Source organism: Ixodes scapularis, unplaced genomic scaffold (assembly GCF_016920785.2).
Source record: "Ixodes scapularis isolate PalLabHiFi unplaced genomic scaffold, ASM1692078v2 PGA_scaffold2__306_contigs__length_199485367, whole genome shotgun sequence".
Taxonomy (NCBI): domain Eukaryota; kingdom Metazoa; phylum Arthropoda; class Arachnida; order Ixodida; family Ixodidae; genus Ixodes; species Ixodes scapularis.
Genome location: NW_024609857.1, coordinates 46,119,724 through 46,191,812, shown reverse-complemented (window position 1 = coordinate 46,191,812; position 72,089 = coordinate 46,119,724). Strand labels below are relative to the sequence as shown.

The 72,089-nt window shown below is 44.0% G+C and overlaps 1 protein-coding gene across 1 annotated transcript; it reads right to left on the bottom strand.

Annotated features, from left to right (window-relative positions):
- Positions 1–52,236: 52,236 nt before the first annotated feature.
- LOC121836361 lies at positions 52,237–69,288 on the bottom strand. The gene is made up of 5 exons (XM_042291255.1): positions 69,175–69,288; positions 60,791–60,945; positions 57,756–57,829; positions 55,047–55,124; positions 52,237–52,367 (listed from the first exon to the last, which is right to left on the bottom strand). The coding sequence occupies exons 1-5, from the start codon at positions 69,286–69,288 to the stop codon at positions 52,237–52,239; spliced, it is 552 nt and encodes a 183-aa protein (XP_042147189.1).
- Positions 69,289–72,089: the final 2,801 nt, after the last annotated feature.

Here is a 72,089-nt window from a genome sequence, read left to right as displayed (position 1 = left end):
TGTGGCGCGCACCGAGGAGTTGGTCAGTGCTGTGAATAACGCACACTCGAATTGTCGTCCCCTGTCAGTCGTGATGGTGGAGGGGTACCGGTAACGAGAAATCCAGTTCATTACAAAGGCATCGGCAACAGTTTTGGCCGTAATGTCTCGGAGTGGTATCGCCTCCGGCCATCTGGTGTGCCTATCTACGCAGGTGAGCAGGTATCTGAAACCTTGACATGGAGGCAAATGTCCAACCAGGTCAAGATGTATGTGGTCAAACCTTGTTTTAGGGAGCCGAAAATGGACTGGGGGGTGTTACTGTATGTCTGGTGATCTTGACCCGCTGACACTGCAGACAATTCTTGGTCCACCAACGTACGTCAGCATTTATGCTGGGCCATACGTAGCGGGCAATGACAAGCCGCTGTGTGGAGCGAATTCCCGGATGGCTAGCATTGTGCAGGGCCTCAAATACTGTTCTCCGGAATGGCAGAGGTACGTAAGGGCGTGGTGTGTTGGTTGATAGATCGCAAGTGATAGTTGATGAGGCAAGTGGTAATGGAATATCTCTAAGTTGCAGAGAGGATTCTTTTTGTCGCTCTGCAACCAGATCAGGATCGCTGTGTTGTGCTTGGGCCATCGCTTGAAAATCCACTGTGACAGGTTGGATGGAGGGGGTCTCCACTCTCGAAAGAGCGCCGATACGGCGTTTTCTGATCCTTGCACGTGTCGGATGTCAACGGTGAGTTCGGAGATAAATCCTAGCGGTCTTATCTCACGAGCGGAGTAGTTTGTGTGATTTCCTCTGAATGCGAAGGTGAGAGGCTTATGGTCTGTTAGTATGTAAAACGTAGTGCCTTCCAGGTTGTGACGGAAATGTTTTACACTCAGGAAGATGGCCAGCAATTCGCGTCCAAAGGTGCTATACCTTGACTCAGCTGGTTTTAACTTCTGGGAGAAAAATCCGAGCGGGTGCCATTCTCCCTCAGTGTATTGTTGTAGGACAGCACCACCTGCCATATTTGAGGCATCTGTGATTAGTCGTATGGGAGCGTCAGTTTCCGGGTGGACGAGGAGAGTAGCGTCAACCAGGGCTTTCCTCGCGCTCGAGAAAGCAGACGCTGCTTCGGCTAACCACTCCACGGTTGTATTGGGACCTTTTCTTGTTCTGAGGAGGTCAGTAAGGGGTCTGAGAATACGAGCGCAGTGAGGAATGAAGCGTCGGTGAAAATTGAGAAAGCCAAGGAACTCGCGTAGCTTGCGCAGTGATGTAGGTTGCGGGAAATTACGCACCGCGTGAACCTTGTCCTCCAAGGCTGTGACACCGGCGGCGGTTACATGATGGCCAAGAAAGTCGACTGCGGAGGCTCCGAATACGCACTTGACTGGATTGATGATTAAGCCGAAGGACTGAAGGCGGTCGAAAAGGAGTTTGACATGTTGTTCGTGTTCGTCCATGGAAGTGCTCGCGACGAGGAGATCGTCAAGGTAGGCGAAAACGAAGTCGAGGCCTCTTGTCACTTCATTGATAAAGCGTTGAAATGTTTGCGCTGCATTGCGCAACCTAAATGGCATCCGTACATATTCGTAAAGCCCAAAAGGAGTGGTGATGGCCGTCTTCGGAATGTCAGAGGATTCAACGGGTATCTGATGATTAGCCTTGACCAAATCTATCTTGTTGTAAATACTCTTACCAGCAAGATTTGCTGTAAAATCTTGTATATGTGGAAGAGGCTACCGGTCGGGCACGGTGTGGGGATTAAGTGCGCGATAGTCCCCACAGGGACGACAATCGCCAGCGGTTGCTTTTGGAACGAGATGGAGGGGGGACGACTAATTGCTTGCGGACGGGCGAATTATGCCAATCTGCAACATATGATCGAACTCCCGTCGGGCCACGGTCAGGCGTCCTCTCGTGAGACGACGTGGTCTTGCAAATACTGGAGGTCATTTGGTCACAATATGGTGTGTGACAGCGTGCTTGACCGGTTGGTTTAAGTTTGTAGGCTTTGTTATGTCCGGATATTTAGTCAGGAGCTCCTCAAACTTGGATGTGGGGGGCGCTGGGCGGACTTCGGACACAACGTAGCGGGAGGTGATGCCATGAATGGACAACCGGGTCGTCGTATCAACAAGGCGGCGAGAATGCATGTCAACACTTAGGTTGAAATGACTCAGGGAGTCCGCCCCCAGAATCGCAATGCTGATATCCGCAACAATAAAAATCAATCAGAACGTGCGGCGTAGGCCCAAGTCGATGGTCAGCAAGCGTTGGCCATACGTAGCGATGGATGAACAGTTTACGGCTCGAAGAGGCGAAGTCTGGGACAACCGGCGTTTTTCGGAAGGTGATACTGGCAGAACGCTGACTTCTGCGCCGGTGTCAACAAGAAAGCGTTGTCGCGTGCATAGGTCGGCATTTTAAGCTGTCCTCACTCAAACTCACGATCACTATTTTTTCCTCAATCAGAACTCACGCCCACTCACGATCACGATTTATTCAAAATAGGATCATCACCCGGACTCACCCTCACGGCTCAACGCAAAACCAAAACTCACTCGCCGTCATCATCACGGTCGTCATGCTCACAGATCATCACGGTCATCACGCTCACAGGTCACCACGAATCATCAGACTCACAGGTCATCACACTCACAGTTCCTCACGGTCCTCACACTCACAGGTCATCACACTCACATATCCTCACGGTCCTCATACTCACAGGTCATCACGGTCCTCACGGCACTCACACTCTCAGCTCCTCACGGTCCTCACTGTTACAGGTCATCATGCTCATCACACTCACAGGTCCTCACACTCACAGCTCCTCACGGTCCTCACACTCGCAGGTCCTTGCGGTCCTCACACTCACACAGGTCCTCACGGTCCTCACACAGGTCCTCACGCTCATCACACTCACAGGTCCTCACACTCACAGGTCATCACGCTTGCCGGTTGCTTTCTTTGTGCTTTTCTTTTGTTTCTCTCAAGCCTTTGGTTTGTCTTCGCGTGAGTCGTGCGGCGGGGAACCTTCTGAGCCACTAGTCCAATTTGAAAGAAATGTACTATGTTAATGTTTATGCTCCGCACATTTCTACCAAATTTCGTAAACCTGGATGAATTACGAAAGAAACTGAATGCAAACTGACTAAAGTGGGTGCGTTTAACTTTCGCCTGCTGACAAGGGCGGCGGGGAAACAGAAACGCGCCTTCCGACAGGTTACACAGACATTGTCGCAGTGATTAGAACATCGCCTCGCTGTGCGTACCTCGCTCATTTGTACACAGATAAACAATTACTACATATATCACCTCTGTTTCTTTTTTTGTGCCACCCACAGGTACTTCTACGGAAGTTTATGCAGAATGTATATATAGTAAACATATGGGCATCGACCCATATTTTTTTTTGTGTGTGTGTGTGGGGGGGGGGGGGGAAGGGGAGAACGGTTATATTACGTAGGGTGGTTGCACGTGACGACGGTTTAAAATCTCACCATAATCCCTGTTGACAGTGGTGTATGTCAGTCGTATGCTATTCTATGAACAGAGGCCGCGGTGGCCAAGTTTTCTTCTCACTTGAGTTGCTTCTGATTTTGTTGATCGACCGTGCTTGACGGAGTAGGCTGCGATTTAAGGAGAATCATCGGCTGGCATTGTTTTTCAGTCATCTCGGCCTTTATAAAATACTGTCAGCATTCATTATCTTGATACATGCAGCCGTCCTTGAATTGATTTCGTTTGGATTGGTTTGACTTTGGCATGACTTTGCTTGGTTTGGTTTGGAGTGGTTTGGGGGTTGGCGGCCGTCCCCATGTGGTTCTTTGTCGCGCTCTCGATCATGTAGGGCGCGCCACTTTTCATGTGGCAAGCCGCGTCATTCTTGAGACGCAGTTTTATAATGGGAAATTAGTTCGTCGAACAAGGTTTCATAGACAGATTGTTTCATCGACACTGCGATGTTTCATCGGCAGATCGTTGGGTGATTTCAGATAAGATCGACCAAAGGGTGATTGGTCGACATTTTTAAATCAACTGATGTTTTTATATGACATTGTCTAGTGTCTGTTATAAACAAATCCACACTTAGTTTTGACCAGAAAAAAAATTTGGAGACAAGAAAAATCGTAAGGCAGGGAGAGGTGGACAGTTGCAATAACGCGCACTGATGGAGGGGGCAAGTTTGAAAGTGAATAATTAAAACAATAAAATTAGGAGAATTTTAAAACTTTTTACAAACAAACTATGGGTACAACTTGCTTGTAAGATAAAGTAAGAATATTTATTAAAAATTTATTTAGTTTTCTAAAAATTGCCAAACATGCCTGCTCGAACGACAAATGGCAAACTTTGGAAATCTGTATCTCATGAAATAATTTAATCATTATTACATAACTTGCAGACATTATTTTACTAATATATGGCTATTATTTAAAAAATAAATAAGGTATCTGAGTGACACAATAGTTACAATATATTTAGGCAAACATGGGAAAAAAATCTAAGAAAGAAAAATTCCAATGCGAATAAAAAAAAAACACCACTCTCGCTTTTTTTTTTAAATTTGGGTACCCTGTTATACTCTATTTCGGCATTCATTTTTATTAAAAACATGTTGCATCATTGCACTGTGAAAGAAGAAACAACTCCCCAAAGTAGGGTCCTTTTTCAAAGCCTACACTTAGCAGTGTCCTATACAAGAAGTGACTCTGAGTTCCAGTTTCATGAAACTTGCACAAATCTTTTATATACATTTATTCAGATGAGGTCATTGATAAAAAGAGCGATCGGTCACACAGTAAAAGGGAGGAGAAACCATATACAGCATTTTACATAAGCGTACAAAGTGGTATCATATTAGAGATTAATGATTTGAGAAAAGATGATGCAGTGTGAAGTTGTACCTTCCGGTATATTTTACATCTAGAGTAAAATAAATAACTTTACTTCCACACACAAAAACAAAGATATAATAGTAAGATATTTAGGTTGGCTGTGTATTTACGATTACAAACAATTTCAGGTGACGGATGCCATAGTGCCTATCTGGAGCAGCTTCGATGCTCCGGTGTATGAATGAATCGTGGCAAGCCGATATATTTTATCCTGCTCGAGGATAACATTTTGGGATTTTTTTAATAGTGATCAGATAAAAATTATTAGTAACCACCAACAAAAACAGTAGGTTACATACCCCGTGAAAAAAAAATATGATAAATAAGATGTCCCTGCATTCAAAATGAGCAGTCCTTGGGAAATCAAATTCGGCACTTTACGCTAAGGTTTTCCTCGCTGTACCCATTTAATAAAGTTGCTTCCAAGCAGATCCGACTGTCCGTGCTACATATACATCACAGGTCCCTTCTGTTGATGACTTGCTGAGCCGCCACGCGTGCCAAGACTGAATGCCAGGGAAGGCGCGAACCGTCAGCCACTCTTCTTTTTTTTTTTTGTTCACGATACCGAACAACCTCATTTTCGTCCAGATATACAAGATGCACGCCTTTCAGTTTCTTTGATAGAACGCTCACCATTGTCCTGGCCGTCTGAATTGCGCTTACTGAACGTTCTCTCAGGTTGTTCAGCGTGGCCTGGTGCTTCACGAGTCCGCCAACTCCGTCACATGCATTTTTCCCATGTCCAGATGCAGAAAATAACCACTGGGCTTGTGGGCAATCGTCCTTTGCAAATTGGTGAAGCTGGTAGCGATTCTTGAAATGACTGGCGGCGCCGTCACTTACGTACGTCACGTACGAGTATACCGCAACGTTGTCTTCAACCCACTCCTTCACTTTTTCTAGAGCCAAGCAAGCGTGAGCGGCGTCGTGACACAGGTCCTCACTGATGATGGCAAAGCTGTTTGTAGATTTTCTTGTCGTCACTACACATGTAAATATCGAAACTTGTTTTTTTTTTCCAGTGATATGCTTGCACTTCGTCAGGAAGCACGATGGTCCAGTTTTCAGCAAAGTCAAAATGAAAGACAATGCTCCCGCGTTGCATGCAGTGTTTTTCATCGTAGATCGCTTTACCGTGCGTTTGCCGGATATGGTTGTGAAGTACCCAACTTCCAACCGTCACTTGGATGACTTTTAGGAAAGTCTCAGGTTCCAAAGTTTTTTTCACAAGGTCGCCGGACTCCCATGTTGCAAGCACAATCTCTTCATCCTCCGGGATATCAAGTTCCTGGAGTGTAAGAAACTGGCCTTTTGGGCAGTGATCACAGTCTCCTTGAAGGCACAGTTCTGTTGCTGGGTCGCACAGAAATGCCGAGTTCATTTCACCAGTGTTGAATGTTGAGCCTGTAACGTTCTCTAGAGCGGCAATACAAAGATAATAATTGGCGCAGCGCACACAAACGCACACTTCCTGGTGTGGAATACATTGGACCCATCTAGGGCGCAACGAATAAAATTTCGTTAGCCCAACGCCGGAATCGCGATGCTTGTCTTTGTATATACGGAAGGCCTCTCGTATTGAGCGTGTCATGAAGCGCTTTGGCACGAACGTTTTCTCTCCGTTGAGCATGACAGAGATGACGTCCTTCTTGTTGGGACTTTGGCGCGAACATTGTAGCTCGTCTTTCGTGAAGTACTCTAGGGCAGCAGACAGGTTCTCAGGGCTCACCTTGCACCTCGTGTAAGGATCCGGCTCATACCACACGCCATGCTTTTCCTTGAGGTTTCGGGATTTACTGATGAGGTACATTGAGGCTTGTGGAATTATCCTTTGAACCTCATTCTTCGTCAGTGTTGACGGCAGGAGTGTAAGCAGTTGACAACGTTCCCGGAGAGAGGTGGCGGTTTCAAAGGCCTGCCGAAAGTTGTCCACCCACTCAGTGCATGTGGAGCATGTTGGTTCGGACGACCCCGATGGTGCGTCCCTGTCGTACGCAATACGTAGCCTTGAGCGTATATTCTTGACAGCAACCTGCTCCAGTTCTGTCTGCTTTCTCTTGACATAGGCAGGCCTGTCCCGACTTTTTACGACGCTTGGTTGTCTCAGCGGCGACACATCTGTAGGTAGTATGCTGCGATTTAGATCTTCAATTGCTTCTTCAGCTGGCAGAAATATGTCAGGGCACTGCTCTGAGCTTCGCATCGAGATCTCATTAGTGATGTGCATGAAGCAATGGTAGCACAGGTAGTCCGTCGCACTCACTTTGGTGGAACAGTCAGGCGGAAGAATTTGCTTCAACGAGTTTAGGTCCAACTCGCCAACACTTCGAAAATTCCGCTGCTTTGGTATAGTCTTTTTGTGTTTGCAAAAGTAATCTGCACAAAACACTCGTTCGGAGCTCCAGGACGTCTTCATAATGTATACATAAATAATAGAAATTAAACCCCAACTGATGGCATATAATTGCCAAGTGAAAGAACTACTGGGTGCACAAGTGACAAGTCCGAGGCTGAGGAGCTCACTCACTGCAAACGTACATTTGAAAAGAGAGGTCACAACTGAGGCTGCCGGCAAAGCTTGATCCACGTCAAAGGAAGAAAGAGGGAAAGTCTCCAGACAAAAAATTGTGGTCAGCGGCCTTCGAAAAAGACTTTCCGGAATCGCACTGTCCTCCCTCCACGCGCTGATATGAAAGCACCCGAGCTTCTACCACGTGGTTCATGACACAGCCTGAGCCATGTCGGCGACCGGTTCGCGAGGGGTTGGCGGTGGGGTTACGTTGATGGTCACTCGGATTAGCCCTTGCTGTACTGAGCTACCGCCTGCAGTGCCTCATCGCCGGCTGGTGTCAACAACGAGAACACACACACCCTGTCTACACCAAAACTACAAGCGTTCACCGCACACGCGTCGCCGCCGCTTTTAAGCTTTTGTGAAATTGCTTTCTTTTGCCGCGGAGAACCGCCTCATCTTAACTACGCGCCTGAAATCCTTCCAGGCGGGCGTACACAGTATCAAGCGTTTCGAGAAATGCCCGTGGAGTAGAACTATGGGAAAATTCGGAGCCCGCGATGTCGATATCGTCGCCGTTGTGTTAGTACGCCGTCGCGTACTGCAGTCCCCCGTTGGGGGAGGGGGAGGGGGCGGTCTTACTACGATAACATGGCGACAGCGTTTACACTCTATGTATTTACGCGAGGCTCGAGTATTTGGGGATAATGCTGCCGGTTGGTGTGCCCCTTTGTGCCTGATATTATCGCCCGTGACGCCAGCGAGTGAGATGGCGACAGGCATGACTGCTCAGTAAACAGACGTCGGCGACCATGTTTTGCTGGTTGAAGCGAACCCCCTTGTCCTTGACAGCGAGCGGGGAAATGCGAAAAAAAAGATTGTATCGGCCGTTTTGCCAGAACTAGCGACGAGTGTCGTCTGCGGTTTCCGGCAACTATTTTGCCATAATCGTGAGCTTAGCGAGGAAATGATTTTTGCTAACCACAGAACACTACCACGCAGAAAGGGAATGCTTGAACATGTTTTTGTTCTGGATATATATCAGGGATATATATGAGAGAGAGAGAGAGAGAGAGAGATGAAGGTAGAGCGGAAGAGGGAATAGCATATAGTGTCGCAGGAGAATAAAGTAAACAAAGTTCCTAGTGGCCGATGGCTGCATGATCTCTTCTCGGATCACTAGTCCGTAATATGATACCTCTTTGTACACAGTAGTTTCTCCTTAATTTAAGTGTGTGAACGATTTCTTTAGTTATCATTGGCCTCATCTGAATAAAAATATATAAAAGATGTGTGTTGGTTTCATGAAACTGAAACTCAGAGTCAGTTCTTGTATAAAACACTGCTAAGTGTAGGCTTTGAAAAAGGACACTACTTTGGGGAGTTGTATCTTCTTTCTCAATAAAATGATGCAACATGTTTTTAATGGAAATGAATGCCGAAATAGAGTATAACAGGTTACCTACATTTGAAAAAAATCGAGGGTGGTGTTTTTTTTTTTATTCGCATCGGAATTTTTCTTTGTTTGATTTTTTTTTCATGTTTGACTAAATATATCCTAACTATTGTATCACACAGATACCTTAGTTATTTTTTAAATATTAGCTATATATTAGTAGAATAATATCTGCAAATTATTTCATAATGATTAAATTATTTCATGAGATACAGATCTCCAAAGTTTGCCATTTGTCGTTCGAGCAGGCATGTTTGTCAATTTTTAGAAAAATAAATAAATTTTAAATAAATATGATTACTTTATATTACAAGCAAGCTATACCCATAGTTTGCGCCTAAAACGTATTAGAGTTCTCCTAATGTTATCGCTTTAGTTATTCATTCTCAAACGGGCCCCCTCCATCAGTGCGCGTTAATGCAACTGTCCACCACCTCATGCCTTACGATTTTTCCTGTCCCCAAGTATTTTTTCTAGTCAAAACTAAGTTTGGATTCGTTCATACCAGACACTAGACAATAACATATAAAAACATCAGTTGATTTGAAAATGTCGACTAGCCATCCTTTGGTCGATCTTATCTGAAATCACCCTGTTTCTTCAACATTTGTTTCATCGATGTGTCATCCGAAGATCGTTTCTTCGACATTCGATGCTCGACAGAGCTTATTACTCAGCCACCATATTACTACATTTCGTCGACACTTTTTTTGTTCGTTTTGTTTTACTCGTACGTCTAACGACATTTCTCTTTCTCTCTATTTCATCGACGCGGCGTTGGCTCCTTGACGTCATGCGTTCTTCGCGTGTTCGCAGCGCACTACGGTGTCCGCTTCGGACAGGGCGCAGGTGGCGCAAGCGCGAATGCTCCTCACTCTTCGTACGCATGCAGTGCAGTGTGCTGTGCGTGGTGTTGGCTGTGCGCTTACGTCGCTTACGTTGCTGGAGTGGTGCGTGCGGCGCGGCGGCCTTTTACACACGTATGACCGTTTGGCCACGTGCTCAGCCTGTCTAGCGGGTATCGGTTTACGAAAGGAGCGTGCCCTATAGGGAGGGGGGGGGGGGAAACTGAGGCTCGGAGCTCGGCAGCCAGACGGTCGGACGTAATTGTTGCTTTCTGTCGTGCTTTTGGCCGCGTGCACACTTGACGCTCGCGAGATGCTGAATCATTCCAAACTTTTTCTAAAAGGAGTTTTTCTCGACGCAGTGGTGGCTTAGTATACCGCTCATTTTTTGTAGCGTCATGTGAGGCTTATTTTGTGCCCAGTAATGCACGCGAAATTAGAAAAGCTGACGTTTTGCAAGTTTTCCGAAATAGGTAGTGACGTAGAGGTTAATCTGTCGGTTTCGGTAGTCTTTAAATGTCCAATGAACGAGGTATTTGCATTGTTATAGAGTCGGAGCATAAGGAGTTTGAGCGAATATAGGGGGCACTCCGATCGATCCAACATGGCGGAAAAGAGGGGGATAGATTTGCGGCGCCCGTATGTCGGTGGCGTATAAATTAAACAGAGCGATCTGTTCTGTTTGTTTACGTGTGCGAGACGATCATCGCTTCAACCAAGACCTACCGTGATGCTACAAATGAAGTGTTCAAGCCAGTCGAAGGCAAGCAATCTTGCCATAGTCAAGATATGTGTGCAAGTGTTCGTCGTGAGCTCTCACGCTGGTGCAGCTGTCGTCAAATTGAACCAAATGTACTTGGGTCCAAAGAAAGGTGCACATCAACAATGTTGGCACGTTGAAACTATGACGCGTACTTTATCTAAAACTAAACTTATCGGTCTGCGGCTGCAAACATTTTCGTTGACGTTGCTTAGATGAAGTAACCATTCAGGCCTCGCATTAAACGGTGTTGCGAACTCTTCGGTTGTTCTAGTTAATAGTGCTAAAAAGCGGTTGGATGGAAATTATGACAGCTACAGCATACAAGGGACGACTGAGGTCCTTATCCTGCGTTCTATGTATGGAAACATCGGTATCCTTGGTGTTATATTGCGATCAGCTGGTCGCCGATCGTCCTGTTTTTATGCATAATGTAAACAAGCCCCGGAAGCGCCAATCTCATTTCGATGTGCTTGTGCACCCCTACAAGCCTCCTTTTGGCTCTTGTGGAAAGCTTTATTGTAATAGCAATAGTCTCATCGGCCGTTCGAGTTGTATGTACCACGGTGATATCTGCTGTGTGCGATCTGCAAAATAAACAAGTCTGTATTAAATGCCAGAAAGAGAACAAAGGTAAAGCTTTTTTAACTTTTTTTTTCTTTTTAGAAAAGAGGGCAAAGCTTCTGAAACAAGAGCAACCTAAGCTGATATTTGCGTGTTCTCAAGAATGAATGGCAAAAGGTGCTTATGCTAAGTGGTAGATGTACACAGTTAATTTTCTTTTGCCTCTGCATTGTAAATTGAAAGATATGTATCAGCAGAAGGCACGTGTCCTTTTGAAAATGTATTTTATTAGGGCAAAAATAGGTTTTCATACACAACCGAGGAGTTCGCAACACCATTTAATGCGAGGCCTGAATGGTCACATCATCTAAGCAACGTCAACGAAAATGCTTGTAGCCGCAGACCGATAAATTTAGGTTTAGATAAAGTATGCGTCATAGTTTCAGCCTCAAACGCCAAACATTGTTGATATGTACCTTTCTTGATGACAACTGCACCAACGTGAGAGAGCCCACGTCGTCGAACACTTGCACCCATATCATGACTAGGGTAGGGCAAGATTTCTTGCTTGAAGTGAAGATCATCTCGCTACGACTAGCTACGACCACACACCGCAGCGATGCAGGCGTCGAAGGGGTGCATCGCTGTCAGTCGCCGTCACCCGACGCTGCTCGTTTGACATTCACGGCTTTCCGCCCAGGTGCTTCGTTTGTATTTGGAACCAAGTGTTATTTTCTGTGCTTGTGTCTGTGCTTAGTGGCTGGATATGGGCCTCGAGAGCAGTTCTTCAGGCTCAATAGCATTCGCCGAAGAACTTGCGAAGAAAATGCCACCCAGGAAAAAAACCACGAAGACACAACGCACCAGCTTGGTGGACTATGCACTGGTCGCGGAAAACAGGCCCTGCGGAGTATACACCAAATGCAAACTATCTAAAAAAAATCATTTTTAGGTTCAAAATGGCTTCTGCGGACTAAACGCCTCGACACTGCCTGTTATTATGCATTGTATATTCACCACTGTTTGTTGCGGCTTGAGACTGCCTTCCTGTAATGATGCAGAGGGGTCAACTGAACCTTGAAATAAACATATTTAAGCACATCTAGACACGATGTTCCTTAAAGCCAGATGGTCAGGGAAAAGGTGTGTCATTACCTAATTTGCCAACAGCACACCAATGGTCACAATTAAAACTCACCGAGTCAATGGGCAGTTTTCCACCGCCTTATCGCCGTGTAATCACCCATTTGGTCCATTAAAAACCTTGAGGCTGTAGCATAGCACACCCATTCTAGATCTGGAAAGCTCGAAATTCCCATATCATCACATTTTTAGCAAACTGAATGGTCCCACCTGTTACACTTTTAGCTTTGGAAGTAAACCAGTTCACAATACCACCAGTGGCATACATCGTGCCAAGCATTAGTGCCGCGTGTGGCAGCAAAATGTCCTAACTAGGGAAGCAAACTTAATCGATTGTGTTGATTAAGGCACCTAGATACGGGAGAAATTATCAATCAATCAAAGAAGGACCCTCGAAAGGGAAGTTTTCTCGCCGAACAAACATTACTTTTTATTGGGCGTTCCGCAATGTAAGGCCGAAGACATTCACTCCGTGATCGGTACAGAAGCATTTGCTCAGTAGTCGGTCGTGCGTGATAAAAACAACAACAAAAACAAAGGTGGATTAGAAACGCGATAGATTCGCCTTTGCACGGAGTACTTAAACTTAAAATCGTGTCAACATAAAGCGACTATGGCCCGCCATGCTAGCAGCTATCTTAAATTTCACCCGTGTAGTCGTCACACCCGTGCACCAAACGAAAGCGTTGCTGCAAGCACCTCCGCCGTCAACGTTGAGTCGCTGTTGAGTCTGAAGAACTGCTCTATGAGGTCCATATCCAACCACTGAGCACATACACAAGCACAGGAAATAAAACTCGGTTCCAAGTACAAGCGAAGAATCCTGGGCGGAAAGCCCTGAATGCCAAACGATCTGCGTCGGGCGACGGCGACTGACTGCGGTTGCGCTCCTTCGACGTCTGCATCGCTGCGGCGGGTGGTCGTAGCTAGTCGTAACAGATCGTGTCAGCTCTGTTGCTCGTACCGGAACACTAGAGCCGCGTAATATTCTTGCTGCTAAAGTTTATAAGCCTACGTTCGTGGCCAACGCATTTACACAAAGCCAACGCCCAGCTTACCTATCCCCCTCTTTCTTTTTCGGCGACCGGCCGCCAGGGCGGTGACATCGTCGCTGAAACTCCTCAATCGCCTACGTCGTCTTCTTTGCCATAGGGCAGCTGACCGCTTCTACGTGCGCGAGCTCTCGCTGGAAGCGTAATCCTATTTATATAGTGCTCATCCGTGTGTACTGTAGCGAACATTTCAGGCCCAACATATCAATAGTTTATTGTTATCAACCAGGAAAACGCAATATCTGTAAACACCCTCCGACAAAGAAAGCAAACGAGAGCTCGCCGTTCGCTTTGACCAACGTTGGCTTTGACCAATAGACCGATCTCACCAACCGTCAAGAGCGTGCGTGACGCAGCCATAGTTGTACTTTACAGGAGGCAGCGGTAGTGCACGAGACGGCTCCTCTCGTGCACTGCCGTGGCGTTTACCCTCGTGCGGAAAGATCACAGTTCCCGCAATTCATTGCGACAGAGGAGGCATTGCGAAACTGGCGATGAGGTCGGTCTATTATCCCAAGCCCGGTTCACAAATCTGCGTTTCGAGCGACAGAAACGACAAAAACAACACGAACGACATGACAAAAGGGACGATTATGTTCGTATTACAGAGCGTGGCAGATAATGCAATGAGCAGCTTTGTCAAGCAATCATGTGTCACGGTTGTCCCGGTGTCATGTCGTTCGTGTCGTTTCTGTCTTTCCTGTAGCTCGGAAGGCAGATGTGTGAACCGGCCTTTACGAGCCTACTCTGATGGTACGCTTGAACGTCACGGAAAATCGGTCTCCTCGCCTTTTCGAGGTGTCGCCACGGGTACGAATACTGGCGGGGTATTAAGTGATGTGTTCGGCACACAAGCGTCACTACAGGTTATGACTCTGTCAACATTGCCTGAATCCTATTCTAATTGTAAAATAAAATATCGAAGGCGTCTTCCCGGGCACAATGTCCGCCCATTTCAAAATCGAACTTGGCGGTTTTTTTAAATGCAATATTTAGCATTATTTCGCGCATTAAGTTCCCGGAAATTAGCAGCACATTCGGGAAATTGAAGTTGAGTGTTTTTTTTTCATAACTCGCGGAAATGATGACAAACGGTTTCTCCTGACATTTAGTTGCAAATTCACAAGATATATTATAATTTATGTTGCATAATTATCAAATTCGCGGCCTTTCTGTAACCATCGGTTCGAGACAGATTCTCTGTCGCTCGGTTAACAAGTGTTCATTCAACGCAGTAGCGCACTTCAACGAACCGCTGATCAATCTTGCCGTCCGCTACACCGTTGTAAAAATTCATTACGGGCTTGAATCATCGCGATGTGTGTCATATGCCTTCCAACGATAAGAAGTGTTTCAGAATTGAATTGTAAAAAGTTGGTTATCAGATATATTATTTTTGTTTTACAAGAAATTCTTGCCTCACTCTGAGCACCTATGCATTAGACCATAACAACGTAAAAAAGAAACATGAATAAACAACGGCCAAGGGGAGCACAGCGTCACGCAAGAAAAGCCCGAGAAGCCCGGGGAATTGGCGCCTCGGAGTCGCGTCCAGCCGGCGCGCCGGCAACCCGGCCAGCCGGCGCGCCGGCAACCCGGCCGTGGCCGTGGGGCAGGCGCCGCGACGTTGCGGCCACTGCGCGCCTCCGTCAGCGAAGGCACACGGTACACGGCGAATTCTGCGAATCCCGATGAGCCAGTAGATTTATTGGAGTAAGACACGTCTCACAGGCGTCCATTCTAGATGCCACCAGTCGTAGCTTCCACAGTTTGCTAAGTGTGCCCATAGGCAACCAGCAATGCAGCTTGGAAGTTGGCACGACACGTTGCGCCATCTAGCGACTGAAATATAAAACAACTTGGATAGTCCAGGACGGCCTGGGTCGCGAGGACTGTGGGCGGGCGCATTTAGAAACCACGTGTGAACGTGGCATTTTGGATCGGCGTGAGCCTTTTTGGAACTGTTTTTTCATAAAATTAAGTCTCAACTTCACGTCTTTATGACCTTTCCGGGTTCCTGTGACATCTCCCCTAAGCCTAGAGTTTTCCCCAAAAATAAACGCCGCTACTGCTGCGTGAAAGACTGCCACGGTCGTGGAGGTGACCCAAGCGTCAGACTTTACCGCTTCCCTTTAAGACCTTGGGAAGCGACACTGCGACAAAGTGGACTACTGGAGTGCGATGCATCAAGTAAGTGAATTTTACATTAATTGTTGAAGTGAACGAAAATAGATGTGCAGGCTTGGAAAGTGGTCTGACAGACTCCTTTTGCAAAATAACGTATTTATACTAGTTTTTTTACCAGTCTCTGAGACAACCATTTAGAGAAATACAGTAGGAAAAATTGGGCCGATTGTTGCTTCGCTTTGACGTCGAGAATCAGGCGATCAGGTCTTCAAGCGAGATGCCCTTCGACCTGTTCCCGGCACTCGTAGTTGAAAACAGGATGCTCACTTTTTTTCTGGGAAAAGCTCATGCGAAGCGGAAATATCCTTCTCATATCCTGTCACCAGACTTGTGCACTGTTCTCTAGCACGGAGAGTTTGGTTCTAATTACCCACATTTTATTCTAGTGTCGTGGGGGCGCCGGGAGAAGAAGAGGACGGTCGAGCGAGGCGCGAGCGGGGGCCAGCCGGCGAGGAAAGAGGAAGAGCGTGCTGCACGAGGCTGGGGCCGGGCAGGAACGATAGAGCCGTTCTGGCTGGTCCGGCCCATGTCGGTCCCAGGAGCGTTCCACCAGCGAGCTTCGGATCAGGACCGGCGGAAACGGCGAGCCTCGCCTTGTCGGCCTAGTCCATGACGGTCCAGGAGTGGTTCTGCAGCGAAACTCTAGCTGTGATAGCCCGGAACAGCTAGCGTACGCAGTGCGTGGGAAGGACGATCCGCAGGCGTGGACACGGATTCCGACTGCCAGCTATGAACGACGGGCGACAACTAGGGTCGGCGGGTCCGGACTGCCGGCTCTCGAAGAAGGGCAACCGGGAAGTACAGTAAACCTATTCGCTGCCTTCTCGTTGCGTTGTGTCACTTCCTGGGAGACGAGCGAATCACAGACCGATCGGGCGGCGATTATTATAGAGCGACGTCGCAAGCGCACGAAGACAGTTCAAACAGGTGTCCAAATGACAGCTTCAGATTATGCTCTCAACACTTGGACCTATCAAGGCTCCCGATGGTCTTAAAAAACCGCATAAAATAGAAAGGGGCATGGCGCGCACGTGCACACGGGGACTGCTGAAATCGGGTTCGCCGCTGCTCGCCACGGCCCGACGGGCAGACTAGCCACTGGCCGACCCATTAAGAGAGACCCCTCCGCTTGTGGCGCCGAATGCAGCACTCTCGTGGCGCCGCCTGGCCATTGCCGGCTGGCTGTCCTGCACTTGCGCCATCTTGCTTCAAACAACACTTAAAATCATGATATCGCACAATGTGAAAGACCTCACTCGAAGCTTCGATCGATCATGACACCGCCTTTGTCGCACTTCCTGAGTGATGACTCATTGCGAAAGGTACGTTGAGGTGCGCGGAGAAATAAAATTCCGGGTGCTGATGAGGATCATGCGAGTCATTTAATTTTATTGCAGCCGTGCGAACGTTATACTTGACGCAATCATAAAATTCTGTGCCCACTGACACCAACTTGACAACAGGAACCGAAATACACACGAACCTTTCTATGCCACAGAGAGAGGAGCGCTAGCCGTTTGGAGCGCTTCCCCAACTCCGACGTTACCGCGCCGCCTCGAGGCGCCGTCAGTCCCTTGGCGTCTCGCAGTCTGCCGTGACGCGAAGAGCGAACGCCGAGGAGAGCCGAAAGCGCCCCCCCCCCCCCTTCCTCATACCCCCTCTGCCCTCTACAGCTGGTTGAGACATTGCGGAGGGCGCTGGCAAGGAGGAGCCTGCAAGAACAAGCACCCCCCCCCCCCTCCTCCGCCCTCCACAGGAACCGGCGCGTTCACATGGCGAAGGAGCAGGCGAGCGACACCCAAATCAACTCTGAAGGCCCGAACCCCACGCAGTACTTGCGAAGCGAGAGTCTCCTCGCCCACTAAGACGGCCCGGGAGCTCACGTGACCAACCCAGCTAAGAATATACCAGCGCTCACCGCGGCTCATCCTGGCCATGGTCCTCAGGCTCACGCCATCACGCAGACTAATGCGATCACCGGACTCATATCCACCCAAAGACTCACGTCTTGATTCAGGCTCATGCTCATGAGCCTCGAAACTCACAATCACACTCAAGAGACCTCAAAACTCACACTCATGAGTACTTCACTTAGCGCTCAAGCTCACACTCACACTCAAGAGTTTTAAGAACTAACAATCACGCTCACGGTCAAACTTACGTTCATGAGTTCGCAGGGCTCACACTCGCACTCACACTCATTAGTTCTCAGAACTCGCGATCACACTCGCGATCAGACTCACGCTCATCAGTTCTCAGGACTCACGCTCACACTCACACTCATAAGTTCACGTACCTCACGATCACACTCACACTCACAATTTTTCGAGACTCGCGGCCTCACTCACGATCACCTCAAATCTGATGGTGAGCGTGAGTGATCGTGAGTGATCGCACTCATGAGTGAGAATGCCGAGGTATGGTCGCGTGACGCGATCTAATACATAAAAAGGCGGCTTTCGTGTAACCCGGAGTCATCTGCCGCTGCCAGTGCCCGCTTTTCTAGTTTCCCTGCCACGTGCAGGGCTGAGAACACTTGAGCGCTTCTTGTCCGAACGTCTGATGATACCAGCAGAAACTGGCGTTCGGGGAAGCAGGGTCTGAAGAAGGGCGGCAGGATCTTGCCCGGGGACGGGAAATGCGCCTTGGTCGGCGAGACAGTTGTAGATCTTGAATGGCTTGTTCCAAACGGCTGAGTCTCGTCTCCAGATTGTTTTCTGTAGATCGAGATGGAGGGCTTGCCACTCGGTGTGAGGGTCTGGACGTGGCGGAAATTGTGGGAGCGGAGCACTCTCTCACCCGATCTGCTAAGTTCGCCAATTGATCCAGGGGCATGTCCTCGGCCGCTGCCAGAATAGGTACCATGCTGTTTGGCAAGCGCTGCAAAAATAACTCACGGAGGAGCGATGTATCGGCATCGGCAGTGACGTCATTCATAAGTTGCCGCATCCGGCGCAGTAGCTGAGAGGGACGTTGATCGCCGAGCTCCTCCATGTTGAGCAGGTGTTGAAGTCGGCTCCGCTCTGACGGAGTCTTCCGGGATAGAATGGCTGCCTTAAGATGGTCGTACTGGTTCGATGTGGCCGGAGCTGCGAGGATGTCTGCTAGCTCGTCGGCAAGTTCAGCTGGCAGTGACGAGACTACGTGGAGGCACTTCGTTGATTGTGAGGTGATGTGATGGAGCTGGAATTGTGCCTCCACCTGCGCGAACCAAACCGTAGCGTTCTTTGCCCAAAATGCCGGCAGCTTGATTTGGAATGCCACCAAAGATCCGGATGGAATTGCTTCTGCCGCAGGCGATTCACCGTCAGCCAAATCCATCTCTGAAGAGGGTGAAGAATCGTAAAGGTGTCGTTCGTCCGGGTCACCAATTTGTCGGAGTTGAAATGTTCAACGGGACGAATTCAAAAGACGACTGTCTTCGAAGCACCTCCTCGGTCTAGTTGTTTATTTCCTCTTTTCCTGTCGTCCTTTTGGGCTGGCGCGTGGCCTCCTGTGCAGGCCTGGCTTGCTGTTGGGCTCGCCTCAGCCTATGTCGCCACACGCTCAATTCAAGTTTATGTATAATACTCCATAAATATGTGCTGGTCGAATTCGCTTTATCGGAAAAAGAATTTAAACTTGTAGAAATGCAGTTGCGGCTTGAAATTTCATAACTTAATTATGAATAAGTCTACAGGTTTCGAGTCGATTCGCATGGCGATTCCTATGAAATGTGAAGAAAACGCGCTAGAACATTTCTTTCTATGAAATGTATTAGTCATGCACCAACCCGACTATCTAATTTGTGCATAAATATCTTGCTAAATAGTTCCTTTGACTAGTGCAAACAAACCGCACGCCCTATTTGATCCGCCTTGGATAGATGCACATTATTTGTATATTGAAGCCCCCAAGCTACACTCAAATCATTTATGATTTTTCAAAGACGAGTCGCCAAACAATTTTGCGCACCTTGCGTACGCTACCGATTTTGCGTACGCTACCAAACTATTAGAATACTTTCTTCAATAATACGCATGTTATAAATAGCCGACGCATATTATTGTGGGATAATGCAAGAATATCTAACTACCGAACAAACCTTACAGCAACCTAACATTGAATTGACTTCTCTCTAAATCTCGACCTTTTTCTCTACCTTATTGTATAGGGTTAAACTTTTAGTGACTGCGTAAATGGCAAGAAGATAAAAAAATCACTAGATTTACATAAATTCGTATACAATGGGATGCTTGTGCTTGTTCGTTCTTGTAAACCTCCATCTAGGGTTCTAGAATCTCTTATAATAGCCAGCTCGCCTTCTTAGTTACGTTGACTTGATTGACGCTGTAAATGAAGAACGGTCTTATGTATCCATCCTCTTACGAAGAACTTGTTGACTTTATCGCAATCCGAGAGGCACCCGAACGCTACCAGGAGTGTCACAGACGAATGCAGCTCTCGAATTGGACACGAGCGCGCGTCAGCTATACAGACCAGTGTATGCTCTGTTGCATGGGCGCCGCCATATTTCTTTATAATGACGCCATGACACAGAAGGCCTGCTGCCCTTTTTGCAAGAATCCGTGTTTTTTTGTTTTACAAACCTTCGCACCTATCGTAGTTTCAGAACGTCAGAAATGCATATTCACACAGCTCCGAAAACAACACCGATGTTAAGAGTGCTGTAAAAAGCAAAACTCTCGTTTTATGCGCAGCCCCTCTCTTCACAAGAGCCTGCGTTTGAGATTATTATTTCCCATTTTTGATGCTGGGGGCTAGGCCTCCGGACACTGGTCAATACTCTGTTCACCCCTAAGTTGAGATTGCAGTCGAGCCTATATCGAGCTTGAAGAAGTTGTCTTTCAGGTGAAACAAATATTTTATTTTTTGTAATCTCCCAATAAGTCATGTGTGCGTGTCCATTCGGAAGCTAAATTTTGACCTTGCCAATTGCTTTTAGACATTAATATTCAAAATTAAGGATTAAGCTATCGAAGATCCGAGCACTCAAAACACGAACAATTGGGAGTCTTTTTTTTATCGGTTCAACCAATTAGAAACGCGGTCATTATTGTGCTGCAATAAAAATGCAATGGACATGCGAACGGTAATAAATTAAACAGTATCAAAAGAATCGCGAGAGTTAAACTAGAATATTAAAAAGCAAACAAAAGCACACACAAAAAAAAAACACTGCTGGTCCTGAATACAATGCGGGTTTTCAGACAGCTGTAGTCAAACAATGTCAAGCTTCAGAAGAGTACAGCCATGAAAACAATGGGATCTTTGATTATGGCGAAGTAGCAGCTGTATCCTGCAAAATTTCAACCGGATGGACGTGGGTTGACGTTTTGAAAACAGGATATTACTGCGCTGAGCTCGTTAAATTCTGTATTCATTAAATTTTTTACCCCCTTCCCCCCAAACACACACAAAAAAAGTGAAACGCAGCAAAGATACAAAATGACCGGACATTAACAAGACCAAAAACGTAATAGATTCCCAACTCTCGAAACTTTTGCTCAACCTGTGATGAATCGTGGCTCATGGGCGGAAATTAGAGGTGACAAAATGGAAATAAACGTTTAGCTATAAAAGTAAGGTGCTAACTCGACTGCGGCCCTCCTAGGACAAGAAGCGAAGACTGCCGGCCCCTGCGAAGTGATACAACCATGGCAAGAATGGGCTTCTTCGGTCTCATGGCTGCCATCGTTCTGCTGAGTCCGCTGTGCAATGGCTCTGGACCGCCCTACCCAGAGCTGAATCCAGCGCTTGGAAAGTACCAGAACGCCCTTATGGTATGCATGGTCCGAAGCCACGCCTCAATATCGTCCTTGACAGCTTAAGAAACTATCATTATCGCGCTTATTATTAACTTCTGTCGCAATTTGATTGACGGGTAATTACATGTTCACAGCAGGCCCGGCGTTTCTTAAGCGGTCAGTGAACTATATTATCTGTTTTCTCAGAATCTCCTGTATGCGAACTACGCCAAAACGCAAAGAGGACGCAAATAATCAGACTTGCTTTGACTCGTTCGGTCAATCGGGAAAGCGACAGGTGTCAAGTTCCTGCATTAGTGCAGACTTAGTTGCACACTAGGCTCGTTCGATTTATTTGCACCCCCTGCACCGTTGCAGAGAAGTAAAGGTCGGTGCACTTCCGGTAGTATTCCAATACACATACCGGAAGTACACAGCCACACATTTCTCAGCAACGGTACAGGTGAATCGAACGAGCCTACTGTTTAACCACTTTTTGACACTGAGAATTAACGACCACTGGAGCGCCTTGACGATGGGCCATATCTCCTTGGCTGAGTTAATTGATGGAAGGGGGGGGGGGGCAAATGTGGTTGTCTTTATAACGTCTCTGTGTGGCGTACACTGAGGTATTCTGAAGGGTTACGTTTGAGATACCTGGGATGACACGAGGATTGATTGAAATACATGGTTACTAGGATGGTGGCGCTGTTAATAAAATCTTCCACAGAAGAGTTTCAGAAGAAGATAACCACCACTCTGAGCAATTTCATCTTTAAATTGTCTCGAACTCGGGTACAAATTTTGACATATTTAGCTTCAGCCGGGAAATCCCGCATTCTGTAATTTTCGCACATCATAAGGAATATTCTAAAACAATGCTAGTGTAATGTTTACCCATCGGGAAATATCCTATGGAGTAAATCTGGCATTGAACGATTGATTGCTTGTGTGAACCGCGCTGTAAAGTGCACGTTACAGTAGGGAAGACCAAGTAATTGAGGAAAAAGGTGTCGCGTATTATTTGGTGTTATTTGTGTAGGAAGGATTACGGTAGAAAAAAATAAGCCCGAATTGCTGGGCCGTTGCATACATGAAAGGCTCTAGCACCCCGTGACATCACATCACGTTACGTCAATTTCCCCACCAAATTTAGCGGGGAAACTGAATGTGTGTACGTCACGTGACGTTAATTTTTCCGCAAATATAGAAGACAAACTAAACTGCCGTATATGTCATGAGACATCAGGTCGCGTGACCTGGAGTTCTCCGCTAAATTTTGCGTGAAAATTAACTTCCCGTGATCCACCACACCAATTCAACTTCCTCGCTAAATTTAGCGGAGAAACAGAATTGCTGTGTAGGTCTGTAGTGTCCCATAATGCAACACTGCGCGCGTTGGATTATAAGACGTGACAGACCTACACACAACTTCTTCCCCGCGCAGCGCCAACGCACTGACTGAACAAGAGTTATTTCCAAACCGCGCTCGAAAGTTCGCGCTATACACGTTTGCAAGAAAGGCTCCTGTGCGCTGCCATTTTGGGCGATGCTGGCGCCGCGTAAAATTTCCGCCATGTTGGGATGCTCTAGGGGAACATCATTGCGGTGCGCGAAGACAACATGGCACCGTCTGCTACATCGCCGACGGCCAGCGTTAGCGACGCACTACCTGTTTCGGAACGCAGGAGGAGATATCCACGCGGAATCGTAGTTTCAAATATTGTAGCAGGCGACATGTTTAAGGGTTGGAGCTGCCTTTATGACGATCGAAGCCTCTGTTCTAGCACCTTGAGGAAGCTTGAGCTGCAGCGAGCGCAGCCTTCGTCGATGCAATAGGCGTGCGAATTCTTGCGCATTCTGATAAGCACTTTGAGCCTGAGGATGTTTTAGAGCGCAGCTCTTAGGCGCCCGTTTCCGGCTTCAGCGGCGTCGCCGTCGCCGTCGGCGTAACCGCGTGTTGAATTATGGGATGTTTACCATAATGACGTCACACGTAACATTACGTGTGACGTCATGAAGGTCACGAAGGTCACTAGGGTGACAGGTGACATCACGAGGGAGGAGGGAGGAAGGGAGGGGGAGGGGGAGTGGAGGAGGGGGAAAGGGAGGAGGAAGGGAAGAGGAAGAGAGGAGGAAAGGAGTAGGAGGGGAGGAGAGGGAAGGACAGGAGGAGGAGAGGAGGATGGAGGAGGGGAAGGAGGAAGAGCGGAGGACGAGGAGCGGAGAGGAAGAGGAGGATCAAGGATGATGGAGAAGGGGAGGAGAATGAGGTGAAGCAGAAGAGGAGAAGGAGAGGGGGAGAGGGTACGAAGGAGGAAGAGAGAATACCCTCCCCTCCTCCTCCTCAAGAGCTGCGCTCTCATTCGGCATTACGGGGAATTGTAAACGTCTCATTTTGTGTTAAAAAATGTCGATATATTACTGGTTTAGGAATGTTATTTAATCGATTTTGGTCTTTCGCGGTCGAAAATACTTGCATGTTTTCGAAATATTTCTTCAGTCTCTTTCTGTGTTCAAGAGCGTGTGCTTCAGCAAGAGACGCTTGGGTACATCGTATGACAACAAGCGAACGTCCTGGCTGGAGAGTAGGCCCGCCTCAAATCGGCGCGCGGTTCGAGGTTAGGCCGTGATCCCACTTGCAATGGTGTATAGGTTACAGTGGGATTGCGTTCTGTAATATTCGGGTGCTATTGCTATTAGTCCCTGACAGTAAAAGAAAGAATGCAGGGTGCGGCCTCAGAACCATATGTTCATTGCTTCGCTGTTCGGTTTATGGCGTTCTTGTCGTCTAATTCTCTTCTCGAATTACCTGGAGAGGATTAACGGAATGCTGGGGAGAAAACATGACCAGCGCCTTGTTTGTTGTTTTGTAGCTTACCTGACATAAAGGACCCAGTGAAGCTGTCAGTGTGGGCCTTCCTAGAGTGTCAAGTGCCCAATCACGTTTGACAGTGATTGCATTCTTTCTGACAACGTTAGAAGTAACCATTTCTTTCAGATAGTACACCGACATGTGATCTCGCCAATACCACAAATCCTTCAAACTAGTAATGCGAAAATAGTAATTGTTTTACGGCTACCTGATATATATGGTATCCATGTGCCAGTATTTTTTCACATCTTAAATAGTCACAAACCAGCACTGGAAACTCGATGAGACTCAAGCGCAAACATGTGCTTGAGCCTTTACCTAAGATTCAGCACCTTGCTAGTACCGAATCGGTAGGATTATTGACCTTAGAGGAAAGTGGTTTGAAAGTTAGTTTCACTAGTTCTTCACCTAAAAGTTTCACTGCGTCTCTTTTCGGTTCAGGTCAGACTTGAACGACAGTATTGAAAACCAAACAGGCGGTCGTTATGATCGAATTGAATCTTGCAAAATAAGAAAGAGTAACTTGCTTGCGTCGTGGCGAAAATATTTTGATCGAAAACAATTTAATTTTTGTCGTCACACAGAGCAGTTGTAATTGAATATAAAGAACATAAAATCCGCAGATGATTACGTTAAAAAGTAGGCAACTGTGTCTCATTTTCAAGCTCTTTGTCTGTAATTTGCAATAACTGTCGCATAGAATAAGCCTGTATAAGCTTGCATGTAAATTAGAGTTAAATTGGCACTCTTAGCTTTCATTAGTTTTCTCTCCTATAGTCAACGTCTAGCCTCCGTAGAAAGCGGATAACACTCGTACACTGATTTTTGAACAAAAACTTAGCGCCAAAAAACATCTGCCCATTTTGATTGTTAAAGGGATGCTGAACCGAATTTTTGGGTGGAAATTCTTGGTCGCAATGGCATACATAGCATGTCCTTTACTTCTAAATGACGTTGTTTTGAGCGAGAAGGCGTATAAAATTGAAGAAACACGAAAAATACAATTTTACGCGACCCCTGGTGAGCGTCGTGGAAAGCTCGCTTCGTGACGTGCGCATTCTCATTCACCTCAAAAGACAGACGGAGCCAAGCCAAGCCAGGCGCTAAGCCGGGTGGCGTTTGCTATTGTTAGTACCCCTCGCGGGCCAGCCGCTTTGAGAACAGCCGCCGAGCGAAGAATCAAGGCGAGCACCAACGAACGAGGAGAATGCGCGGAGGCAACAGGGGCGCTGGGGGCGCCGAGAATGCGCACGTCAGTTCCGCTACGCCTGCTCTCAGAAGGACTCGCTCGCGCCGGCGGCTTCCGGCCAAGGACTCGCTCTTAATTCAAAGAAATAAAATAATTCGGGCCCCATCCGTCTCATTGAATATCGTTTTTAGGTACAGTACCATCCCGTGAAGTCCGCTCGGGCAATAATTATGAGATTTCAAATATCAGTTCAGCATCCCCTTAACAAACACCGGAAAATCTACGGCCTAATTATCAATGTTGTTCGCTTTGCAGCGAGGTTTTTTTGGTGATACTACCTGACGTGTGCTTGTTATAAAGAATGGTTAATAATTAAAATTGAAGAATGATGTATGCTTCAGCATTATGTTTTTCTTGATTTCATTCTTTCAGTGCTTACCAATCGATGAGTTATGGCACTCAGTGTACAGGAACTACGAGTACGACCCAATATTCGGAGGAACGGCTTTGTGTGGCACATATTCTAGCCTGGGTTCCGAGGAAAAAGGAAGCTTTCCAATGAAAATCCAGTTCCGACATTGGTCAGTGTAAGTAAAACTAGGAACCCTGAACTTTTAACTTCCGTGCACGTAGATTAGGATCAGTATTGTCTAGCAATAAATCAATTCATCACATGGTAAGAAACTTTTTTTTTCAGTTTGTACAAGTTGAATATTTTATTTATAAACAACCACGCGATAAAAAAACAACAAACACAAGAAACATGAGTACAAACAGAGGGCATGTGTGTTTGTCTTCCACTTTATTTCATTTTTCCTTCGGCGTAATTTTATACGAATCCTGAAATCGCTAATGCCTTAATATATTTAATGCATGTAAATCTAGATGAACCGCTCTCTATGCTGAATAGCTAATATCAACAGTTTCGCCGTAGGTATTAATAGTATTGTGGCATTAATAAGGTCGCGCTCGCAATATTGACGTCTTAACATTGTATTTCCTTTCTTATCTTGCCACCTGTCACGTTCTATAACTATGTGTATAGAAACTCTAAAGATACAAAATTTCAAGTGCCAGTTGATGGCTGACAAACAATTCACTATCTCTCGTTCTTCCTTTTTAAAACCAAATATTTCTGTGCAAATTGGTCAGTTGAAACCCATACAATGCTTAAGCGTAATTTTGTGTCTTTATTCATACACTCCTTGGCAATGAATGTTCAATATTGCTGTCAATATATTGTATTAAAAATACTTTATGGGTTTATTAGTTAAAACTCTGAACCTAAAATTACTTTAAATATAGGGGTAAAGAAAACTCTTGGATATTATTTTTTTGTTTAATCCCTAACCGAATTCAAGTCTCCATCGCAAGAAATGCCTTCGAGCACTAGAGGAAATGGCAGAGAGAAGAATAAACAATACAATTAGTGCATTTATCCAACATACGCAAGTCCTTCGTTATCCACAAAAAACTGGACGTTTTTATCTCTAATGCCACATTCGCCCGGCATGTGGCACACCACAACGCGGCAGGAGGTTACGTTAATTAAGGACGTTGCGCACGAATACCTTAGATATCATGGCACCTTTCTTGTGATTACCATCGAATTGATCCATATGAAACGTTTGTTGCACGTCTAGCTTATTCACTACGTGACGCGAGCCTCCGCCGGACAAACAGCCTACGAGTACACTCCGTTTCTCGTTAAGATGGACCGCACCGGAAGCTACGAGCCATCCCAGCCAATCCAGCGCTGTAAACCTATGGCGTGACTACATGCCCCGCGTATTGCTGCGCCGCTCCCGAAAGTCACGTGACACCCACAGTGCATGGGATTGGCTACGATGGCACGCGTCGTCCGTTGTGCTCCATCGTGAAGTGCAACAACGCATACCACTTTGTTCTAGGCATCGCTCGGTGGCTGTGTTGTTCTTGAAGTCCCCTTTTTAGCGCTTCGCGCACGGTTCAATGCTTTGCCTTCGTTGGTTGTGCGTTGTTTGCCAGACCGAAACGGCCTTGGGGGCAGCACTGAATCGCTGCCAAGTGCGCCCCAACCGAATATGGCATAATATAGCACGGAACAAGTTCGTCTGGACACGGCTCCTATCAGCAGCTGCCTGATTCTCACGCACTCATAGCATCTGCCGGTATCCTTTCTCATAGTATACGCACGAAACACCACCTATTGGTTCAAATTATTTCACTTGAAGAAATGACAAGAGTGTGTGGAATATTGTGTTTCAACTGACCCTTGGGCCGGGCGGCCATTAGATAACAATGCTAATTGAAACCCTTATATGTTTTGAGCTAATTAAAAGAGCAGTGGCTCTACGTTATGGATGGCCAGGGATGATCCTGACCATCCCCACTAATTTCATGATTTATCGAAGTAAAGTGTATGGTCCGGAATTGTCTGTTGCTACGTGTTCGGTACACAGAATGACACAAACATACGTAAAAAGTAAAATACAAAAAAAAAAAGAACTTCTTAGCTATAGTTTAAGAAGTTTCTGCTATGAATTTTCTCAAACTATTTGAGCTATGTAAGGTTTATTAGATACCCTCGCGAGTCAGTCAATAGACACAAAAAAACGTATTTGCAGCTTCAAGTCTGTAGTATGGTTGCACTAAGAAATTTTCAAAAGCCAGGCGCTTGCACTAAGGAGGCCTAAAGGCATTAAATTTAATTTATTTTACAATATACTTTCGTTTTATTTATTTTACCTCAAAGGGATCTTGCGATGCATTACGTGAGGGCGAAAGCAACCGAGAGATGTCATGGTATACATATGCGCATACTTGAAAACAGTAACTATAACTACTGATAGTTGTTGTGCTGTATATACACATACATACATGCAATAACGATAAAACTATCAATGCTAGTATGTGATTCAATATTTCTACTATAGTCAGCTTTCTTTATTAAAGCGGTCGCAAGCACAGCCATATATCTCCTTGTTCTCGCTCTTGCTCTGGAATTGTAACCGTCATCAACTTAGGCTCATCCAAATCGTGGTTGCCTTGCCTTTGTGCATGTGAAACATTGCGACATAGCGCGCAACACTTCGGTCTAGTAAGAAAAAACAGATTGAGGGTCACAGGTTACGATATCTCCTATTCAATATATTTGCTAATTTCATAATTAAATCGATCATGTTTATCCATCTTTCGAAAGGCAAGTACAATGTATTTGTAAAGTAGCATTCCTTAAAGTGGCGCTGAAACCCCAAAGACTGTATTTTTTTATTCTCTAAAACAATGCAAGTTGTAGTCATAGACACGCAAAAAATACCGCATCGCGAAAAAAAACCTTCCCACGCGCGCACGCGAAATTTTATTATTGGTGTTTTTCTCTCCCGCTCCTAACCTTCTCACTACTTTTGATTTGTGACGTCAAATATCATAAACTTTAGAAGCTTTGTAGGCGACATTTTTATAACATTTAATAACAGCAATTGTAAAACATGTTTTCTTTAACGCTATTGCCAACGCACTACGGCCCTTCTTTTTGAAATACCAAAAATGGAAGTCCGATGTTACGTCGCCTCCTGGATTTTTATCCTCTCGAAAAACATGGCCGCTCTCGACGCATGTAGCAGAGGGTGATCGGTGAGTCGGGGAATGGGACGATGTGGTCTTTTTTAGGTGCCCGACGACCTCTCAGACTTTAAAAAGAAAATTGTCAGACGGTTCAAACAACTGGGTTTAGTGTCTGTGTATTGTAGTTTCGGTTCTCACTCCGCCGGGGCAGCGCCGTCTGCTCGCAGCGATAGGCAGCTCGGCACGCAGGCAGGAAACCGGTTTTTCCCGGTACGCCGACGACCTTCTCTCCCGCTCCTCGCCTCCTCGCTTCGGGTCGCTGTGGCAACGAGGTTTCGGAGCGGAGAGAGGCGAAATCGCGCGGGAAGTTCGAATTCGGCATTTGGAAATTGTTTTTTTTATATCACAAATACTGAATTCCCAAGTTTCGAATTGTGACGGTAATGTCCAGAAATCGTTTTCAATCGTTTCGGATAATAAAAAAAAATGGCTTTGGCGTGTCAGTGCCCCTTTAATGCTCAATGCGAACCCCACTCCTCAGGAAGGAAGCAAAGCCCAGCCTGGCGACTGTTGAAATCTCAGGTGTGTTTTAGAACACACATTGAACTACAGCGCAAAGAGAAGGGATCGATGGCTGTTTGAAGGGACCGCGCCGCATGAATCGGTTTGTGAACATATTGAGCTAAGATTTTGTACTGTTGTGGCTGAAGAACGCTTATCAAATGTATAGACACTTTTCTTAAGACACTTACCCGAGAAAAAAAGTTAGAAATCAAGAGCTTGAAATCCCTACCACGGCGCTTATCTGCTAGTGAAAGGAGTCTGATTGGCGAAACAGCCGGCAGATGTCAGTACGTGAGATCACAGGAATTCCGCGACGGCAGCTCTTCTGTGAAAATTGTCAGTACATGATTATCTAATTCTTGCAGTAATGCATAAGAAAATCAAAGTAAAACTAAAACAGCAAGAAAAATGCGTTGTGTCATTTTTTTTTTCGACAATTATTCCTGGCCACATGTCATCGTCAACTTTGACATGTCTGGTTGTTACCGCGTTTATTTTCTTGTCTGCAGTTTTCATACATTTTGATTTGGGATTGATGTCCTCCTCATGGTGCGCTTAGCTGCCAACGAGCGAGTGAAGGTTGCTCTCTGGTATATGGAGTGCCAGAGGACGAAAGAGGTCCGCTGACGCTTTCAAGCGGAGTTTCGGCGGCGCCCTACGGGCTCCCCTATAATTCTACGCTGGGTGAGGCGCCTCAACGAAGAGGGAAACCTTCAAAACCAGCCACCGCCAACAGTGGTGTCTTCACTAAAGCTGACGCTGGAAAATACCGTACTCGGTGCCTTCACCGCCGACCCACACCTGTCGACGCCTGGAGCACTCCTGACACCTGTGGGCTGTTACTCCAATCAGGCGACTTTTATTATAACACAGCCGCCGCAGATAGGTATTTTCGTTTTTTTTTTTATTTATATTTTTTTCACTAAGGTAAGTGCGTTCACTGAAAAATGTATATCCTACTTTCTTAAGCCACCCGTGTGCAAAATCTTAGCTTGATACGACCAGAATCTGATTTATACCGCCTCTTCATACAGCCATCGATTACTTAGAATCAAACTGTATATTTAGTTAGTTTCTAAACGATATTTATAGGTTGTTCAGGAAGGTTTACGGATTTAGTACTGCATCCAAAAAGCACCGTTTTATCAAACGTTTTCTCTACAGAAACGTGACGTTAACACCAGTGGCGTCTCAAGGTTACGATGTGGATAATCTGCAGTACTTTCAAAAACAGGGCGGTAAGTATATCATCGTACAATAGTTTCTAGTGGACTGTGCAATAAAGTCAGGATGTCTAATTGGTCAAATATCACGTGGCGCGTGAACGCTATCTAACATTCGCCATTGCAGCCCCTATTGTTTAACACTGCCTAACCCAAAAACAATATTGGTTGGTGATCAATACTTCACCCAAGTTAGACGCCATTTGAACAAGTTTTTCGAATACCAAAGATTGTGAGATTCTACGACGCATGCTGTGTGTGGACGCAGAGATCAATGTTCTTCCCGTTTTCAGAGAATGTTTCCCACTTGGTGTACATTGGTTACGTGGAGTGCGACAAGTGCGTACTGTTCAGAAACAGCTACGTTAGCGGTAAGTATATCCTCTATACTCCGTGTCATTTGGTGCGTGCAGTACAGGCGAAGGCAACGCCGGGCCAGGGGAGAAAGGGCAAGCACTAGCAATGCAGGAGAGGAGAGAAGCCTCCTCGTCTCTTTAACGATCCAAGTGCTCTCCTTTTCTCCCCTCGCCCTCCATTGCGTTCTTCACCGGTCCCGGCTTCATAGTGCTCGCAATTTCTTTCCTTGCCTGGCGTTGCCTTTGCCTGCACTGCACAAAACTCTCTCTCTCTCTCTCTCTCTATATATATATATATATATAATATATATATATATATATATATATATATATATATATATATATATATATATATATATATGGGTGGTTTCATCTCAAATCGTGCAGTCAAAAAGGGTCGAATTTTTAATTTCGATGAAAAAAATATATGTTATGGCGCCGTTTCTAAAACCGCAGTCGACACAAACCACAAGTTCGTCGGATTTTTTGTTCTCGACTTATGAATTTTAAAGAGGCCGCGGCGAAAAGCAGTGTTTTTCACACCCATCGTGGGTCGGATGTTTCGCTTGATCTCCCGCCATGGGTTTTCAGTCCACATTATATTATCGTTTTTGAAGCACTCTGTGGACACATTTAAAAAGCTCCAATACCATGAAATAATTTTAGGCCTTTTGGAAAAAGACAAGCGCCGAAAGACCAGGACAAGGTAAGAAGACGACAACACAAGGCGCACTCGCAACTGAAGATTTATTTATGGAAAAACATAGTATTATATACACTTTTAAAAAACACCCACGTCACTTTCCACGTGCCCACTCTTTATCCAAGAATAGACACTCTTTTTCTGACAGAGTCACTGAAGGCTCGCTTATGCACTTATCTGCACCCTTCCTTATTGCATACGCCTCATGAATTTCCCTTGTAATCCTTTTGCTGTATCGCCCCAGGATTGCCACGTCATTGAAAACTGGTGTGCACTCACATCGGTTGCAATGCACAGCCAGGTGCCCCGAAGGTGACTGTTTTAAGGAAGCAGCATGCTCTCTTGCGCGATCATTCACACAACGCCCAGTTTGGCCTACGTAAGACCTACCGCAAGAAAGCGGAATGTCATACACAACACCAGTGTGACATTCTACAAACTTATTCTGGTGCTTTTTCTTACACTCGTCACTCTTCCCTTCGGGATCATTGATTTTCCTGCATAACGCAGAAAGCTTTTTAGGGGCTGAAAAAACGACAGGAACGTCGTAACGTTCCGCCACCTTTTTTTTTTTAATCTATTTAGGCCTTTTGCTTTTTTTCTGTAAAAATGTCAAAAACGCCTCCTCGGTCAATTGTTGACGAACTTTGACAATTAATTACTGGCGATCTACTTGGGTTACACCGATATTTTTTATGTCCATGGAGAGCCCAAAACACGCTCTTTATATTTATTATAAAATGCCTTGGCTGTATAAAATGTCCTTTGCGGTACGTTTACGTTAATATTATGCAAAAACCAAAAAGTACCATTTTTGAAATTGATTTTCTCAAAAAACCCATTTTTTATTTTTTTATTTTTTGTTCAAATGTAGATATGACAGTTTTCTACACGAAAATCAAGCCTAGAAAGTGTATATTTTGTTTGTATGTGCTACATTTAAGCATCAATATCGTACAAAAACGTGTTTTTACAGCTCGAAATGGACTTGCGAATAGCGCGTCTTCACAAGCTTGGAAATAGCTTTTTTCTTTTTTTCAACGCTCCCACATAAAAATGAAATACAGTATTTCCACCCTGTTATATTTATTGATTATTTAAATTTTATTATAGGCGGCAAGCTACATCGGAGGAGTTCCAAAAAGAGAAAGCAACACTTCTTAACAGACCAGCAGGTGTCGTAAATTTTTAACGTGTAGGAGTCGGCAGACGTCTTATTGATTTGGGGCCCTCATTGGCCTGCATGAACGTCCCGCCCTTTTGGAGCCAGCAGATGACCACGACCTTTCACGCTCGTTGTGTTAGATGGGACGGCCCGTGACAGTAAAGCGAGCAGCGCACCCTGTGTCACGAGGAGTGAAATGGTACGATTGTGTCGTTGACGCGGCGAACAGTGACAACCACCCAGGAGGAGTCTGTCAGAGTATTGCCCAAGGGAAAGCAAAGGAATCGTTGCCTGAAAGGATGAGGACACCACGGCCTTACAATGTCGACGGTCAACAACTGTTCTGCCAGCCAAAACAACGCCGCGTGCGCGCTAAAACCGGCGGCGCGGGACAGAAATCCCGCAGACGCACACACGAAGATGGGCCGGTTTCGTTAGGGATGTGGGGAAATTTGAAACCAGCCATCCGTGCATGCGTGAAACGATACCGCCTGTTTGCCCTAGCTTCGAGCGCCCTATCCTTACCTTGAAACGGCCGTGCTCTCTCTCTCTCTCCGGGGAGATCCGATAGCACCGAAGGGTTATCTATTAAACTTGAGGAAGAAAACGAGAAGGAAGTGTTTAAGTTTAATTATCCCCACCAACCCACTCGTTCTGTCCTTATAAAGGGTTATCTCTTTTGGAAACAGCAAAGCCCGGAGACTGACATTAAAACGAGCGTGTTGGTAAATATACTTGTGTTTGTATTCTGCCCGGAGACTAGTTGGGTCGAAGTCAGCCTCCTTGTCAACTATAGCCGTTTGTGAAGAGTGGGCTTCTCCCGAGATGAAACGTTAGCGCCGGCTGACGTGTTCTTTTGAAAACCGGAAGGAGAAAGAGAATGTTTGAGTAACTGCAGAAACTACCTCGAAAGCTCCTCTCCCGATATGAAGCTTGAAGCATAGTCTCGGTTACCTTCTCGCGCATCGCCTGCTCGAATCTATTCTTCACTTTCTTTCGTACAGCCACTGTTCCGCACAGCCGTCGTGGATGTGCGTAATAGAGGGAGGAACAGATTCGAGCATCATCTGGACGCCGTCATCCTGCCAGACTTCAATGTCGTGGGACCGACTCGTGTGTGTTTCTTCGCCCCGCTGAACTTTGTTTCTCGGGTGCGGTTTTTTCTGAACGTTTTTTTTTTTCAATGTTTTCTTATTAACTGTTTGTTAGCACTGTTCAGTTGTTGTGTTTATTTCGTCATGGCGTAGCGGCCTGGCGGTGATGTAAAGAGCGTGTTCGCACGCATTTGGTTGCGTCCCGTTTAGGGAATGCCCGGGGGAGTTGGTTTTTGTTCTTGTCATGTGCGGCTGAGTTTTCCCGTCTTTATTAAATTATTGATTTTTTGTTTTGTTTTGTTTTACCTTTACGTGCCGCCGACTTCTTTGTCTGGCTTTCCACCAGGCGTGGACCTATCGCCTTGCCACCGCTCGTACCTAAATACTTTTTTTTTTAACGCAATTTTTGTTAAGATCGGAGTTGGGCAAATTAATTCCTATTTATTTATTTTTATTTCCTACCCCTCTCCATGACACACTCTCTGTGTGTTTCGGAATGTTTCTGTGTCACCACTTTTGTGTATTACGGAAGTGAAAGGACATTCCCTGGTGACCTGTGCGATGTGCGGTGAACAAGCCCCAGTGTTTGGTTTCGTAAAGAATTGTATATAATATATTGACGATGTGGTGACTTTCTTTGTCTTAGTAATATGACAGCTAATAGCTAGTCGTGCTAGTTTATTTTGAAAGGTTTATAAATCGAAACAATACAACGTCTCTGCCTTTTGGTTATTGAAAGTCTACTAGGCCTGCTGATTTGGTTAGATACGTATCATGGTTCCCGCTCTTATCAAAACATATATAAATATTCAATACCACAAAATCCGTATATAATTGATTACAAAATGCAGAAGAAAATTCAAGAAAACTTTTTCACAATTCATAGAGACGCATGGGTCGCTATGTCTGACTTAGGTCTTGCAAACCAAAGACGTCTTTTTCCGATATTGAGGCCTAAATATAAAACATGCAAACAAAATATACACTTTCTAGGCTTGATTTTCGTGTAGACAACTATCATATCTACATTTGAATAAAAAATAAAAAAAAATAAAAAATTGGTTTTTTGAGAAAATCAATTTCAAAAATGGTACTTTTTGTTTTTTGCATAATATTAACGTAAACGTACCGCAAAGGATAATTTATACAGCCAAGGCATTTTATAATAAATATAAAGAGCGTGTTTTGGGCTCTCCATGGACATAAAACATATCGGTGTAACCCAAGTAGATCACCAGTAATTAATTGTCAAAGTTCGTCAACAATTGACCGAGGAGGCGTTTTTGACATTTTCACAGAAAAAAAGCAAAAGGCCTAAAATTATTTCATGGTATTGGAGATTTTTAAATGTGTCCACAGAGTGCTTCAAAAAAGATAATATAATGTGGACTGAAAATTCATGGCGGGAGATCAAGCGAAACATCCGACCCACGACGGGTGTGAAAAACACTGCTTTTCGCCGCGGCCTCTTTAAAAATTCATAAGTCGAGAACAAAAAATCCGACCAACTTGCGGTTTGTGTCGACTGCGGTTTTAGAACCGGCGCCATAACATATATTTTTTTTCATCGAAATTAAAAATTCGACCCTTTTTGCCTGCACGATTTGAAATGAAACCACCCATATATATATATATATATATATATATATATTTTTTTTTAATTTGCGTTTTCTGCAACAATAAAACAAATACAGCATTTCGTCGTTTAACCTGAGACTGTTTTTTTTTGAAGAGCAGAAGTAACAGAAAAAACAGACAGGTCTCAATTTCTGTTACTTTTCTGTTACTTCTGCTCTTCAAAAATTTCTGTTACTTCTGTTAATTTCTGTTACTTCTGCTCTTCGAAAAAAAACAGTCTCAGGGTAAACGACGAAATGGTTGACTTCCACCAGCTAGCCTGTACTTTGACTCTTTTCTCATTAATGCAGCATATAGTTAAACACTATAACTCGAATGGCTATAACTCCGTAGCACTTTATAGATTTTTCAGGCCTTACACTAGCCTCAATGACTTTCAGAAACATAGCCGGGTGCTGTCCAGTCGCATTAAGCCTTGGAATCGTTTTATAGCGATAAATACGAGGGGTGACCAAACGTTTTGCTTCCTAAGCTGTATTTTGTTTTCTTTTTATTAAGTGATGGAATTGAAATATGCAACATTCAAATGAGTGTTCGGAATCTCCTCTTTCCCAGGAGGAGCCAACTTTTCAATATAATTACCACGGCGTTAATGCACCGCCGATACCGGTGCACTCTCCTCATGCTGACCTAGATGATTGAGGGTGGCTGTTGATGAGACCAACGCTGCGCTAGAGGAGCTGCCGTTCCAAGATGTTTTGCCACATTCACCCTGCAGCACCGACCTCGCGTTATCAGGCTTTTGGTTATTTCCCAAAGTAAAGGAACATCCGATGGGTGCATGGTTAGCGTCCGACAACGAGCTTACTGAAGCTGTGCGCCGTTGGTGTCGTCAAGAGCAACCTTAAATTGTTGACGACTGCACGCCGAGACTTGTTCACGGATAGGGAAAGTGCATCGCCGCAGGTAGAGACTATATTGAAACGTTATGTGCTCATGGCAACGAATGGATTTTATACTTTCATTCAAATGCAACATCTTCCATTTCCATCACAAAATACAAAAGCTTCAGCCTAGGAGGCAACATTACTGATCGCCCCTCGCATAAATCGCGATTTTGGCGTTCAATATGGAAATTGGAGAATCGTCAAAACTTTAGTGATGCAAAACCTAGCTTACGGATTCTGCATGTCATATACGTAAACTATACTTCTCAAAATAAACCTGGCAGACATCGTCAATAGTTACGACGAACCAACGACTGGACAGAACGGCCATATTCGCATTTATTGGGATAAAAAAAAAGTCTGTGCTCGGACTTTTTTCTTTCTTTTTTTTTTTCAGAATATGATCTCGTGAATCTCCGTGGCATAAAGTATACATAAAAATACTTTAAAAAAGTTATTCCTGAAATGACAGTTGAAAATTCAGAGGTTATTTAGGTGATTTTTCATTGCGCTTCTGGACTAAATGATGATGACATACAAATAAAGCCCGTCAAATTTGTGATTGATATAATTGCCCCAATGTTAGTATATATATCTAACTTGGCCTTGTCAACTGGCAAGTTCCCAGATAACATGAAACTCGCGAAAGTTTCCGTTTTACATAAGGGAGGCGATAAAAATGTAATTACAAATTATAGGCCAATATCTGTTTTACCCATATTTTCCAAAGGGCTAGAAAAAATTATTTTGCGTCGTTTAGATACCTTTTTTGATAAACATTCAGTGCTGACTGACTTCCAGTTTGGCTTCTGTAAGGGAAAGTCTACGGAATGCGCCTTGTTACCGCAGAAAGAACTAATATTAAAAAATATAGAGCAACGACAGATGACACTGGGACTTTTTATTGACTTTAGCAAAGCTTTCGACTCTCTTAACCATGCAACGCTTCTTGATAAACTTTCCTGTTATGGTGTACGGGGCACGTCTTTGGCACTCATTCAGTCATATCTACAACATCGCAAACAGTGTGTCTCAATAAATCGTTATACCTCATCTTTGCAACTATTGAAGTCTGGTGTTCCGCAGGGCAGCATACTTGGCCCACTTCTGTTCAATGTGTACATAAATGACATCGTCAACATTTGTCAACACTAACGTTTTATAATGTATGCAGATGATTCTAGTATTTTTATTTCTGCGACGAATATCGATGAACTGATTATTAAAGGTAATGTTATCTTAGAAAAGTTTCTCTTATGGTCAGAAAAAAATGGCCTCGAAATAAATACTACCAAAACAAAAGCGATTGTTTTTAGACCTGTAAATAAACATATTGATGCTAGTTATGCTCTTAAGATTGGAAACAAGGAAATTGAAATAGTAAGTCATCATAAAACGCTAGGCATAATTTGTTCAGAGTTTATGCAATGGGATCATCATATAGAATTTCTAACTCACAAACTGGCAAAGGTAGCTGGCATCATCGGTCACTGTCGCTCTCTTTTGCCTACAAAAGTTAAGATTCAAATTTATCATGCTCTGTTCGGCTCACAAATCAACTACTGCCATTTAGTTTGGGGCACAACGACCAAAAGTAACGTCAACAAACTAATAACTCCTCAGAAAAAAATTATTCGTTTCATTGCTAATGTTCCGTACGACACACATGCTGAACCATTATATTTGAGCTACAATATCATGAAAGTTTCTTGTATTTATGACTATCGTTTGCTATTTTCTTACGCCTTTTCAACTTTGGAGTTTATTGCTTTTTTGTCACAGCTAGCAAACCTGACTCAGCGTGAATCAGTCTTCGATGTTCGTCGTAGAGAATTCTGGAAGGTTCCCCATTTCCGTACAAATTATGCACTGCAGTCTCTTGCTCATAATCTACCTACATTGCTTAACAACATTGTAATGAACCGCATCGATATTCATTGTATAACTAAGAAAACATTGCGTACTTTTTTGTGTTGTTAAATTAAGAAAAAAAATGTTCTCTAATGTCGGTGATTTTAAAATTTTTATTGGAACATTTTAAATTGTTTGATTTGAATATTGTAAGAAATATTTAGGATTGTTTAAGTATGATTGTGTTCCCTGTACATGCAAGGGCACCGGACCCAGTCAAGCTAGCTTCTGTTAGCTTTTTGTCCGGTGTCCTCGGCATAATGTTGCTGAAAAATAAAGTTCAAAGTTCAAAGTTCAAAGTTAAAATGCTAACTTGCAAAACAGAACAAAACAAAAAAATTCAAGAAAGACTACAGATGAAATGAAAAACACTAAATGTGAATGCGAGGTGGTGTATATTAAGCAAGATGGTAAACAACTCAACTGGAATGGAAAACAGTAAAAAATATGCAAGAGAGAACTTTAAAAATAGGGAACTTTGCTCCTCTTTTTCTCCCGTTCTTCCTGTTTTTACTCTTCACACCAGTCTCAGGGTTTACCACCATCTCCACAAATTAGTCTGAGGTGTATAGTTTAGCCACAGGGAATATGCTTTTACGAAGATTGATGTTTTCATGTTTTGCCTCGTAAATATATTGATAAGATTAATCATCTTCACCACGTTATCCTTTTGCAGGCAGTGAACGTGCTCCCAAGAATAGATTCAATTAAGTTATTTTTTTTGTGCGTTCTGTGGTCTCTTTCTGAGGCCTTTAAATGTTGATTTCTGCAATACACTGCGCGACATTTTTATCGCGAGCAAGCAATCACCAGAGTGTTGCTGCTTTTCTTTTTTAGAACGGAAAGTCTACAACAAAACTACTACCTTGGAGGAAAATGCTCATTGGGGGCTGTAACATAAGCGGTAAAATTTGGTGCCCGCAAATTGCACCTCGCACTAAAATTCGACGAAGCACTGATATAATGGACACGCAAACGCTCTCGCGTACTGTACAATCACTTTGAAAATTCTATATGACATTACACGTCGGTGATTTCCTATCTACGTAAAACGAAGGAAATCGGACAGCACACAGAACAAGAAAAACAGTCAGTAAAACTCCTTCTTGAAAATTAGTTTGGATTGGCAAAACGCTTCTTATATATATTTCTTAAACAATGAAGCGCACCCAGGGAATGACGATGTTAAGAAGTCTGTTATATCCCGCAAGCACAATGTGTGCAGACATTCAGAATGATGTTTTAGTTCTCCCTGGCAGATAATGTTATCCTCTCTGTCATTTTCGACTTGGTTATTCGCTGGACGTTTTTCGCTTATCACAGCGGTGAACACATCGCCTGCATGTGAGGAAAATAAGACTATTTTGTAAAATTTTACTCAATGCAAATGTAAAGACATTCCTAGCCCCTCCAATACATACTTTTCTTCAGAATTGAGATCCTACTCATATTTATTATGGTATTGAAGGTAAGAAATAGGTGACACCAATCACCTTTCTTCCAACTGTGCAGAAAAGGCCTGCACACTCCTGGTTCGAGAGAACGCCCGGGAAAACGTCCCCGTGTGCTGCCAGTTCGTCTTCGACCTTCTTTGCGGGACTGGGCGGAAGTATTACACCTACACCAAACAACTCTGTTCAAAATGACGGATCAGACGGAGGCCAGTGTGGCTTAGAAAACATTCACCATGGTTTATTTGCTACTCTTCAACGAATCGCGCGTTTTAGTGTGACTCGTTGAAGCTGTACGAATACAAAACCAGCTTGATAAAACACCCTGGGTATTAAATATACTTTTTTCATCATCTAACTGTTTTACCTTTGTCAGCGTTCCTCAGCAACTGCTCCCTTTCTCCGGAGGTTCGAAATCTACATGTTTTTTATTTCGCGTCTGCGTAAATTATTTCTTTGCCTGACTCTTGTAATAGTAGCATATGCCCTAACAATTAAACAGCGTCGTCAAGTTAAGTGGGAAGCGCGCGAAAGTGAGTATTTGAAATTTAAGTAAGGACGACAGTGAATTATGAAACATAGGTAATATTTGAAGTTAAAAGAGTGAAAAGGTTGTTTGCGCTGACACTAGCACGACGTTCCCGCGCACAAAATTGAAGATAGAGTCAGTGAGCCGCACTTCATGTATACCTTATTATTTCTCATTTTTGCGGGCATCAACTTCGCGCCATTTATCGACAGATGCTGGTACCTTACAAAACATTACACTAAAAAAAAATATGCATTTTAGGTAAAATGAAATTTCGTTCTCTGTGAGAAACCGAAGAATAAGACACTGTGAATCGCTAAAATTGTCTTTACTTAGAAAGGCCATAAACACCTGGAAAGTGACTCCAGATATACAGACTACATAAAAAAAAGCTTTTCGTAAGAAAGGATTTATAATGAAAATGCCACAAGATAGACAAATATTTTGCTTTAAATTTACGCTAAGTTGCCTCCTGAGAAACGAAACCGGCGATTTAGAGTGTTGTGAGAATGGGTTGTCTTTTTATTCAGGTAAGCTAGATGGCGGACTCACGATGGAAACGTCTTGAACGCGTTAGTCAAAACGATTTTGCATGAGTCGTAAAATGTCAGTATATCTGCAAATTATAACCTTCTGCTGAGAAACTGGGTGCTGTTACTAGAGCATGGTACTCTTTTAAAATCGCGGTTACTTCTGTATAAATAGATAAAAGGTAACGAAGCTTTCCCCATGAAGCTATCGTTTCCCGAATAGAGGCGCTTCTAGGATTAAAAAAAAAAAAAAAGATGAGGTCGACCTGCGTCGGAGTGGTAACTTGAAAGTGCATATGCATTATTTATATTGGGTGGCGTTTGAAGTCGCCAGAGTCGCTATGTCTCTCTCGTAACCCCAGTAGGCGCGCTCGAGTTCTCGGTTATTTTTCTGCACCTTTATCATTCAACACACCCCGCCTCCCAGATAAGGGTACGATGACATCAACGAGGTAGTTTGGCTTAGAGCGAAAAACTGGCAGTTGAAAGAGACGCCCGCCCGGCCGCCGTCATGTTGCACATTTTTGACCACTAGACATATCTGACCTTATAATTTTACATCTAGATTTTAACAAAGTACCCTGCACAGATAATTGATTATTATTCTTTAATAACAGTACCAACGAGATAAGTTATGTTTTATTTATTTTAAGTCCAAAATGTGCTTTTACTGCAAAAGATCGGACAGATTCGCAATGGCTCCGCTAGATGCCGTCAGCCGCAGTGCTGTATTTTGGGTTTTTATCTCAGCTAGGCACTGATCTTTGGGGCTAACAACATCGTAACATAGTTTATCATGTTCTTGTTTACAACGATCGCAATACAAATCTTGACTCCGTTTTGCGTAAACGCCTAAGGATTTGGCACGGTCATGTGTCTAGTGGACAAAATTGTACACCATGGCGGCAGCAGAGGGGGTCACTTTTGACCGGTGAACGGTATACCAGTTTATCGCTCTAAGTTCCTCCTACCTCGTTGGATAACATGTACGGACCGTTTGTAACATGAAAGGAGCGGTTGCTTTTTTTCCGTTGCCTTGTATGAATTGGTCCGTGCCGTTTTTGCTTGGGCAGTGCAACAGTGGGTCTTTAGGTGGAATGCGTGGGTAGTATACGCGTTCGGGCACACCTTATTGGCGTTGGGGATCCGGCGACGTGGTGCCTCCTGTTTTGAGCGCCCTGCGTCCGCTTGAAGCCGATACCAATCTCCCAGCGAACACTCCCGCGCCCGGCCCCCTTTGAGTCAACTTAGGGCCGCCGCTCCCGCTGCTTCCGCTGCTCCCGCGCTTCCTCTAATATGGTAGCCCAAGCAGGCCTGTCGACAACGCAACACCCACCGGTGTACCACTACAGTCGAGCTGCGACTGCCGAGGTCACTTCCCGATGAGTACGCGTAACGCCGCCTCGGGAGGCGCGCCTATCGACACTGAGTTACATCTGCAGGATGCCCATAGGAAGCTTTGACACCTCCCAAAGTGTGGGTCAGAGTGTAAAATAGACAGGTGGGGAAACGGCTCATAGAAGCCTACCGCAGCGCCGTGACCGGATTGTGTACTCGTCTGTTTGCGGGTACCCCCGATTTGCGCCAGATGGCGCTGCGGTGAGAGGAAAAAAATCAGAATCGGATTTGCACGGAACTCTATGGGAGAGAGCGCAAAATAAGCCGAGAGTACGACAGTCCTCCATTGAAAATCCACGAGAAATCATCTCCGTCAGTTCAGCCGGTCGCCACCGGTCGTCCACCCGGAGTGAGAGTTCGCGGTGCTCCATATAGATGGCGCCACAGAAAAAGAGAAAACCGAGAGGGACACAATCCGGTCGCTCATTTGGCTCTCGTTTCCCCACCGGTCTATCTTACACCCTGGTGTGGGTCCTCCTAAGGCAGACCTTTTCCCCTCGGTTTGCTTTCGTGCATGATTTATCGGTAACAGGACAATATGCAGTTGTCCTCTTAGAGGTGCACAATCTCGTTGCTGCCCCTTGACGACCCCTGTCATGGTTCAGTTGACATCCTGCGAGAAGGTTAATTTTATGGTATTGGCTGTTGTCACAAACAGGATGAGCATACAAATGACCATTGGAACAACGGTAAGTTATATATTGAAGGCGGTCAGGAGACGTGTCTGATTGACGCTCTCCGATTGCTTGTCGATGCCGTATTTTATTAAGTCAATGGAGGCTGCCTTCGTGTCGGTGTTCCTCATATGAGCGTTCGATCCGTTGGTATTCCTGTTGGTTCTCGCTCTGAAGTATTCCTTGTATCGGTGTTTGTTATGTCGGAACTCGTTCTCGGTTCAAGAGTTGTTGGTTGTGAAATAGCCGGTTGAGAGGTCGTCGGTTCGGAGGTCGTCGGTTCAGGGGTCGTCGGTTCGCTAGTATTTGTTTCGAAGGCCGTCGGTTTGGAAGTCGTCGGATCGGAAGTCGTCGGTTCGGAAGTAATCGGTTTGGTAGTTGTTGATTTGAAAATCATCGGTGTGAGTGTGGTCGGTTCTCAAGTTCTCGTTTCGGGAATCGTCGTTTTTAAAGTCGTCGTTTTGGAAATCATAGTGTCTGTCGTCCTGTCAAGAATTGTATTGTCGGCCTATTTTATGAAGAAATTTGAAGCGACGATATTGCCATACCAAAAATCCACGAAGGAACGATTGATAAAATTGTCCCCCGTGGCCACGCACACATCAGAAAGTGTCAAGCACATGTTTCGGTCAAACTGCGCGATTTCATTCAACTCAGATTCAATGTTGCTGCTATTTGTGATATCTAGAATCTTCTGACTGACGTCGGTCAGAAAAGCCTCGTTTTACTATAAAATCAAATGTTGCCTACAGATTGACCAGGACTCGGTTGGATCGTTGCAATACGTCACTTAGCTCGTCCAGGCTTCGGTTTGTAAGTGTCCGCATCACACTTATTTTTTCTAGGGCTCTCCGTCTCGACGAATCAATTCGTATAGCAATCGACTAGTGGCAGCAGAGAGGTACATAGGTTAAAGGGTGCGGAAATGAAATTCCAGCGCTCATTTTCGAGCTTAAATGTGTTGCATGTTGCAGAATTACCTAAAAAAACACCAGTCATTCGTTGAAAGGCACAAAAAACTAAATTTAAAGCTAATTTTACGATCTTACATTGTGCACCTGGTGGATGCCTGTGAAGCGAAGTAGTGAGGTAATCAAGGAACGTTGGCAGTATTGCTACGTAGGTCATGACATAACAGGGACCGTTACGTAGCCGCACTAAACATCGGAGCAGCGCCGCTCTTTGGAAGCAAGCTCAACTGTTTAAGTTAAACGTACTTCCACATCCCCTTACCGAAATGAATACAGAGAGGGCGGTATCGGTGTCTTCACCCTCACTTGTGTCGTCCAAGTTTGTGTTTCCAAGGAAATCGTCCTGAAGCGCCAATGAAGTGGGCCATACGAACACGACGCGAACGACTGATCTCACTCGTGAGACGCTCGTCACCCCACGGGTATTTCAAACGGCTCGGTTGTAACGCGTTGACGCCACCACAACGCCACTAAGACAACCTTCTTACGTCACGAATGTCGGGAATATTTTTGTTTTTTGTTTGCGCCGGATATCCCACGACACATTAGAGCACCGCAGGGTCCGGCCAGCCCAGCCTGGTCTCGGGCGAGCCTGGCCCGCGTTGACCGGGTAGCACACAATTTTCCGGGCCCGGGCCGTGGCTGGGCAGTCGTGTGCTGCAAATTCTAAATTGTTTATAACAAAAAGGGGCTCATTGATGTTTTAGGCTCAATAAAAACACTACGGCGAAGTTTAAAAAAAAAAGTGCGTTGGAAACCCTTTTAACGGATAAAAAGAAACGTATGAATTCCACCAGCATAGTGGGAAAACCCGGTCAACAAAAAACGAGGGCACTCCATTCGCAGGTTACAAAATGATGTGCTTAGATGGGCTAATGGGTACCCTTTGCGATACAACATGAGTGTCTTTTTCCTCTGCCTTTCAAACTAAAAAGAAAACAAAAAACGAAATAAAAACCGTGAGCTTGAATTTGCATTTTGTGCAGGGGGCCTTACTATGCCACCAAAGGCAAAAAAGACAAGCTAACTGCCATAAATAATATAATGATTATACAACCTTTTGAAGATGCACTAGTGTGATTTTGATAGTTTCTTCACAAAAACATGTATAAAGGAAACTTTCTCTGAAACGAATTGAACAACGAAAAGTCCAATATCTCTTCAAGAAATGCGTAAATAAAATATTGCCCACTTTTTTTTTTCAATATTACTTACGAAGCGCATACTTTGCCTATATTCTTGAAAATACATCATCTAAGTCGAGAGGTTTAATTATCCTGTCAAAAACTCGGTCCACCTTTAAAAGAATATTTAAATCAAATATGATCGCTTTATGCTTTGACAGTTTTTAGGTTAAATCCTGAACACTTTTTTGGGTTCTTGTATATAATATGTCGGGCTCGGGCCGGGCTGAGGGTTATATTTAAAAACATTTTGTTGGGCTCGGGCCGGGCTCAAGCTTCTGTCTAAAAAGTCTGCCGGGCCAGGGCCGTGCCCGGGCAGTGTCTCTTTCGGGCTGGGCCGGACCGGGCCTAGAATTAAATATTATGTTTGGAGGGAACAGCGCAAAAAGGACGTAGGACGAGGTCGAAGAAACACACAGACAGGGCGCTGACTTACAACTGAAAGTTTATTGCTCTGAAGAAAGAGAAATAAACTCAGAAAGGAGGAAGCGGAGAGAACAAACAAATCAAACCAATAACATGCGGCATCACCCACGCCCACGCCCCGTCACACGAACCTGCCACACTTTCTTACAAAATCCACCTCGTCATTTGCAAGGGCAACCGAAGGAGCGCTCACACACGTGTCAGCTCCGACAGACGCGTTAAAAAATGCTTCGTCTATCTCCCTCGCAGTTTTGTTTTTGTGACGAGACAAAATCTTTATGTCACGCAATGACGGCGTGCAGCCACACCTGTCACAATGAACCGCTAGGTTTCCTGAGGGCGAGGAACGCAAAGAAAGGGAATGTTATCTTGCCCTTACGTTAACACAACGCCCGGTTTGACTAATATACACCCTGCCGCAGGACAGGGGGATCTGGTACACGACCCCGCTTACACAGGCGACGTACGGGGTGCGATGTTTGACGTCGCACACAACGGAAGGGCGTCCCTCTCTACTAACAGCAGCACAAAGGTGTGAAAGCTTAGATGGCGCCGAGAAGACGACAGGCACCTCAAACCTACCGGCAACACGCTTAATTCGGTGGGACAAGGCATGGATATACGGAAGTACGACAGGTCTAGTGGATGGCCTTTGTTTTTTCGCTAGTCCTGGGAAAAAACAAAGGCCATCCACTAGACCTGTCGTACTTCCGTATATCCATGCCTTGTCCCACCGAATTATGCGTATTGCCGGTAGGTTTGAGGTGCCTGTCGTCTACTCGGCGCCATCTAAGCTTTCACACCTTTGTGCTGCTGTTAGTAGAGAGGGACGCCCTTCCGTTGTGTGCGACGTCAAACATCGCACCCCGTACGTGGCTTGTGTAAGCGGGGTCGTGTACCAGATCCCCCTGTCCTGCGGCAGGGTGTATATTGGTCAAACCGGGCGTTGTGTTAACGTAAGGGCAAGATAACATTCCCTTTCTTTGCGTTCCTCGCCCTCAGGAAACCTAGCGGTTCATTGTGACAGGTGTGGCTGCACGCCGTCATTGCGTGACATAAAGATTTTGTCTCGTCACAAAAACAAAACTGCGAGGGAGATAGACGAAGCATTTTTTATCGCGTCTATCGGAGCTGACACGTGTGTGAGCGCTCCTTCGGTTGCCCTTGCAAATGACGACGTGGATTTCGTAAGAAAGTGTGGCAGGTTCGTGTGACGGGGCGTGGGCGTGGGTGATGCCGCATGTTATTGGTTTGATTTGTTTGTTCTCTCCCCTTCCTCCTTTCTGTGTTTATTTCTCTTTCTTCAGAGCAATAAACTTTCAGTTGTAAGTCAGCACCCTGTCTGTGTGTTTCTCCGACCTCGTCCTACGTCCTTTTTGCGCTGTTCCCTCCAAACAGTATGTACCACCAACTAGCCAAACTACATGCCTTGCTTAAATATTCTGTCAGGCTCGGGCCGGGCCCGGGCCGTGCCTCTACGAGGCTGCGTCGGGCCGGGCCTGGAAATCGCACGTTTGTATTTTGAACGTCTGGCCATAATTTTCGTTCCAAACGGTGCACTCGAGCAAGCGCTCGAAGAGAAGCGAATGGAAAGCAACGGATAGCGCGATATGCCAGGCACATCGCGCTTTCCGTTCGCTTCTCTTCGAGCGCTTGCTCGAGTGCAGCACCGTTTGGAACGAAAATTATGGCCAGACGTTCAAAATACAAACGTGCGATTATCATTTACGGTTATTATTCGTCATGCTTGAGTCATTTCCGAACGAAATCTGCATATTTCAATTTTTGTTTCCATACCCCTTTAATGGCCTGTCGGTGTGTCGGAAGTCGATCGAGCGGTCGGTTAGTTCAGGTGACGATACAGGTGTTCTGGGCGTAACTCCTAACTCCTATGCAGCGGCCCGGTCTCTTTAAAGGTTGGTTTACACATTTGCGTGAGTCCGACCGACTGCGATTGCAAAGGCCTGTGACGTACGGGTTCTTATGAGAACCGATACGTCGGCTCCAAAAAAGCGGGGTAAAAACCGTATCTGTTTGGACCGACGTGGCCGTTGCCATAGCAACTTGTAGGCCGCAAGCCGTTGCAGTTGCGCTCGGTCGCACCCGACGCAAGTGTGAGAACCGCCGTTAAGTCAAAGGTACTGATGGTCGGTGGGTTGGTTCAGTAAAACGGTGTTTGCTGGGCGGAAGCTGGATGGTCGGCGGGCGGTCGGTTGCTGTGTGTTCGGTAGGCAGACCGTCGGAGTGCAGGTAGGAATCCTTTGTGTTTGCGCACCTGTATGTAAGATAATGAGCATGAGTTCAACCTGCCTGGAAGCGGTAACATAAAGGTTTCCATACAGCATTTACATGGCAGAGATGTGTCGTCCATCTCTACGGCGTTGTAGGGTTCGACAGCAACGACGACTCCGTTCCGTGCTTCAAGCCATCAAGGCCATTGGAATAACTCTCAAGCCAACTAAATGTCGGTTCGCTTATGGTGAGCTCACATTCCTAGGCCACGTCATGAGCAGAGAGTGTATTCGTCCCAAGCTTGAGAAGATGCGCGCCGCAACAGCATTTTCCACGACGTCGAACAAAATGCCCACAAGGAGATTCCTATGCCTCTGTGCCTTCTACAAGCGTTTTGTTAGAGACTTTTGGAAGTTTTTTGAGGCACTGACATAGCTTACAAAAGACGTCGCAAAGTTTCTGTGTACATAAGAGCACCAGCGCGTGTACGATGAGCTTAAGCGAAGATTTCAAGCACCTCCCGTCCGTCGCCATTTTTACCACCATGCACAACAATAATTCACACGGGTGGAAGTAAGACAGGGCTAGGTGCCGTGCTGGTCCATATACAGGATGGAACAAAGAGAGTAATCGCCTATTCAAGCCGGACACCGTCCTAAGCGGCGGGGAATTACTCTACGACAGAAAAAGTGTGCCTCGCCGTCGTCTGCGTCATCACCAGGTTTCGCCCCTACTTGTACGGAAGTTCGTTCCCAGTAATTACAGACCCCCCTCCCCCCCCCCCCCCCCCCTCGCTCTGCTGGCTCGCGAATCTGATGGACGCCTGAGGATGCCTGCCTCGGTGGAGTCTACGACTCCAGGATTGTGACATGACCATGGTGTACAATACCGGCCGAAAACACAGTGATGCCGATTGTCTGTGAAGGGCCCCCGTCGAGGCCGATCCTGCCTGCACTAAAGAGGATCACGACCAGTGCTTCCTCGGCGCTCTGGATGCCAGTGACACGGCAACACTCCAAAGAGACGATGCCGATCTGCCAAGACTTATCGAGCACCTAGAGAGACAAGCAAGTGTGCTTCCCCGCGTTTTCAAAAGAAGACTGCCATCCTTCTCCATTCGACAAATTGTGCTCTACAACGAGAACTTCAGCGACAACTACACGGCATGGCCGTTTGTGATCCCTTCCAGCCTCCGAGAAGAGTTACTTCAAACCTACCACGAGGAACCGGCGGCGGGACATATTGGCTACAGCAGGACTCTTGCTAGGATACGTGAGAAGTAATACTGGCCCAAGCGTGTCTAGACAGTCCATCACTACACCCGTTCTTGCCACGAGTGTCAACGGCGGAAGAAGTCAGCGACGAGAGCGGCTCGACTTTTCAGTCTCTTGCGCCGTAATCTTTCCCATTCCAGCAAATTTGAATGGATTTACCTCAACGGTTCCCACCATCGCCGCAAGGAAACGGATGTATAATCGTCGCGACCGATTATCTGACACGGTACGCCGAGACGAAGGTCCTTTCATCGGGTACGGCTGTTGGAGTCGTCAGGTTTCTTATCAAGTCCATCGTCTCTTGGCATGGCGCCTCTAAAGTCTCTATTACAGAATATGGATCATTGTTCATGGTACAGCTGACGCAAGACATCCTCCACGTCAGTAGCACCAACCCCCGACGAACCACTGCGTACCATCCGCAACAAATGAAATACAGAATGGCTTAACAAAATTATCGCCGTCATGATCTTCATGTATGTCGACGTAGAGTACAAGGCGTGGGACGAGGTGTTACTCTACGTCACGTTTGCTTAAAACACGGCTTTGTCAACAGGAGTATTACCGGTTTAGCTGGTGCATGGCCGAAACGCAACGAACATGCTCCACGTGATGCGGTCCCATAAACCAACTGACCATGGGAGCCACGACGACCAGGCGGTTGCTGGATGATCTGAAGACGTTCGCCAGCTCGCTAGACTCCTGATATAAAAACAACAACGTGCCGACGTTACCCGGTACGACCTTCAAGGGATCGACGTTCGCTTCAAGCCTGGAGACCGTGTGTAGGTCTAGACCACAATTCAACGACGCGATGTGATCGAGGAACTCCTAAAGCGCTATTTCAGACCGTACAAGGTACTTTGTCAACTCGGAGATCTGAACTACTAGGTGATGGCCGTCGGGACAAGAGCTTCATCACGCCGCCCACCACGACCTGAACTCGTCCACTCCGTGCGCCTCAGGCCGTGCTACGCACGACAAGATAGTGGACATTGATCCCGAGCTATGCTTAACAGAACTGTATCTTTTTTTGCTCTGTTTTGTTTTTAGCACGTTGCCTCGAGACGTTGCTCTTTTAAAAGGGGGGAATATTGCCACGTGCTTCGGCCGACCAAGCGCACCCATGGCCCAACGGTTTTCGTGCTTGGCTACCACGCAAAGGGCCGATGTTCGATGCCTGGGAATGTACACACATTTCGTAATTGCTGTAAATGTCCAGTTCTCGTGAACTCGAAAACCCGGTTGTTTATTCGAGCTCCAAATGTTGTTCGCGCCGAACCTTCTACACCGATTGTTCTAGAAGCCCACGCGGGTGGCTCGTGGTGTTTTTTGCGGTCCATCGTAAGATGAAACAAAGTATGGAAGTGTACGCCTTCATGCCGACTCGCCGACCCAAATTTGTGCTGTACGCAAACGTTAAATATACTTATCTACTTAGTTATTATTGATCTGTTCCATGTCCTCGCTGCAGTTCGTTTGATCAAAACTGAGCCGCTCACGCCACCGTCGCTAGATATTTTATTGACTTCGCGAAACCACCCAGAAGAAGGCGCGGCCTTTGTTTTATTACACCGAACCGTTTCCATTGAACCGGTGGCCGTCACATAAAATTACGGTTTCTTTTCAATATCAAATGTTTGATTTATACTTCAGTTATGTTCCGGTTTAACTAAAAATATTGGTTTTGCTCTGGTTTTTTGATCGAGTTCGGTTCAACATCCCGGTTAAAAGCTACATGCTAATCGCGCATGATTGCAACAGGTGGTTTGTCGCGGTTCGCGGCGCCAGTAACGACACCTCCTCCGTCTACAACAAGTCAGTTTGGTCGTTTCTCCGAGGGCGCACCATTTTTATCATCAAAGGAGATTAAGCTAGTGAGACAATCAAGCCGTCTGTGACGTTCTGTGCAATGCTATTGTATCAAGAGTGTCATGCGCTATCAAATTGAGCCATCAACCCGCAAGCACTATATGAAAATTTACATATCTTGCATAACAACAGTGTCCATCCTATTCCCACTCCATTCCGGGAAAAGGGCATCTAATTCCATTCCCATTGCACTCTCCCTTTAGCGTTGCCACCATCCGATCCCCATTCCATTCCAGGGCCGCGAAAAGTGCGAATGATTCCGGAATCATTCAAATTCCGGAGTGGAAATTCAGCGGTAGTGATTCCAACACAAAACTGTGGATCTGCGGATTCCATAAGCATCCCACACAGCTTCTATACGATCTCCGTGGGGCCCGCAGGGCTCCCACAGACCCACACAGAGTGTGTGACGATCCACAGACCCGCACATCCTCTGGGCATCTGCAGGGATCCTAAAACTATAGCGACTCATCGATGCACATAACGTCTGTGGGACCTACGAAGTTTCACAATCTTACGAGTCTGCGGATTTTCTCAGCGGGCATATTGGGTGTGCGAACATGGGTTGAAATCGAATAGCGTGGTGTAATTCATTGTTCCAATATTGGTGACACGACCGGTTGTCTTGGCCTTTTCCATGCTCTTTGAAACCTATGGAAGAGGAGCAAGGCTCCAATTCATAACCCAGAGTTATTATTTTTGCATTTCAGGTTATACGTTTCGGATAGGATTAAGACACATTAAATTGTACCCAACCGTGAGATAAAACAGCTCCCTAGTAAAAAAAATCATTTGTATGAGAAATTTCTTGTGTCCAATAAACACATATGAATCATACAAGATATATAAGAACATACAAGAACATATAAGAACCATATAAGAATTATATGAGAACTATATAAGAATTATATAAGATATATAAGAACCCCATAAGAAACTTATAAGAAAGTTCCCACTAGTTTCTTATATGGTGCTTCTATGTTCTCATATATCTTATATGGTTCTTATATAGTTCTTATATGGTTCTTATACGGTTCTTAGTTGTTCTTATATGTTCTTATATATCTTGTATGATTCATATGTGTTTATTGGACACAAGAAATTTCTCATACAAATGAGAATTTTCAGTAGGGCTGGTCGTATTTAAATTGACCATATTGTGCTTTTTAGGCGGAAAACTGCATTTGTTTAGTTTACTCTGCGTCGAAATTTTACTAATTAATTAACAAGAAATTTCGCATGATTTATTTAAAGTATAATTTGCAGTTTAATATACACTTTTATTAGTCAACGATTACATAAAATGTAGCATTTAGCCATAGTAGCATTCAGTACCTCACTCTTTTTTTCTGGTGCAGGCTACGTTTCACTTGAGGTACCTGCTACTCGACGATTATTTACTTGAAGCAGCTTTCATCGTAGATGGTGAATTTCGGGGTTGCGTCGCAGAGTAGGTCAAAGAGGTAGTCGCAACACTGGAGGTCTTTTCCCAGCGCGCTTTCAGGAACAATAAGGGAACAGGCCCCATCTGCGCATGCAATATTCACGAGGATCAAGTTAACGTACGTTATGCTCTTTTATGTGTATAAGACTCACGCCTTTTGAGAGATCGCGAAACCGTGATTGTTTTATATTCAGTTCGGCGGATATAATTTATTAACTTTTCTCAACGAAATGCCGATACTTTTTTAATGTCATTAAATTATTGAATGCAGGTCAAACATGAGCAATTTTTTATGAGAATACCGCCGACTCCGGTGGTTCATAGATTAAACGTCATTATATCACAAACATTCACAGTACAAAAAAACAACAACGAGAAAACACGAAAATGTAGCAACGCTTATGGAATTTCAATAATTTTCTATCTGCTGAAAATAATAATAACAACTTTATCCCATCGTGTATGAGAGGTCCTTGTGCCCCACAGTTGTTAACAGCAAGTGAAGAAATAGCTCACATGGGAAACAACATGCAACATTACCTAAGGTAAAAATAGAAAAAAAAAGAGTGATACGCCGAGAGAAACTCGGAAATACTAAACAAAATAGCACAATTTTTAGACAGCATGTACAAAAATACAAAACTTTTTAAAAGTTGCGCCATATCACTCCAAACTGTTTATAAAAAAATAGAATATAAGGTTGTACGAAATTTATCAATTCAAAACCATACTTTGTTCTCGGAGTGACCATTCTTCAGTATTTTGTTTTACACGAAGGGTAGGGTGGTAAGGTTACTCTCAGCGACGAGAAGTTTTCCATAAAAGTGAATACCTCGGTTTTTCTTCTTTTTTTATTTTTGAATTAGATGGAGTTTCCGCATCAATTATGATAGTTCATAGATAAATCAGCGTTATGGAAGTGATGTCATACGTTGCATCTGCCTCTCAAAATATTTTTGTTGCAAAAAAAGTTTCCGAATGTTAGAAATTGTTTGAAGTGCACAAAATGAGAAGGGAATACTTTAAATGGAAAGAAAACAATGCTGTGTAAACCAACGAATCAACATTTATTGATAAAATAAACCTGTTGCGATTAATGATTCCCACCACCCAAGCGAGTTTTGTCATAAGATAGTGCACATGGCCATCCCATGTCCTGTTCTCACTAAAACACACCAAGAGCTTTGATATGCATGGTAAACCCAACAGAAATGAATAAGAATAAAACGAACTGAACAACCAAGTCTTAAATCCAGTAAAAAGTTTATTCAACAAAAAACGCCCTATATTCAAGAGTATAACTCCTTCACAGATACAAAACATATCAACGCCCAAAAAGTGAAGGTGTAGACGTGTATATAAGGCGATTTTTTTTAGTTCACTTCAAAGTTTCTGGGGAGTACAGAAGTTTCAAGAGAAAGTTTAGAAAATATAAGTAACACGTGAGCATTTAAGTAGAAGACTTGGGAGAATTTGCATTCCTCCGACATCATATTTAGTGCTATTTTTCAGGGGTATGATCCTAATAATGACTTACGAATTAGCGACTGGGTTTAAGAAAGAGAACCTCAGTTTCTACGATAAATATATCTTCAGGAATCAGTTTTTTTGGCTTCATCCGCGAGATTTACGAAATAGTAATTGAACATATCGGCTCGATCTCTACCGGCAATATAAATACATTGATGCTTCAACGTTTAATGCGATTTGGCGTATAAGCAGGTTTGAGCAGTGAACCTAGATGTTTTCACATCACGTAAGTGCGACCAGTTGCCAACGAAAAAAAAAATGAAGTGTAGTAACTCTTTTGAAAATTTCTCCCCTCCTCAGTTAAACTATATTGCGTTACCAATAAAATTCAGTTAAAGAAACCTGGTCGCGTTTCTAGACGAAACAGTTATATATCAGAGTTTTACTACGAATATGTTTGACCATTGTAAAGATACCCATTGCATAAACTCTTGTTCAAACATTTTTATGCGTTTATATCGAAAATATATTTATATTTGCGTTTATACTTACATTTGCCAAGGTGTTTAAACACCTTGGCAAATTTCTCTAAAAACACGTTAAATGCACCATCAGCGGTTTTCTCCATAACCACTGTACCCCACCTCGCTGGTCATTCACAGAGCTGCAGGTGATAACGTGACAGGAGAGAAAACACAAATGGTAAGCATGCGCTTAGGATGGCGTTTCCAGATTTCGGGCAGACGACATGCGAAGAAAATACGCAGCCGATATGGTTTCTCGTTCTGGGTCCTTTTCATGGGCCTATTTCCTGCGGTTTGTCCAGCCACAAAGGAGTTCAGCTTGTGTGTCTAAATTCCGTGAAGAGATTTTATGAGGTCGATTTTCTCTTTCATCTTTCTGTTTGTTTAACAACATAAGTATTTACATTCCATTTTAATAACTCAAATACTTTTGATTCAACAAGCTTTCAAAAACGCCGTGCAAAGGCACGACAATATTGCTTTTTTCTTTCTAGCCCTAAAAAATAACAATAAAAATAAAAACGACAAATGAAGCAGTAAAGTTGTTACTGCAAGTAACAAAAACCCATTGGGCGCGTTCGTTAGCTGCAAGTAACATTGGGCATCCAGCTGCACAAAACGCTCATGTGAAATGAAACCTTGGAGACCGTGCCACCGGATTGCAGCGGCACCGATTTTATCTGCGGAATAGCAGCTTGTGAAACACGCTTTTATCGCATTCGTTCTCAACGAAGAGTGCACTCAGTAGATGAAGCGACATGGGACTTACCGTCTAAGTATGTGCTTCTGAATACAACGCAGGTCATGCAGTCCGAGTAAGAGGCAGTCACCAAATTTGACTCGTCTTCTGTGAGGTCAGTCGCTTTGTTAGCATTGTGAAATGTGTGTATTATATAGGGGCGAAACATACGGCTAAATATTGTAAAATAAATAACAGCAGTAGTTGTGATATTGATGGATTGCAGATACGACCGGTGAAACACGTAACTGATATTATTGCGCCTATTCATACTCATATTTTGTAATTCATGTTTTGTTGAGGCAGTTTTTCCAGTAAATATACAAGTTGCGAAAGTTACGGTTCTTTATATAAAGGGTGATCGAAACAATTTAGAAACTTATAAGCCAGTTTCCATTCTACCTGTTTTCTCGAAGAAATTTGAAAAAATCTTGCCTTCAAGGCTCCCAAGCTTTATAGATAAACGTAACTTCTTAACGCCTCAAGAATATGGTTTTCGTACAAAACAATGGAACTGTCGTTACTCGAGCAAAAAGAATATTTTCTTACACAATTCGAAAACAAAACGATTGTAGCTGGTGTATTTGTGGATTTTTCTAAGGCCTTCGATTCAGTGAGTCATGGTATCCTTTTGGAGAAACTTAGTTACTATGGCATTTGTGGACAGATTTTATTACTTTTGAAATCCTATTTATCAAACCGAAAACAGGTTGTTCACATAAACAACATCTGTTCTAAGGCTCTATCCGTGACTTGTGGTGTACCACAAGGTAATATATTAGGGCCATTGCTAGTTAATAGTTATGTTAATGATATTGTAAAAATTAACCCTAGTGCGAAATTCATTATCTACGCTGATGACACTAGTATTTTCGTTGCCGGCACTGATATCCATGAATTGGTAGATACATGAATTTTTTATCACAATAGCCACCTCAAAGAATCACTGCTATCACCTCCCCATCGTATTCTCCCGCGTCTAGATCACCTATGTAGGTTACGTCCAATTCGATCATCAACTGTTTCTCACCAGACTTCCACACTATCATTGGCCATCGAGTATTGGAATTCACTACCTCATAACATCGTTTCTATTAATGATACTACTAAATTTGTTGAAGCCATTACCCTCTCTTTATCTAACCTACCTAGCTAGCTTACAGTGTTATAATTGTGTTTACTGTTCTATTTGTTTTTTTCTATTGCCACCCCCTTGTATATTGCCCCACGGGCCCTCAAGGAAAATAAATGATGATGATGATGGTGTAATCACACAATAAAAGCACTGAAGAGCTGGTCCAAATCTAGTTCCATGCAAATAAATCAATTAAAACAAAAGCAGTGATATTTAGACCATAAAAAGCCAATTCCAGTGCATAGAGATATTTTCCTTAATTCCCGTCCAATCAAAACTGTCGAGCACTTTAAATGTCTCGGTGTCGTGTTTTCCGCAATTATGTCGTGGTATAGTCATATAAACTAGTACGCAAAAAATATCTCAGATAACTGGAATAGTAGGTCGTGTTAGATACCTTCTTCACACAAGAATCAAGTTACTTCTGTTTAATTCACTCTTTTATTCCCATTTGAATTACTGTCAACTAGTGTGGGGGGACAACCACATTTTCAAACTTACAACGTGTTTATTTGGTACAAAAAAAATGTCTTCGACATATTTACAACGCGCCCTAGAGAGCGTCATGTGCAAACGTTTTTGTCGTTCCCATGTGATCCCAGCATACAACCTATATAAATATCGATTGAGTGTACGTTATAAGTTGGAAACACAGAGGAATATCAATAATATACGTAATCTGGTACAACTTCAAAAAGAGAATTGAACTATACTACAAGACATGGAGAGAATTGGGTGGTACCTACACCTCGTTTAAGCTACAGAAAAAAATGCCTGTGGTATACACTTCCTTCATTATTAGACGCTTATCAGCTATGCAGTTTGATTTGTTCGCCTGTAAGTACAGTGAACTCTGTGCAATGTCTGTAACCATGGGAGTATAATTTTGTTTTGTATGCCTGTATACCGTTGCGTTTTCGTTGTCATTATCCTTTTTATGGATGTTCATTATTCCTACCGTAGTGGTGCTTAGTTGCAACCAATACAGGGACTGTAGCTCGTTAAGCTGCTAAGCTCAGTTTTTTTCCACAGCCCCTCCATCTGTATTTTTACAAGGTGGTAATAAACACATTTGCACTCTCTTAGACAACATAAACCTGCACAGCCCGCCATGCTTTCTTGATGCACACGACAGTTCTTAAGGACGTTCCGTATCAAACTGAAAAAATAACTAATCATTAGGGCCCACTTCTTGGCTATGTCACATATTGAAAAATAATAAAAATTACCACGTCGTAGATATTGAAAAAAGGCAGGCTTACTGTTGTTGTTAATATTATGCACGGGTGTCCGTTATATAATGTGTCTTGTCTCGCGACCAGCAATGAATTTATATTTTGCACTATGGCTCAGGGAGGGGCAAGTTACATTAGTTACATTTTCTTAAAATTACCTCTGGGAACTTCACTTGAGATGGGCAATTTATTCACCCTAGAAGGAATACGAACTTGGGGCCTATATTGTGTAGTACGCTGTAGTCATTCTGTATGGGAAAACCGGAGTGAGGTACAAAAACGGGGTGGGGTGTTGTGGAAGTCAGGAGAATAAGGAAATATCCCGTCGAGAACCCGAAGAGGATTATAGGATATAACAAAACAACTTACGTCCATCCGGTTTAAAGTGCAGAAGATTATTTGTCGTGTATCCTTCAGATGCCGAGGCGGTCAGGGTGAAGTTTCTAAAGAGAAAAATAAATTAACCATCAGAAGTAGCTGCTCTTCCTTTTGTTTACAGTCAAGATAGTCGGAAAACGTCAATTTTGAACCTGTTCAACTTACGTTATGTACAAGGTGTGAATATGTGTGTTTTTAATCGCTTTCAGATATCAAGTGTATACTATTTGTGTTTATATTAGGCAAAAAGGCTTCATGTTAAAATGAAAATATTCGTAAAAACAAATATGTGGTCAACAACAAATTTTTGAACAACGGCCGAGTCTAATCTAAACTGCCTTCGCTTGTTGTTGTTGTTGTTGTTTTTTTTTGCGGTGTAATTTTCCAGAAACGTTTTGTGACGTTAGTAGCACACGTTTTTAAGTCTCTGAAAGCATCTAATTTTATTTTGTATATTATTTTCCCACTTTCAAAGAACTTGAAATCAATTTCACACCGAGGTGTAAAAATATTGCCACGAATGACAGACGATAAAATAAGGTAGAAGAAAACAAAATAAACTAACGATTTAAGGGGGGCGAACTCGTGCCAGAAACGAAAGAGAGAAGAACAGACGTCGAGAGAGCAGCAGCAAGCGACGGTCAGTCGGCGTAACAGCTTGCCATCGCGAGAAAGAATCAGCGAATGAATCGGCAATATGGCGCTAGGCTTTTTACCGGCTTTGTTCGTTATGTCGAATATTAGTGAGTTTTAGTATTGCGTATAAGCTAACGCAAGCGCTATGCGTTTGCGTTAAAGAGGCATGTTGCAAGCAGCGCATGCGCGAAGTCGCCATGCGCCAGTCCAAGGCCGCGGTTGGGGCTCCGCGCACGCGCAGTGTGTTACACGCAATGCTAACGCAAACGCAGAAGAATTGCGTTCGCTCGTATACGCAATACCAAGACTCGTTATTCGACCTAGAATGTTCGGGAAAGAGCTAGGGCCAGACTGACTAGACAAGGTCATTCTGAGTTTCTTATCGTTACGCTCGGGGAAAGAGTACGCGAATCTTACTATGTATATTAAATCTTCTAGATAAACGGGGAAGCGTATCTTCTCGACCATGCAGGCTACAATATTGCCGTAAGTCTCTGAATTTTATGTAGGGCAAAAACTAAGCAAGACCTCTTTTTAGAAAATTAAATAAATCATATGTAGTCAATTTCAATAAGATTAACTTTTTGAATCACTATAGCTAGGAAAGAGGGATTTGTATGTGCTTTTAATCGTGACCGATTGACTGATCGATTTGTATGATTACGAAGGATAGGAATCTTGTACGTTTGATATTTTTAAGTAGTGCAACAACGTTTTAGCGAATGTAATGTTCAAAAACTAGAACAAGAGCAGCTCATTTTTCAGTGATTGCAAAGGCTGTCTGAGCTTTTTTTTTGCGTCCAGATTTGCTTTCAATGGGATATTACTTTTGATGTTGGTTTTAGCGTTTTTATTTGCATGCAGTACATTAATTACGTGACTGACCAACTACGTGAACCATGGAAAAATATCTTAGCACTCTGATTTGCTCAGAAGAATCGTTCATGTTCAACCTGCTTTAAATATTTTTTGCCTGAGCATTGTGTGATTTAAATACAAGGCAGTTGCACACAGAAAGTATCAAGTGATAAACAAACGCCAAATAGAAAGCGTATTGATAATTATATCTGCCGTAAAAAGTTAACTTAAATGATCATACTAAAACCGGCGTAATTTAAATCATAATTTAAATCATGATCTAAGTAACGATTTTTAGCTTCCCGAGTTTGATTGTCCACCCTGATTTTATGTAGCAAAATTTGGTTGAAAAATGTATAGCGATGGGCTATGAAAATGCACAAGCCTGAGTAAATAGTTTTCCTTTTGAACTTGTGTAATCTCGTCACATTTTAAGGGTCCCATAAATAGACAGCAACAAAAATTAGGCTAATTGTATAACTTTAAAGTGTGTCCAAGGAGCAACACCTTTTTCCATAAACATTTTTGTATCATACTTTAGCCAAAAGTATGATAGTCGGAGCATTGCGACATTTATGAGGAGCGTGTTACAATCATATGTTGAATTTATAATAATATTCAGAAGGAAGATTTACTAAGGAATATTAAAGCAAGATATAAAAACCACATTGGCATAGGCACTATCTCGAGCAATGCCCTTCTTGAAGGATCAATGCATCTCAGGGTTGATTTTGTAGGGTCACATGTATTCCCCATATCTCTTTCTGCTGCCTTTAACTATCTTCCAGGCTAATATCATCCGATATGTTGCTATAATCTGCCCCAACGTTTGGCTATGTGTTTTGCATAGTTCACTTTTTGTCATCGGTTTGTGGAAGAAGTTGAAAGGTCTTCGTGGTCACAACAGCAGTTTCATTTTCCAATGTCGATTCCGAAATATTATCTTACTGCTAGCTTCTCTGCGTTAAAACGATCTAACTTTGAAATAGTTTTGTACACCCTGCCTTTCTATAGCGCGCTGCTTAATGTTTTGTTTACGTTCTTGTATACGTTTTCATATACAAAAATGCAATTGCACAAGTCACCATTGCCCTGTCTAGACCTTCCTTAGCACTTCAGAGTTATTGCAGTTTTACACTGCCTTCTTCTTCATTGCAATTACTCTCATCCGGCCTTACCAAGCTTTACACTTTTCATGCTTTATACGGAAGTACTTAAACTCGACGATCTCATAAGCGTGGCGTATTGTGCCTCTGGAACTTGAACATCGCCGTTGTTACAAAACATCCTCCAAATTTGCCACTAATGCATTTTTCACATATTATATACGCTTCTGCTCAACCGATATTTAATAATATTTGCTAATTCTAGCCTATAAAACCACGTCATTTGCATAAATCACTCCCGTAAGGACATAACAATCTCTTGGACTTGCCGATATGACGACAATCCTAAACTAAGACAGCGTTTCTTTAGTTTTCTTTCTGGTTTCACACAATATGTTATGTTAGCTGTATTTTTAGTCCACTTACGCCGTAGTGTCTCCGTATCTAATTATAAAAGCGAAGGCATCGTCCGCTGCCGGACCCAGACAAGTGAATTCGATGCATTGATCAGTTCCACCAAAGACAGGGTCTGACTCGTAGTTCCTGTATAATGTGTACCACTTCTCTTGGAGCGGCAGGCACTGTAATGATTGTTTGAAAAAAAAAACATTGAGAACTGCAATTTTTGACGATCATCAATCTACTTTTTACGAGGACTGATGGCCACCCGAAAGTTAAATTGCAGTAAAGCAAAATGTATATAAGGAAAGCTCCATATCTTTGTACACCATGTATCGGCCGAGATTCGATCTAAGAATTTCTGCAATATATAGGCCAGTGTAAGAAATCGTAGCCCCCAGCGATAAGAATGTGAAATGACAATTTGAAATGCAGGCCCTTATGATGACAAGGGCTGGGTATAAACCAAGATATGTGCTACTTACAGCACTCTTGGCATCGGTTTGTTTCTTTGAGCTTCGTGAATATGAAGTTCTAACTTTTTTGCACTATGATATGTGCAAAGGTTTCTAAACAAGTGCGGTTTTGCAAAACGCGCAGCCCCTCTACAGTGACATGGCGGCATTAAAAACAAACATGGCGGCGCCCATGTAACGGAGCAGACACTGGTCTATACAGCACAGCTATGAACTCGCAAAAAACAACAAACAATTCGCACTTCACTCAATTAACCAGTCAGGGTGGAAATCAGTATGATGCTTCAATTATCATGCGGCCTCAGTGAAATTTTAATCTACACATCGATATGCGTATGAAGGCGCGAGAAGGTGATGCATACGGGCCTTCCTCCTCTCCTAATCTCGCGCATTCGTGGGTCACCGTACGAGGCGCACACTGGATGTGCCGCACACGTTTCAATGCCTCAAAAAAGTGTGAAGCGAACTGAGAGGATATGGCTGAAGAATTACGGCGACGTGATGGGTGTGACCGTGCTCGTTGAGTATAAAAGACTCAGAACAAATGAGAGCGACTCTTGGGTGGGGATAGAAGAGCAAGCCTTCGATTGTAAAAGTAAACAAACGGGCGCATTTCATTTCAACACAGTCTGCAGCAAAGATTCGCAAAAGCAAATCTCCCATTTATTCTTTAAAAATTGGGCCATATGTTTTTGTTTGTGCGTGATTAAGTTTCTTTTGCTAAACAAAACAGCAGAAATTGGGAATTGATATTTTATTAAAATGTTTTGCCACTAACATTAATTAACTGTACAAATACGGTTACACGATGCCCCACGCATACGTACGAACGAAATGGCGCACTTTCATTGTAAAGTCGTTAGAATCAAGAAAAGGCAATACGCGATTCAGTTAGCGAAAAGTATCCGAGCCGAGCCACGCGCACATGCCGGACTAAAAAACGTTAAACAATACTTTCTTTCAGACGCAGCGGAGGCTACGAGCTGATGAGACATATCAGACAGCGTCAAACGCGGAGCATCATTGTGTTCGTCATGTTTCTGCGCGCGTTCTAACATCACTGAACAAATCACGAACAGAACAGGCCTAGTCGCATGCGATTTTGACGCCACTCGGTTGATACCATTACCTCGTAGCGTCCACCGTGTCTGGACTTTAGCTGAAACGGCGTATCGTGAAGTCACGAGCCTTGAAACGGCTTGAAGGTTCAGTGCACACAGGGCGACACAGTTACCGCAAACACGGAATCAGCCTTTTTATGCTATTCAGTCGGCACATTACAGAACTTCAAATTGAAACTATTAGACTGGTGTTCTATGTCGGAACAACATACAGTCTCTTCCAAGATTACTTCTTTTGAGTGAAGTTCCGCCTCCAGGGTGACCTAGCGTCTTACCTTTCTTAAACACTTTTGCGTCACGCGAACGCGCTCGGTCCAACAGTGAAATAAGGCTCTGAGTTCGTTCTGGAGATTAAGCTTCTTAAAGCTTCTGTGCAACGATATTCACTTGGAATGTGTTTCACTTTACACGAGCTTACTGGCACTTTTGGGACTCAAGAATGCTCGCACGCAACGCCACTGGCCAAGAAACCCCTTTGTTGCGGTGTAATTTTAAGCACAAGAGCGATCATTTTCATTCAAACTCTCCTTTGCAAAATTTGATGACGTAATGTGGGGATCGCAGTACACCCCAATGACGATATTTGAATGCGGTTCATAAATTGGACCCGAGCATTGCGTGGGCACTCGATTTGGGCTCGTGATAATTACTAGCTCGAGAAGCATTCGGGTAGTGGCTCGTGTCCAATCGCTGCAACGACGATAATAGCCGAGCCGTAACAATGTCTGGAAATCAGCCCGTGTCCTGTGCTTTGCCAACCCCAGCGCGTGGCTATGATCAACATTGGTGGCATATAATCGGCTCCAGATCACGTGGCCGCTTGTTCTGGCTGCGAGTTGAGGGAATGAACGCTGCTCGTTTTTCTTTAATTTTTTTTCTGGGACTTCTATTGCGTGGGGTGAAAAACGAACGCATGATGAATAGGTCATTAACGCCAGGGATCCCTTCTAAGCGGTAATTGCGCAAAGTACAAAAATTGTTGCATCGCCCCTTCAAAAGGGCGGAGCAACGTTTTTCAGATTTTGGCCAATTAACTGTGGAAGTTAATCTGTGTCACCCATGAAACGAAAAACAGAAAACAGTATTTTGTTGCGAGCAGTAGTTTTCATGTAAAAAAATTAAAAACATCGAAGGTCAGAGTGCCTCTCAACTCTCCACGTCGCCTTTCCAGTGACGTACTCTGGGGGATCACGTGGTTTCTTCTTTGGTTCTCTCTTTTGAGAGCCTAGAGGCTTCCTCCGTGATTATCGACTTTTAAAGCATTAGCATCGTCGAAGGTCGCGGCGAGCAATCGACACAAAAGGCTGGTTGCCACTGGGGTGACGGCGAGTGTAGTAGCGGAAAGGGACAGGTTTTGTTCACTTCCGCATATCCTCCAGAGTTTGTCACAGATCAATTCCGTTAACCATTACACGGAACAGCAGATCGGCAAGTATTTACTTTCCTTCTTTGCGATTACGCACCGTTACTGCAGTGTTTCGTGGCAAGGTGTCACGTTTTTGGTCGCTTGTGCTTGGAAAAACAATATAAAAATACAAACTGACAATTCTTTCAACACTAAAATCGTTGCACTACCCCTTTAAGGTGATCGCGATGACAGTTTTTATATTATAAGAAAAAATCCGAAAATGCCGGCGACAGCCCCTTTGTGCCAACTCTCTGTATGCTATACATGATGGGGAAAACAGCTCAGAAAACACGGACTACGAAGAGGAACAAACACGACAGAACAATGTTGTACTCGCAACTGAAGAAGCTTAATAAAGGAAACAAAGACAGAAAAAACATACACAGTATCTTAAAAAATTTCACAAAAACAAAGGACCACTCTCGCCAACCGTAAAGGGTGTCAATAAACTACCTGTACACTATGTGACTCATTTTTTGCCACAGGAAGGAAATCTCTTTGGCTGGCAGCGCCAATGACGGTTCACTAACACATGAATGACCATGACACAAAACGTGGAAGGCTTCAATGATCTCTCTCGTCACCCTATCCTTGTGCGCGCCCAAAACGGTGCTTCTGCCAAAGTCAGGCCGACACTTGCAGTCTCTGCAATGAATGGGCAAAAGCCTCCCAACCGTGGCTCCGAGCGAATATGAATGTCCTCGTTTTACGAGAACATTCATATTCACTCGGAGTCACGGTTGGGGGGCTTTTGCCCATTCATTGCAGAGAGTGCAAGTGTCGGCCTGACTTTGGCAGAAGAACCGTTCTGGGCGCGCACAAGGATAGGGTGACGAGACAAATCATTAAAGGGCCCCTGAAAAGAAAAAAAAGTTTTTTTTAAACAGTGTGGTTGCGACACGCGTGTCAAAAAATGAATTTAACGCGAAAAAAAAATTTTAGAGCAATATTGACGGCGAGAGATTTATTTGAAATTTTGCGCGAAAATTCCTGGTCATTCAGCTCGACTTCTCATTGGTAACCATGGTCATTCAAATCGGCTTCTCATTGGCCAATAGAATGAGTGACAGCTTAGATGTTGGTTATAAAATCTTCGTGATCTCTTGAGATCGCCTTTTGAATTACATATTTTTAGGTTTAAGAAACAATCCATCGAAGGATTGTCGCAATTGCTTACAAACGTTTTACAAAATCGTAACTTCCGTTCGGATACTACAACAAAACAACAAACGAACGCTTCGCCATTTTGTTTTCTGTCGTGGTCGCCGTCGTTGTAACGCGTCTCGCGTACCTCGGGTGGTTTTATAGTTTTATCGAGTTTATATGTGAAAACCTTCTGAAGAGGGCTTGTTGCTTGTGTTAGTTAGTCATCGTAAGTACTTAGGAAGTGGCGCGGTGTGACAGGTTTTTGTTTTCCTGCTCTTCTTTGCGTGATTCGTGTGTCCCGTTTACCCCATCTTTTGTATGTTTTCTGGCGAGCGCCAGTGCCAATTTTCTTTTTAGATATCGGTTCCCGTAAAGAGTTTAGTGAAGGCACGCGGCACCGCACTCAACGTTTAATAAAAAAATGAGTCACCACTGCGTGTCCTCGCGGCGGCTTGAAGGGTCGTGCGGCTCGGACGAATTTGTCGAGGCTCCCGCTTCGGCGCTTTCCGCAGCGAAGTGGGTGCCTCCTCGCGAGCGGTTGTCTCGCGGCGATCGGAGCGGACGCCTTCCGGCTGGCGAGGCGTGCCCTCGTACGGGCGAAGGCCCAGCTGCTGGCAGCGTTGAAGGGTTGAAGCAACCGACGCTTCAGGTCGGGGTCCATCGCGACGAGTATGTACTGTGTGACCACGGTACGTGCACGATACGACGCTGAACGTCGTGCGACCGGCAGACACAGGGGCTTGGTTCTAAATCTCCTAATAGATCCGAGTTATTCCGGCGGATCGTATCACGTGACAGCACAGATTGAAAAACGCTGTACGCGGGTAGGTTTTAGAACGCCAAGGGTACAAAACTCTTACCCTGGGGTAAGATCGAGTAAATTTTGGAACACGGCCAGGAAGTAGCAATGGCTCTCGTGCGGGGCGCAGCCAAGCCGAAAAAGTAGCCAAGCCGATCCACTACGAAGAGGCGGGGTGTACCTCTCCTCCACGCGCCCGAAATGCCGAGAGAGAAAAAGGTGGAAAGGAGGTGACTGCCGACTAAATTGCGTATGGCGCGGTCAATATTGCTCTAAAAATTTTTTTTCGCGTAAAATTAATTTTTTTGACACGCGTGTCCCAACCAAACTTTTTTTAAAAAACTTTTTTTTTCTTTTCAGGGGCCCTTTAAGGCCTTCCACGTTTTGTGTCATGGTCATTCATGTGTTAGTGAACCGTCATTGGCGCTGCCAGCCAAAGAGATTTCATCCCTGCGGCAAAAAAATGAGTCACATAGTGAACGGGTTGTTTATTGACACGCTTCATGGCTGGCGAGGGTGGCCCTTTGTTTTTGTGCAATATTTTAAGATACTGTGTATGTTTTTTGTTTTTTTTTTGTTTCCTTTATTAAAATTTTTCAGTTGAGAGTACAGCATTGTCCTGTCGTGTTTGTTCCTCTTCGTGGCCCGTGTTTTCTGCGCTATTTTCCCCATCATGTATAACGTCAACCAACTGGCCCGGTTCACCACCTTATTAAAGCTTATCTCTGTATGCTTTGTACATGCTATGTACGCAGGTCCGGAGCCCTGCAGACGCCGGCAGGGTTAGAGGGGTAGTGAGAATCCAGCACCTCTTTTCCGTCATCATTTTCTGAGTGGAACTTGATGCGTATTCCTCGGGGATAATAAATAAAAAGAACGAAGTGCGATTCAAATCTCCGCTCATCGATTTTTTTTTGTGTAAAGTGAGATGATATATGGTGACTTCGAATCTCCATTTACGCTGGCAATGGCATTTATTCTTAGATGACCCCTTTGCTTATAAAGACGTAAATCATTCTATAATAAAAAAATCCACGGGTGTTTTGCAATATAGCATACGCAAGCATTTACGCATTATTTTCCTTCATACTGAAAGGTTTGCGTGTATAGCGATATTCTCGGGGACACCAATCAATCATTAATTTTTATTCATGGCCTTGAAGCCAAGGAAGCACAAGAGAAAAAGCTGCCAGAGGCAGCTTGACGTGTTCTGGTGAGCGCCTCAGATTTGTGAGCAGGACAACCATTAAAATATACAAAAGAAAACTATACATATAAGAATAATGGTGTGCTGAATAATCGAGTAACAAAAGCGTATTAAAACATTTCGTATTTTAAGCTTTAGCAGTAGTATACAAAGCAAAACAGGCAAAACAATCCCACACACACAGCTTTGACAAAAATAACATCTATATACCAGACTTATGCCCGTTACTTGTAAATTTTAATACATTACAATTACAAGCTACCAAGACCCAAATGTAACAGATTACCTTTACAAGTTACTTTTGCTGAAAAGTAACAGATCACTTTACTCGTTACGTTACAAATTACTTTCACGTTACTTTTACCGTACATTTTATCAAGAAAAGATATGAAATAACTTCGATGTTTTCAAAACTCATTTGTAATAAACTTTCCAATTCTCATACCATCGCATTACGGTATTCTTTGCAAAAATAAAATATTGCATTTAAGAGGAAGAATGTTGGTGCAATCCGTTCACCTGTAAGCTGACAAGGCAGCGAAAGCTGCAACTACACCCGCCGTCCCACTAGCTTACGGTGACTGGAAAAGATCCCTGGAATTCTGAAGATAAAGCAAGCGATGCGAATGCTCAGTAACAGCGTCTACCTCCGCTAGGAGATTTGGAGGTAAGGTGCCGATATACGAAAGCTCCTTTCTGTAACAAGCCTTTCAAGCATAAGCGCTAGGTCTCAAAGCTGCGCTCTCGTGCTTGTTGCTTTGATGCACTGTCAGCTTGTGCATTTCTTGAACGCGTGTGTAGAGCGCATGATCAGAACCAGCTAACGTCAATGGGCTGCTAAGACCGGTAATCTTGATGATCCGGAATGCTCGTTGCAGAACTGTGAAAGCTCGCCGTCAGTATGGGCTCAGCAGTCGCGCACATATGTATGGTCGCCAGTGAATACTCCCTTTGTGCTGCAGAACCCAGGTATCCTGGGTTGTATCCGCACCCCTGCCCGTTTTGATCTGGATGAGCATCGTACCGGCATGCGGTTGTGTACCAGTACTGCGTGATGCACGTCAAAGACCCCAGGCTAGCGGTTGTACCGCACTGAGGCAGACCAAGTTTTGGCTGTATAAACATACACACAGCACAATTTATTTTAAATACTCTCTATTAGCGGCGATGTGTTTCAGAGCGCCCTCCTACCGTTCCCTCTCGCGACGTCATTAACTTGCGAACGACAAGTTCAATGGTGTTTGTAATGAGCATGGTTGAAGCTTTAAATCAATGCACTTTCAAACCAACACTGGCAACACTGGAAAAATTGAAGTTCTTCCATTCCTATTATTTCCCTCTAAAAAAATCCTTCGCTGACGTCATAGTCAGCGTTCGGCCAATCGACACCACACCGACACGTTTGATCGCGCACGTCGCCTGCAGAACTGAAAAATCCATGAGCGTGAGCGCTCGTTTTCGAGCTTTGGTCGAGCGGTTAGTCCCGGACTGATATTGCTGTCATTTCTCTATTATGCTCATAATATTAAAAAGTAACAAGTAATTAAAATAATTTCTTACCAAAAATTTGTAGCGCAATTACTTTACAAATTACTGCCACAAAAAAGTAACGTGGTAATTACAAAATTACTTCAAAAAGTAACAAATTACAAGTAATCCGCTGCTTGTAACGGACTACTTCCCAAGTCCGCTATATACTAAAAGAAAATTACGCGAAACAAAATTTGTATAAACTTCTCAAAACAATATATGAAAAACAAACAAGTGTAAAAGTAAAGGAAATACAACTATATACCAAATGAACATTATGCGAAAAAAAAAATGTGGATACAAACAACTTCTAACATCAATTAACGATATGCAAATAAACCAAAAAGTGTGAAATGAAAAAAAAAGTAAGGGACGTTGAAGAATAGGTTATTTTGTAATAAGCTTAGCTTACGAGAACGGCGGTCTGTATCCAGCTCGGATAGTAAGGTGGACTTAGTACCAAGGAAACCCCCCCCCCCCCCCATGTTCAGTTATTTCCCCACTTACACTCCGTGCCCAATGGAGCGCGTTAATGCTCGTAATCTTATTAACACAATGCCAGTGATCGTTGTTCTGAATCCATCGCGGTGCAGTATAAACCGCGAACCCCTGAGGGTGCAAACTATTTCCGTCCAATACCTCGGCGAGTTCTCAGCTCTGTTAAATAACTGAATACATTTTTATCAACTTTAAAAGACCACATGCTTGAAACGAGTCGTCATACCTTTCCTGGATCCTGATATTTTTGAAAATCTGGATTCATATATGGGAGAGAGGAACTAACGTCCGATGCCTCCAGGATGAACAGCAAAGCAACGGCTAGAAAACAACGGTACATGCCTGCTGTTCAGACTGGGCTAACAAGACTTCATCTGTCGTTGCTTACTCTATGGTTGTTATACCGATAATATTGCGGGCGCACAACTGCCTTCTTTTATATCGGAAGCGAAAAAGGTTGTACAGTGACGTGATTTAGTGTACAGTGATTTAGGATGGGCTGAATTATTGTCGTAAGGATACACGTGTCCTATACACGCCAAGAAAAAAAATATGGTTCATTGTAACTTTAATGACGTCATTACAAACAATTCCGACAATTTGGGTGTCAGCTTTATCGCATGCGAGTTAACTGCACTCCATGTGCTTCACATTTTAACATTACTTAAGCTCTCTTTATTTACCCGCCTTGAGCTCACCAGATCTTAAAAACTAGTGGATTCCTCTGACCCTTCATTTTAATATTGGATTTTGTTCTTAATAATATGCAAGAGTGTGTTTTTAAATTTCCCCGCATATTGCATAAAAAAAGCCAAAGACGTTTTGGCTCTACATCTGTGATCCACACTGCTTTAATACAAAAGAAGAACATTGATGCAGTCAGAATGGAAGAATATTGTCTGAAGCCTCGTTCTAGTCAAGAGAAAAATACATTTGATGTGTATTAATCGAACTGTAAAAGCCCGTTTTAAAATATTCACAATTGTTCAGGCTGACGACTATCGGGTCTTTTACAAAGGGAATTCTGTGTATAGCTTATAAGTGATGATAACTGTGCCCCATTTTCAGGTTATAACTGTATATGTGCCTGCTGCTCAAAGAAAAAAAAAATGTCGGTGGTGGTGTTTTGGATGTGCCGTCAGATCTGCAATCGCTAATACAATTATAAATTAAAGCTTTGAAAGTAAACATTTCCGCTTACTTAGGCAAGTAATAGGACAGGATACTTTGTAGACTCTAACCAATATCTTCATGAGCTCGACGTTTCGAAGACGGCTCAGTTCCTTGATCACGGCTGACATTATGGGTGCCCAAAGGTAGCATTCTGTCGTTGTTTTCTTCTTCTCTACATTAGCATTGTTTTCTTCTTGTTTTTTTTTTGTTTTTTTTTGTGGCGCATTATAGCTTGTGGTCTGCTCAACAAAGGAGTCACTAAAAATGGGAGTCGATCTTATAAAACGAGACCTTCGAAAAAACAACTACTCCACAAGATTCGCCAACAAGATATACAAGAAACTTCGTCACCCTTCTACGTCCAAGAACAAAAGCACCTCCAGCCGCATGTGCGTCCCGTACCTCCATGGCACGAGCGAGGTCCTTGCCCGCGTTCTGAGACGGTACGGCATAGCGATTACACTCACACCCGCCACAATATTAGGCCATATTCTTCCTCTTCCGAAGGATCGTCCCCCAAAAGCAAAAGCTCAAGGCCTGATTTACTGAATTCCTTGTGCTGAATGCGGCGCCTCGTATGTGGGGGAAACGAAGAACTTTCCCGAACGTCTGCGCAGACAAAAGTATGACGTAAAGAAGAAAGCATCCAAGGCAACGCGCTGCCGGGACATGCTTAGAAGACCGGCCACGTCATCGGCTTTGACAGCAGTTCCTTCCTAGATAGAGAAAGAAACTGGAGAAAGCGTATCTTATTAGAATCTTGGCACATACAAAGTACTAACCACAATCTGAACGGATCCACCGGAACGCTGCCAAGCAGCTATATCCACGGGCTACGATGCGCCACACACAAAAACAGAAGAAAACAATGCTAAGAGCGTGAAGAACAACACAACGACAGTTCGCTACCTTTGGGCACACATAGAGTAACCTGTGATTAAGGAGCCGAGCCGGCTTCGAAACGTCGGGCACATTGAAGATATGGGTTAGAGTCTACAAAGTACCCTGCCCTATTATAGTTTTCAGAGCATAGCTATACAGTGATATGTTGATCGCTGACATATATCACCCCCGCCAGCATTAGTAAGTGATTATCTGCAATTTATAGATAAGCTACATGAAACCAGTATTAAATTATTATATCCAAATCCTTTTGCTGTAGATTACGATATAAATATAAGCCCACCTAACCCTATCTCTAAGCAGTTTGAGTAACTATTGGAATCACATGACTGTTTTTATGTTATTGACGTACCGACCAAAATAACTCGGACCTCTGAAACAATGCTTAACCTATGCATCGCTAGTTCCACTCCTAAGAGTGTCAAAGCTAGAACACTGTTTTTTGATATCGGTGACCTCCTAGCAATATATTGTTTCCTGCCTTGCAAACAACCCCCTGATTTTGAGCAAGATGTATTCGTAGCAATATCACAAAATAAAGTATTAAATGTTTTATTTATCCTGTCATGGGGTTAAATACGAGTAATGTTATATAATGTACGGACGCCAATATTGCTCGTGAGGTTGTTTTACCAAATTTTATGTACGCCTTTTATGAGTCATTTCTATTCAGTTATTAGAAAGCACAAAATCTCGTAAACTGTGAATATTTCTGGAATTATATGAAATAATTAAGCATTGTAGTATGCGATTTCAAACATTTTAGGTACTAAAAGTGGGAGTGATTTTCATAAGTTTAAAATGAACAAAAAAATTTAAATACCGATATTAAGAGATCAAGTTTCTGTGCTGAATGCGGATATTCTTAGGAAGCACAATGAATTCACATTTTATATGACAAACAATAAAGGAAGCAACCACAACAACTTCAGTACAAAAAAAGTTATTTCTTAAACGGAGGGTTTATTTGGTGTCAAAGAATTCATTGTTGTGCGTCGCCCCACACATGACTTTGTCCAAATACAATGTGAAGAGTGTGGCCTTGCGCTGTCCTACTACGGTGTA

Excerpts from the sequence above, each read along its gene's own strand:
- LOC121836361 (XM_042291255.1), bottom strand. The coding sequence starts at position 69,288 with ATGTACCGTTGTTTTCTAGCCGTTGCTTTGCTGTTCATCCTGGAGGCA. Across the intron at positions 57,830-60,790 it reads AGATACGGAGACACTACGGC|AAACTTCACCCTGACCGCCT; the intron begins GTAAGTGGACTA and ends TTTTCTCTTTAG. Across the intron at positions 52,368-55,046 it reads CAGAAGCACATACTTAGACG|ATGGGGCCTGTTCCCTTATT; the intron begins GTAAGTCCCATG and ends TTGCATGCGCAG.